Source organism: Bombina bombina, chromosome 3 (genome assembly GCF_027579735.1).
Source record: "Bombina bombina isolate aBomBom1 chromosome 3, aBomBom1.pri, whole genome shotgun sequence".
NCBI classification, from domain to species: Eukaryota; Metazoa; Chordata; class Amphibia; order Anura; family Bombinatoridae; genus Bombina; species Bombina bombina.
In genome coordinates this window covers 809,829,157-809,901,245 of record NC_069501.1, presented here as the reverse complement: position 1 = coordinate 809,901,245, position 72,089 = coordinate 809,829,157, and positions in this window count along the sequence as shown.

Sequence of the window (72,089 nt, the reverse complement as noted above, 5' to 3'; positions counted from 1 at the left end):
CCAAAAGGGTCAGTACATGACCACAGTGGATTTAAAGGATGCTTACCTTCACATACCGATTCACAAAGATCATTACCGGTATCTAAGGTTTGCCTTTCTAGACAGGCATTACCAGTTTGTAGCTCTTCCATTCGGATTGGCTACGGCTCCAAGAATCTTCACAAAGGTTCTGGGTGCTCTTCTGGCGGTACTAAGACCGCGAGGAATTGCGGTAGCTCCGTACCTAGACGACATTCTGATACAAGCTTCAAGCTTTCAAACTGCCAAGTCTCATATAGAGTTAGTACTGGCATTTCTAAGGTCGCATGGATGGAAGGTGAACGAAAAGAAGAGTTCTCTCTTTCCACTCACAAGAGTTCCCTTCTTGGGGACTCTTATAGATTCTGTAGAAATGAAGATTTACCTGACAGAAGACAGGTTAACAAAGCTTCAAAATGCATGCCGTGTCCTTCATTCCATTCAACACCCGTCAGTAGCTCAATGCATGGAGGTGATCGGCTTAATGGTAGCAGCAATGGACATAGTACCCTTTGCACGCCTACATCTCAGACCGCTGCAATTGTGCATGCTAAGTCAGTGGAATGGGGATTACTTAGACTTGTCCCCTACTCTGAATCTGGATCAAGAGACCAGAAATTCTCTTCTATGGTGGCTTTCTCGGCCACATCTGTCCAGGGGGATGCCATTCAGCAGGCCGGACTGGACAATTGTAACAACAGACGCCAGCCTACTAGGTTGGGGCGCTGTCTGGAATTCTCTGAAGGCTCAGGGACAATGGAATCAGGAGGAGAGTCTCCTACCAATAAACATTCTGGAATTGAGAGCAGTTCTCAATGCCCTTCTGGCTTGGCCCCAGTTAACAACTCGGGGGTTCATCAGGTTTCAGTCGGACAACATCACGACTGTAGCTTACATCAACCATCAGGGAGGGACAAGAAGCTCCCTAGCAATGATGGAAGTATCAAAGATAATTCGCTGGGCAGAGTCTCACTCTTGCCACCTGTCAGCAATCCACATCCCGGGAGTGGAGAACTGGGAGGCGGATTTCTTAAGTCGTCAGACTTTTCATCCGGGGGAGTGGGAACTTCATCCGGAGGTCTTTGCCCAAATACTTCGACGTTGGGGCAAACCAGAGATAGATCTCATGGCGTCTCGACAGAACGCCAAGCTTCCTTGTTACGGGTCCAGATCCAGGGATCCGGGAGCGGTTCTGATAGATGCTTTGACAGCACCTTGGACCTTCGGGATGGCTTATGTGTTTCCACCCTTCCCGATGCTTCCTCGATTGATTGCCAGAATCAAACAGGAGAGAGCATCAGTGATTCTAATAGCGCCTGCATGGCCACGCAGGACTTGGTATGCAGATCTAGTGGACATGTCATTCTGTCCACCTTGGTCGCTACCTCTGAAACAGGACCTTCTGATCCAGGGTCCCTTCAAACATCAAAATCTAATTTCTCTGAAGCTGACTGCTTGGAAATTGAACGCTTGATTTTATCAAAACGTGGTTTTTCTGAGTCAGTTATTGATACCTTAATACAGGCTAGGAAGCCTGTTACCAGAAAGATTTACCATAAGATATGGCGCAAATACTTATATTGGTGCGAATCCAAGAGTTACTCATGGAGTAAGGTTAGGATTCCGAGGATATTGTCTTTTCTACAAGAAGGTTTAGAAAAGGGTTTATCCGCTAGTTCCTTAAAGGGACAGATTTCAGCTCTGTCCATTCTTTTACACAAACGTCTGTCAGAAGTTCCGGACGTTCAAGCTTTTTGTCAGGCTTTAGCTAGGATCAAGCCTGTGTTTAAAACTGTTGCTCCACCATGGAGTTTGAACTTAGTTCTTAATGTTTTACAGGGGGTTCCGTTTGAACCCCTTCATTCCATTGATATCAAGTTGTTATCTTGGAAAGTTCTGTTTTTAATGGCGATTTCCTCGGCTCGAAGAGTCTCTGAGTTATCTGCCTTACATTGTGATTCTCCTTATCTGATTTTTCATTCAGACAAGGTAGTTCTGCGTACTAAACCTGGGTTCCTACCTAAGGTGGTCACTAACAGGAATATCAATCAAGAGATTGTGGTTCCATCTTTGTGTCCTAATCCTTCTTCGAAAAAGGAACGTCTGCTACACAATCTAGATGTAGTCCGTGCCCTGAAATTTTATCTACAGGCAACTAAGGATTTTCGACAAACGTCTTCCCTGTTTGTCGTTTATTCTGGTCAGAGGAGAGGTCAAAAAGCTTCGGCTACCTCTCTCTCCTTTTGGCTTCGTAGCATAATACGGTTAGCCTATGAGACTGCTGAACAGCAGCCTTCTGAAAGAATTACAGCACATTCTACTAGAGCTGTGGCTTCCACTTGGGCCTTTAAGAATGAGGCTTCTGTTGAACAGATTTGCAAGGCTGCAACTTGGTCTTCTCTTCATACTTTTTCCAAATTTTACAAATTTGACACTTTTGCTTCTTCGGAGGCTGTTTTTGGGAGAAAGGTTCTTCAGGCAGTGGTTCCTTCCGTATAAAGAGCCTGCCTGTCCCTCCCGTCATCCGTTGTACTTTAGCTTTGGTATTGGTATCCCATAAGTAATGGATGATCCGTGGACTGGATACACTTAACAAGAGAAAACATAATTTATGCTTACCTGATAAATTTATTTCTCTTGTAGTGTATCCAGTCCACGGCCCGCCCTGTCACTTTAAGGCAGGTAATTTTTCCATTAAACTACAGTCACCACTGCACCCTATGGTTTTCCTTTCTCTGCATGTTTTCGGTCGAATGACTGGTAATGGCAGTTAGGGGAGGAGCTATATAGCAGCTCTGCTGGGTGAATCCTCTTGCACTTCCTGTTGGGGAGGAGTTAATATCCCATAAGTAATGGATGATCCGTGGACTGGATACACTACAAGAGAAATAAATTTATCAGGTAAGCATAAATTATGTTTTTTTGTGTCTTGTGTTAATGTTTGTAATGCTCCCCTGCGGACCTGACACCCAGGTTGCTCGGGGGTTAACTGCCTGGGTTGCTGGGAACTTTGCAGCTGTCTGTCAGGGTTCAGGGCTGTGGAGTTAACAGTGGCTTAGGATGTGTACCCAGTCCAGTCTGTGAGTGCGGTCCATTCCTGTGTTTTATATATATATATATTATTATACATGTGTCACGCTGCTCTCTGCTCTGCTGTGGCTATTGCCACAGACACAGGCACTCCTCCTTCTAATATTATGATTTAAATAAAGGATTGTAATATGTACAGTATATATATATATAAACAAAACAAAAAGAAAAAGCGCCCCTAACAAAACTATAATAATAATAATAGTGCATACAATACTGTATATACACACAGTGTGTGATATAAAAGTTGATACAAATAATCAAAAGGATATGCTGCTTATAAAAATATAGCAGAATCAGATGATCAGAGTTGCTGCCTCATAGTGTCACGGCACTGGAGACCGGATAGTAGCTAAAATAGAAAAAACAGAAAAAACAAGGTACAACTCCTCTAAGTGCAGTTAATCAAAAAATACACATATTTGATTAGCAATTACTATTAAAAACTCACTAGATACAACCACAAACAATATGAGGTATGGTATAGGCCCCTGAGAACAATGTAGGTCTCTCAAACGATATCCCTCTGTTACACAGTGGCAAAGTTCCAGGACTGTATTATCCACGGGTACGCACACTATGTGTGCCAAGCACTTCCTGTGCTAGCTGGAAGGGATCAGTTCATTTAGTATATCCACTGCTATCAGGGGACTCAGATGTCCAAATACAAAGTGCAAATGGTAATATGAAAGTTTAAAAAAATCGCCAATCTACAATAAAAGCTGTACACTGTCAAAACAGCCGGCTCTGTGTAACAGCTGATCGTGGTGGCATAACCGATGGTGGCCGTGGCCTTACGCGTTTCGTAAGGCCACGCTAAATGAACTGATCCCTTCCAGCTACAGGAAGTGCTTGGCACACATAGTGTGCGTACCCATGGATACCGACTACAGTCCTGGAACTTTGCCACTGTGGAACATAGAGGGATATCGTTTGAGAGACCTACATGGTTCTCAGGGGCCTATACCATGCCTCATATTGTTTGGGGTTGTATCTAGTGAGTTTTTAATCGTAATTGCTAATAAAATACGTGTATTTTTTTATTAACTGTACTTAGAGGAGTTGTGCCTTGTTTTTTCTGTTTTTATCTATATATATATATATATATATATATATATATTTATTATAGAATGCATTGTAGCAATCGTTTCTACAATATGTTACAAAGGAAAACTAGTTTTATTAATAAAGCAGCAAGTGCATACAGCTTTTAAATTAAAAAAAAATACAATATCCTGAATAATTTCCCCTTCAAAAATAACCTGTATTTTGAGCACTTTGTTGTGGCCAGCTTTTAAATTGAACCATAATAGCTGACAATGAATGCTTTTGGTGGAACAGATATTAATGTTCTGCAATATTTCATTTTAAGGTTTTATTCAAATGAAACACATATGCATTTTGCATTCTTTGCACATTATTTTTTCTTTTGTTCCTTTCTTTGAAGCGGTTGTTTAATGTCTAGTTATTTATATGCATCTGTTTCATCTACATAAATAATTCTTGCTTTTGGCTAAAGTTCTGCTGTAAAGGTTATACTTCACCTAAATTTTATGGCAGCTAAATAATCTATTAGATATTAGGCAATTGCTTCACAGGGTTTTACACAGTTTAGCCTCTATAATAAACAGGAGGCGGCAATACTAGAAACACTTTCTCTCATTATTCAGGCACTAAGTGCTAGTCTAGCTCAAATTTGCAATACAATATGGAGTCCTCAAATTTTAAGTTAGTTTAATAAATACTGAAATATTCTTTATCAATCATATTATTTACTCACTAAAGACTACATTTTAAAACATTTTTTTTTAAATTTTCAAATAAGTTCCTTTGTCAGATATTTAAATACATGTTTTGCTATATTTGCATCATTATATAAATTGTTCAAATGTCCAATTCGTTTAGCTCATGGTGAGGTTCCAAACCCTGTTCTCAATTTAAATAAATCTGGGTTTGTAAATATGATAACTAATTAACCACCAGTTATAAGAAGAGGATTTAATAAAAAAATGTCTTATTTTAGAATTCTGAATGTAATTATCCCATTCTACTACCTGGTTGACAATTAATCAAAGCACTGTTTACACATTGTAACTATGTCTAAACATTATCAGCTAGTTCACGAGTTTTGTCGGTAACGCTCCTTTTTTTTCTAACGCTACCTAAAGCCAACGCTGGTATTACAGGTTTTTTTTTTAAACCTGGCGTTAGCCGAAAAAAGGTGAACGTAGAGCAATATTTAGCTCCACATCTCACCTCAATACCAGCGTTGCTTACGGTAGCGGTAAGCTGGCTAAACGTGCTCGTGCACGATTTCCGCATAGGAAACAATGGGGTGGAGCTCGCTTGAAAAAAACCTAACAACTGCAAAAAAGCAGCGTCCAGCTTCTAACGCAGCCCCATTGTTTCCTATGGGGAAAGAAAAAATATGTCTGCAGCTAACACCCTAACATGAACCTTGAGTCTAAACACCCCTAATCTTACACTTATTAACCCCTAATCTGCTGCCCCCGACATCGTCGCCACCTGCATTATACTATTAACCCCTAATCTGCCGCTCTGGACACCGCCGCCACCTACATTATCTGTATTAACCCCAAATCTGCTGCCCCAACATCGCCGACACCTACATTATAGTTTTTAACCCCTAATCTGCCCCCCCCCCAATGTCGCTGCAACTATATTAAATTAATTAACCCCTAATCTGCCACTGCCAACGTCGCCGCCATTATAATAAAGTTATTAACCCCTAAACCTAAGCCTAACCCTAACCCTAACACCCCCTTAATTTAAATATAATTTAAATACATCTAAATAAAATAACTACAATTAAATAAATTGTTCTATTTAAAACTAAATACTTAATTGTAAAATAAACCATAAGATAGCTACAATATAACTAATACTTACATTGTAGCTAGCTTAGGGTTTATTTTTATTTCACAGGTAAGTTTGTATTTATTTTAACTAGGTAGAATAGTTATTAAATAGTTATTAACTATTTAATAGCTACCTAGTTAAAATAAGTACAAATTTACCTGTAAAATAAATCCTAACCTAAGTTACAATTACACCTAACACTACACTATCATTAAACTAATTACCTAAACAACCTACAATTAATTACAATTAAATTAAATAAACTAAATATCGAGAAAAAAAAAACACTAAATTATGAAAAAAAATAAACACTAAATTACAGAAAATAAAAAAATTACAAGAAGTTTAAACTAATTACACCTAATCTAAGCCCCCTAATAAAATAAAAAAGCCCCTCAAAATAATAAAATACCCTACCCTATACTAAATTGCAAATAACCCTTAAAAGGGCCTTTTGCGGGGCATTGCCCCAAAGTAATCAGATCTTTTACCTGTAAAAAAAAGAATGCAATACCCCCCCAACATTACAACCCACCACCCACACACCCCTACTCTAAAACCCACCCAATACCCCCCTAAAAAAACCTAACACTACCAAATTGAAGATCACCCTACCTTGAGCCATCTTCACCCAGCCGGGCACAAGTGGTCATCCGATCGGTCCAGAAGTCTTCATCCGATGTTCCAATGTTCTTCACATAGAAGAATATGTTCTATTTATTCATAAATACATATTTCTACATATATCTGATGGTATTTTGGTACACTATATATATATATACCTATATATATACTGTATATATAGATTATTATATATAGGTTTAGATATATACAGATATATAGAGGAATATCTATTTAAAAATGCATAGAGCATATTCTGCTAAGCGCAGAACATTGGAATGTGCAATATTTACAATAAATACACAGTATATCAATTTATTAAATATGAATATTGCATAAATATGATTTTTCATGTTTTCATCTACTTGACTGCAAAGCAATCCAATGCACTTCTATATATGTCTATATATGTATACATATGTACAGTATTTATGGGTTTATATTTGAATATATGTCTGTCTGTAAATATATATATATATTAGACCTAGATGCACCTTAGACCTAGATAGTGTTGTTATTAGTATAACTGTACTTTTTAATGTATTTTTTATATTTTGTGACACTTTTTTGTTTTGCAAAATAGTTGACCAGATCTCTGAGGACGCGCTATTCTGATGTACATTAACTTCAATTGCATTCAAGCAATCACGTTTACTTTCAACTTGTAATACGAGTGATACTGATAGCAAAATCCTTTACTGTTGACTGTTAATCTGATTTATTATAACTATAATAGCTATAATGGTTAATTTCTGCATGGCATAAAGTAACAAAGTGGTGGCTCTACAGAACATATCAAATCAGTGGTGGCTCTGCATAATGAATCAAACAGTGGTATCAATATATAAACCACACAAAACTAGAGGCAGGATGACCTTATTATACCTAGACTATAATATACTAGATACTAGAATATCAAGCCATAGCCTGACAAGTTCTCAAGCAGAGAGCCTCTCCACCTGCAATTGCCACATTGCAAAATTTAAGACATGTATACTAGACATCATGCAGGGTGCACTGATATCTTGCAGTATATTAAAAGGTGGGCTGCCCATCAGCCCCAGTTATACTGATTAGGCTGTGGATGGAGGTGAGTCCCACTGCTGTCACCAGCTCTAACAACTTTTATGAAGGCTGTTAAAGTTTTCTGAAAGTCCAGGGGCTGTGCAGTTAGATATTTCAGCCAGATTCCTTTAGCTCTTCTTGTTGACCTGCCTTCCTATGTTTAGGAGTTAGTTACCATTAGCTAGAATGGCATGGGAGTCCCATACCATTCTAGCCATTATGCCACCACATATGAGACCAGTTTAAGCAGCCATGCGCAACATAGAGCAGATAAGGGTTGGGGTTTCCCGAGCTGGGAATAATGCAGGGGCTGCTAGGGAGTAGGCACGCCCTGCTAAGAGGGCGGATGAGGCAGGCATTGGCCAGCAGGAGAAAGAGAAGGAGATGCTGGCAGGGGGGTTTGTAGGGCGAGGCTCAAACAGAGGAACGGCATTGTAACATTTTCTTTTGTTTCAACAGGATGTGCATTGGATCGTTGGAAATGTGAAGATGGTGACCAGGGACAGAAGAATTCTGAAGAGGTTTCTAGATGACGGAGAGTTGGTATGGAGAACCAGGGCCCTGCAAGCCCAAAGGAAGCTTAAGAAATTGGAGAAAGGGAAGCTGGTGAAAAAAGCAGCAATGGAAGCGGCAGCAGAAGGAACGGTCGGTGTGGCAGTGAGTTCCCCACAGATATCGACCGTAAGGCCAGATCTGGATAGGTAAGTGAGGGGGAGATGGGGGCGGCTTTGTGCAGGCCTAGGGCAACAGTCATATGCCAGGACTTGGCGGAGGAAGGGCACAGCGGCCCACTAGTGGGTTCACAGGAGAGCTGTGGGGTCCCAGCAATTTTCACTTCCCTACCTGTATCCCCGGGGGGAGATATTCCACCTGCACAGGGGCATAATGAGCATTGGGAGGCCAATATTCCTAGGAGTAGGGAAAAACATGGGGAAAGGGGGCATAGGGGAGGGTGCAGCATATGAGTTCCGGGCGGGAGATACCCCCCCCATACCGCAAAGGAGCGACATATATATATAGTCAATGAGAGGGGGGAAGGCAGGCCCCCGGTGGCAGTGCAAACAGAGTGGGAAAGAGGCACATTGGCGCATGATAGGGGGCAGCGTTGGCCACCACAGTATGCAGATGGCTGGGCCCACAAGGGATGGCGTGAACACGAGGAAGACAAAAATCAGGGGTGGGGGAGAGGCCCATACGGGGTAACAGGCAGGCAGGGGGGTGAGGAGGCATGGCACTGTGGTCCTGGCGGGCCAAGAGCGTGCAATGGTTACGGGTGGAAAGACAGAGAGTATAGGAGGCAGAGGTCAGAGTATGCAGAGAGGTATGAGGATAGGGGATTTAGGCAGCACAGGGAAGGGGAGCAAGCAATGTTTGGGCAAGGGGAATGGCAGGAGCTGGGCAGGCCAGTGAAAAGAAACAGACAGGAAGCAGGGGGGAGACCTAGAATAATAAGGGATATGGAGGGTAACTCATATATGATAATGAAATCCGAGGGGCAAAAAGGGGAAAAGCCTGGGGTGGACACCAGGGGGGAGGGGTCGGTAACCATCAGGGCACAGCTTCCCAAGGTAGCACCCCACAAAGCGTGGTCGAAAATGTTTCTAATAATGTTTGTACTCCACAGAGCAAGGGTATGCAGGGCGAGAAGGAGAGGAGTCAGGGGACGGAGGACAAGAGCGCAGAGCAAGCAGAAACAGGACAGAGGCCGGTAGGGGTGGGGCCCCAGCAGAAGGAAGGAGTGGAAGCAGGAAAAAGCACGGAGGGACTGGCAAAGAAGGACAGCTCGCAGAAGGGTCTAGGTAAGCGAATATTATGTTGTACTAATAGCTTGTCAGAGAGTTCATCAGAGTATGATTCAGAGGATAATTTAAAGAAAGCTGGGGGGTGCGATAAAATATAAAAAATAGGAAGATTTATGCTAAACAGGGAAAAGGGCGGGATAGGGAGACGGAGAAAGACATTGTGGTAGAGGAAACGGGAGAGCTTAACACAGACGAGGAAGTCAAGGGGACAATGCTACTACCACTGAGCATGCATTTGAAGGCAAAAATAGTGGCAAGGGCGCAGAAAGGGAAGTTCATGGATGTTTTTGAAATCACGAGGGAGGCATTGGCAGCAAAAACAAGGGGAGATGAGGGAAAACTCAGAAAGACAAAGCAAACATTCACAGAGTGGGTTAAGGGAATACTAATTTACGCATGTTTTATCACAGCAAATCCAGAAAAGGTGAAGGGTATGTTGAGGTACATACACTTGATAGCGGAATGCTACACGTCATACAGCGGTTTTGCATGGAAAGACTATGATGCAAAATTTATAGGAGGGGCAACCTACAGCTGGGGGATAGAGGGCGCAAAGAGTTTGGAGTAAAAATATTAGATCTATACACAAGGGTTATGAAGGTAGCGGACAATCAATGGCGTAACAGGAACATGGGGAAAGTGTTTAAAAATAAATTTAGTGAGTGATGGGCATTCAACGAGAAAATGTGTGACAAGGGAAATGACTGTAAATATACACATGCATGCAGGTACTGTAGTGGGGGCCATGTGGGAGTTGATTGCAGATAGAACAATGGTAACAATGGAGGATGGAGGGGTTCCTTTCATGGCCAAGGAAGCATGGGTAGGGGGCAACCAGAGGGCCCTGGCCTCAACCCCATTGAGGGTAGATAGGATTACACAGGAGCTAAACGGATACGTGCACCAGGAAGACAGGACATTGTTGATAGAGGGTTTAAATAAGGGGTTCATGGTACCAGTGAAAAAGAAAGTAGAGGGAGCAAGCAAACCTAGGAGTTTGAAATGAGCATACAAATTACCAGAGGTGTTGAGGGAGAAGTTAGAAAAGGAAGTGCAGTTGGGGAGGATGGCAGGCCCATTTAAAGAAAAGCTATTTGCAGACAATATAGTATCCCCGCTAGGGGTGGTCCCCAAAAAAGAAAAGGGAAAATTCAGAATGATACATCATCTGTCTTATCCCAAAGGGAAGTCAGTCAATGACGCAATCGACAAGTGGGATGCGGTGGTGCAATACCAATCGTTTGATACCGCAGTAAAAATGGTCAAAGAAACAGGAGAAAGGGCAGAAATGGGGAAAAATAGATATAGAAGCGGCATTTAGGCTTTTACCGCTGAACCCAGAAAGCTTTAAACTAATGGGATGTAAATTTCAGGGTATGTACTACGTATGGCTAATGCAGTGTAGAAGGAGAGGGATAAAAAATGGGTAGCTGGGTACAATACTAGCAGGGACATCATACTTTGCGCAGCTATACGGGGAAACAGATTGGTCCAAGAGGTTCATGGTAAGAAAGATAGCGAGGGCATGGGGAATGGGGGAGACAGAAGGGAGCCGATAATGGAAGATAATCTAAAAATAATGATGCAGGCGCTACAGGAGGTATGCTGTAGCAAGGAGGAAACAATAATATTTAGGGTGGTGTTTGCATTTGCTTTTCATGGCGCCATGAGGATAGGAGAACTGCTGCAAAAAAAACAAGATGATAGAAAAAGGGGGGCTGGAGGAAGGGGACGTCCACATCATGGACGGCACAGTAATGATATTAAATGAAAAATCAAAGACAGATAAAACAGGAAAAGGGGTATGGATTAATATGCGGGAGACAAAGGGTGTAGGCTGCACGGTGGCTTGCGCAAAGAAATACATGGCGGTAAGAAAAGGGGAAGGTAGAGCATTCATTAGACAAAGGGACGGTATGGCAGTATCGACATATCAATTTAAAAGGGTACTAAGCATGGTGGTGCAAGAATTGGGATGGGAGAAGAAGTATTTTGCCCCCCATTCGTTAAGAATAGGAGCAGCAACATCAGCGGCAGGCAAAGGATGTTCAGAGGAGCAGATAAAAAAGCTGGGCGGGTGGAAATCTGCAGCGTTCAAATCATACATTAGAATGAAAGGGGGGCTAAAGCAATAAGATGTCTAACGGGAAGGTCATAAAGGGTGACGAACACTGTTACGATTTTAAGGTGATAACATTTCAAAAAAATTATATTGCAGACAGAGCCCTAAGAGTGTGGATAGTAGGGCATTCCTACGTGCATTGGGCACAAGCAAGAGCGACAGCATCGGGGCTAGGCGGTCAGCTATGCTTCTCACATCAGTAGGCCAGCATTAGGTGGTTAGGAAAGAGAGGAATGCGTTGGGACGAGCTAGTGCCATCAATACAAATAGCAAGACGGAGGTGGGGTTGCCCCAACGTGTTAATAATACACCTTGGGGGAAACGACATAAGAAGCTGCCCATTAAAAGAGTTGGAAGACAAAATAAAGGGAGTATGCAAGTGGTTGAACATAGCCTGGCCTTCGGTAAAGCTAGTTTGGTCCAACATAATTTCAAGGGTACACTGGAGAAACTCGCACACTAGTAGGGCCGGATATAGATCCAGGAGAAAGCTAAACCAAGTTGCAGCAAGAGCTGTAAGGGAAGCAAGGGGGATAGTGATGGAGCATTCATTGCTAGCGGCAAAATGGGAAGAGATCTTCCATAGGGATGGGGTACACCGAACGGATGAAGGAAATGATCAGCTGCTGGAGGACATCGCGATGGTGATATAGAAAATAGAAAGGTAAGGAAAGGTCACTAAGGGCTGAGCGGGGAAATGGCAGAAAGAGAAGGCTATTTTGTTGGCGGTGAAATTGGGATCCTGCACGTGGGCGGGGCAGGAGGGGTGGGAGGGTCCCACAGCATACACTAGCCTTGAGTGGTGATTCAGTGTTCTATCTAATGGGCAGGCTATGCCATGGGTCTCCTTCTTCCCCCCTCCTGTCCCGCCAGGAGTGGGATGTGTGGTGTCCCCCCCAATGCGTGGGACCCCAAGTTCTGGTGATATGCAAATGATGGTGCAATTTTGAGTTAAGTTAAAGTGCAATGGCGAATTTTGCTCTCCAGCAAAAATTCTGTAAATAAATAGTGACCTTTCCATTTTCGCCATAACTAAAGTGTCTGTGTGGTTATTTCAAGTCATAGAGTTAAGAATTGGGGAGTCTGTGGTGTTGTTTTTCTCTTTTTTGTGGTGTGGTTATGGTTAATGGGAGGAGAGTGGATCCTTCCAAGCCCTTAAAGAAAAGCGCAGGGCGCACATGCGCAACGTAGCGCAGATAAGGGTTGGGGTTTCCCGAGCTGGGAATAATGCAGGGGCTGCTAGGGAGTAGGCACACCCTGCTAAGAGGGCAGATGAGGCAGGCATTGGCCAGCAGGAGAAAGAGAAGGAGGAGCTGGCAGGGGGGTTTGTAGGGCGAAGCTCAAACAGAGGAACGGCATTGTAACATTTTCTTTTGTTTCCCACCCTCCCTCCCTAGAAGCATTAAAGAAAACAGTCCAAAATTCGGAAAGGTCACTGGAATGGAGAGCAACAGCGCACGGATAGGGGCACGATATTGACTAAGTGGTCGAGTCGAAGTAAGGCTGCCCGTGCTCCTCATTAAGGGGGCAAACACAGATGCAATATGTAAGGTGGCAGGTGACTCGTGTGGTCTACGCCAACCCGAAATTAAGATATCAAGCAACTGTTAGATAACAACCTGTGGTTACGATAATGCAGTGAAATTCTGCACGCGGGCTGGGCAGGAGGGGGTGGGAGTCTCCCGCGGCATACACTAGCCTAGAGTGGTGATCCGGTGGTCTATCTAATGGGCAAGCTATGCCGTGGGTCTCCTTCTTCCCCCCTCTTGTCCTGCCAGGGGTGGGACGTGTGGTTTCCCCCCAAATGCGTGGGACCCCAAGTTCTGGTGATATGCAAATGATGGTGCAATTTTGAGTTAAGTTAAAATGCAATGGCAAATTTGGCTCTCCAGCAAAAATTCTGTAAATAAATAGTGACCTCTCCATTTTCGCCATAACTAAAGTGTCTGTGTGGTTATTTCAGGTCATAAAGTTAAGAATTGGGGAGTCTCTGGTGTTGTTTTTCTCTTTTTTGTGGTGTGGTTATGGTTAATGGGAGGAGAGTGGATCCCTCCAAGCCCTTAAAAGAAATATATGCATTAAAAAAATGTATGCCATGCACCTAATATGCGCCCTCACTCTACATGGGTGCCCTAAGTCTGTCCTGGGTTTAAGCATATTGTTTTATGTTAATCTTAGGATGAGATAGACACTTAAGGGTACAATGGGATTCATCAAAAAGGGGATAAATTTAGTGTATTGTATTGTATTGGGTACTTGTAAAGCGCGGCTAATCACCCGTAAGGGTCTCAAGGCGCTGCTCATTTTATCAACCTCGGAAGGATGAAAGGCTGAGTGTACCTCGCCAGGGATCGAACCTGCAACCCTTGGGTTGCTACAGAGCTCAGCCACAGTGCCTTAGCATGTCCAGCTAGTGTCAGGTAGTGCTTGCTGATTAGTGGCTAAACGTAGGCATCAATCAGCAAGTGCTATCCAGGCTGCTGAACCAAAATTAGGCCAACTCCTATTCTTACATTCCTGCTTTTTCAAATAAAGATACCAAGAGAATGAAGAAAAATTGATAATAGGAGTAAATTAGAATGTTGCTTAAAATTGCATGCTCTATCTGAATCATGAAAGACAACATTGGGGTTCATTATCTCTTTAATTTATTTCTAATGACTTATTATACCAGCTGCAGAGTATAAAATGTATGAGAAATTGCATTTTACAGGTTTATTTGTGGATATTAAATTGCTGGTTTTGTGCTTTAAAACCACAACCTATTGAAATGGATTGACCTTGCCGGTAAAGAAAACAGACAATAAGGTGAGCACTAAATTAATAGAAAAATGGAAAAAATTAAATATGTGATAATGTATAAAAAATATATATGATACCTAATGTATAAGGTGAGCACTAAATGAGATAGCATAACATGTAATAATTTATTATAACTGTTATACTATATAAAGGACTAAAACAGACCTAAAACTCTGTTTATAAATATAAATACTTTAATATGCAGGTGAGTAAATTCATATAAACATTAAAAACACTAAACCTTGCAAGGTATTAGCTAACAACTAAAATAGCATTGAGTGAGATGCAATATGCCAGGAACAATATTTTAAGAACAATATGTGCAAACAATTAAAATAACAATATCTAAAAAAATCTATAAGATTAGAAGTGCATTTCTTGATAAGAGTACAATGCAAGTCTAAAATAATGTCTCTTAGAACGGTGGTTAAATAACCTTAATAGACCAGGAACCCAAACAATCCTTTTGCGAGGATGAGCAGTTATATCTTTTAACAAATGCTAATGAAAGAACAAGGCTAAAAAGTGTGGATTTAGATGATTTTGCAGGTTAGGATGAGCAGTTATATCTTTCAACAATCGCTAATGAAAGAACAAGGCTAAAAAAGTTTTGATTTTGATGATTTTGCAGGTTAGGTGGAGAACGTAGATCATGTAATTCACTCCAGAGTGTGTCGTAGGAGGAAAGAGTAACAGCTGAGTCAACTCACAATCCAAATCTTGGGATTGGTGGGTTACTGTATAAGCAATAGCTTCAACAGACAGCATCAGTAATTGAGTGCTGCAATTCCAACAGACAGCGTCTGTGTGTGTTTTGATATTCCAGAAAGACAGCGTTTGATTGATAGTTTCCCACAGGTGATGAAGCAATGCACTTTTATTTAAAACTCTCTACCAGTTTTGGCCCAGGTGGCCTCTATCAAGATATTCACTGAGGGTGAGACTAGCATTTAAATAGCCATAAAGGAAATCTTATTGGTCCTTTTCAGAATAATTAACCTATCAACTCTTTGATACAGCTTTGAGTGACAGCCATAGTAGCCGATCTGACTAAATAACCAAGAACCACACAATGTTGCAATTTAGGAATGATACAAAGTAAAATTGTGGTTAATTAATGTAGTTCCTTATAAGGAAGAATTATTAATATAAAACTCTGATACAATATGGTTTATAAAATACATATGAATACCACCAATATGAACTAATTATCGCTATTTATTTATATATGATAATCAAACATAGGTGAAAAGCAGCTTCTACTGATAAATAAACTCTACTATGAAATAGACCTGTGTACTTAAGTGTCGTGAAATAATGTGTAAGAAATATATAAGTAAATGTGCTATTAATATAAACATATATACATATACGCATAAACATGTAAACATACACCTATACCCACAAATATATAAAATATACAAAACATATTTGAGCAAGGGAATTAATATAGATGAATAGATAGTTGTGCTAAAAAATGAACCTTGCCGGTAAAATTAGATCTCATTATGTTATCACTTTGTGTACACACACTTGCCTCCTTATCTTGTTTCTATTTGTAAACCAAACACCAATACTTAGAGAAAACCAATGGAAAATTATAATTGTATTAGTTATCTTCCCCTCCCCGCCCCCCACAGGTAGTGTATTTTCTTCTACTGACTGTGTTTACATTGTCTGTCAATAACTTGGACTAAAGTTCAAAAACTTTCAGTATAGGTGGGGATACCACCGGCTAAATCAGCTATTTCAAAAATTGAAATAAGGGTAAAGGAGCTGCTTGTTAATAATTGAATACACTCCAGCAGGTAAAATCAATCATTTGAAACAAATTAAAGGGGAGAGCATTTTGGGGTAAACTGTCCCTTCAATGCCAGCTCCAGACCGGCAATGTACTATTGGTCCGGAACTGAAAAGTGTCACTGAGCATATGACTGGCCTTGTTCTGGAGCTAAATTTAAATACATGTTTAAACTATTTGAGGGGCTAAAACATCCTTTTCAGTTCAAGCACTGCAGCAAGAATAAAATATTCTAGCACATTAGTGCATTTTATTATAGCTTCTCTGTGCCCCATTAAATAACCCTCAAAAAAGTAATGCAAACCACTTCACAGAGCTCTTCTGATTATTTGGAATAGATCCCGGCTGTGTGTAATATTTATACCATTTTATAACTAACTTTCATAGAAAAGTAAAAATTGGGCATTTTCTGTTAGGATGTGAGATAAAGAAAATAAAGTTGTAATTTCTTTTTCTATCAGTTGAGTTGCTCACTATTTGCCAGTACCTAAGGAAGATCATATCTAATTAGAACATTGAACAAAGTGTTGAATTGAATCAACAATCATCAGCCACCTCTTTTTTTGTTGTAAAGTCTATAATTGTCAGATTGCAACCGAATCTTGGAACCTAACACAAAGGAAAGAATCATTATCTGCCCAAATCCGCAAATAAAACAGAATAAACTCTGGGAAATGAAGCGACCTCAACCACTTTAAAAACATTATTATTGTTCTTGTAATTTCAGTATTAATCTATTGTGTCACTTTTGGAATAAAACAATAAATATACTATTATACATCCTAAATTATATTTTATGTATTTTGCACCAAGCACTTTCTCTTCTATCTATACTTGAAATTCAATAATCTAAAGACATCATTTTAACTGGAAAGTATAAATCAGTTATTACTATTTAAAACTATACTGTAGAGAGAGAGAAAATGGAACACAAAGGAAAGTTGATACTATATCGTCTTTCCTTTGCATAATGAAATGTTTTCTTAGTCATCTCAAAATAAAAGTTAGCCAGAATTTGCAAATATTTCCAAGCACTCTTTTAGTTTCTGCCACTTGTTTGGGAAAATGAAAGTTGAGTTGAAATATGCACCTTTTCCAATTGCATCTCTAATTGAATTCTCTTGTGACCCCTTATTCCCTATGGCTCTATTTCAAGGTTTGATGATGAGAAATAGAATTTTGTATTTGGATAATACAATTTTCTCACTTGCCTTAAGCGACCTTCAGCTCAATTTCCTTTCCCTAGAGATGCCACGTATTATAGAATGGAATCAAATTCCTTATTCATAGAAAAAAGTTCCAATTTAATCTGAATATTCAGCATTTTACACTGGTCAAGGTGATGGATGGCATATTGAAATACTTTTGGTTCAGGTAATAAAATGGTAGAATTTAGGTTTGTATTGAAAAAAATAATGAAGTCTATTCAATATTCTCAAAAGCTTCTGCAATGTATATTCCACAGCAAACGCAGAGATATTTCTTATTACCAAACGAATAACATCTCCATCGCAAAAGGATTGTAGTTACAAATTAAGAATTCATGTAGGTTACTAGATGAAAAATGCAGTTGATGTTGAGAGTAAAAAAAAAATACAGCACATATATTTCCATTTTTACACATTATGTTAAACTATACCAGCTTTAGTTATTTGTGTTAAACACATTTAAGAAATAACTTAATCCATTATAAGCATCAATATTCTTTCTTATCTTCTTCTTCATAATATAGTTGTGACATGATTCCTTTTAATTATTGCTCTTTTTATCGTTTTGAAATCAGTGAGTTTAAGATCTATAATATAAACACATACATATCAATATGTGGCCCCATTCAAATGTATTATTATTTGAAGTGCAAAAACTGATTTTAACTCATGCTATGTTGCCATTCTTTTCAATGGCATTCCAATACATTAGATGCACGGCTGTTTGAATCAAGACAAACAAGTAATGCCTGTAATAAATCCAGACCTTTTTTTTATATTTAGATTCTGTAAACACATAAAAAACTATAAAAACAAACTTTTTGCAGGTATTTTCGCACAGTTACACAGTTCATTCACGTACCATTAACTTTCAATACAAGATTGTGTGCTATTCTGAGTGCGCGCTCATACTCCACTTGTAAACTGGGCCATAATATACTATTTTACAGTATTATATATATATATATATATATATATATATATATATATATATATATATATATATATATATATATATATATATAAAACACAGTATATAAACACATGTACAATATACCCACAATCCCAAGCTTATATAAGTTTATTATTAAAGTTTTATTTTTGTTCTTTATTAACAATGGTGATCGCATACATAACAAATATATAGGCGTTTCATGGGAGTAACCTGTATTTTTCACGTGGTGTATTAACACATGGCCGTGTGTTGTGATGGTTTAGCCAACCGACTTCACTGAAATCGCTGAGGGCGGAGTTTGCGTGCCTTCGTCACTGACGTCTGGTGATGGTGCTCTCATAGCTGATGTGTTACCTTGCGTTACGTGTGGGTGTGTGCCGCTTGGGCTGGCTGATTGGTTTACACTGTGCAGGAGGTGGGTATTTATATGTGGGTGCTGGTTCTGTTTGCTATGTCCATTTTGGCTTTGGCTACCATTGAAAAAAGCCCATGTGAGGGCTGAAACATTTGGTTCATTTTGTATCAAACATGCTATGCAAAGGACAACGGAATGTGAAATATTCATATTTTTATTATTTTTATATGGGGTTAGTACCCTTTAGAATATGTAATTGGGTTTTGCGTGCAAGTAGGGTGTTTGTTTTCCACTTTTTTTCCTCCATCGACTTTTATGGAGGAATAGGTCATAGCTTGCACGCAATATTCTACGTTTGGCTTTTTACGCATGTTGGGTAAGCGCAGGTGAAAACTATTTACTTTCAACTTGTAATACGACGTCTACCCGACGTGCGCAAAAATATACTACTAGTGGAATTAGCACTCAAGGAAGCACTCAAGAAATAAATATCCACTTGTAATCTGGCCCTTAATGTTTTAAACAATACCTGGTAGCTTAGGTAAACCTTTTCACACATACCTGTCTTACCACCCTTTCAATGGTGAGATGAGTGATTGTGAGAAATATAGTGCATGCTGACTGTGAAACTTAGTTTCAGTGTAGATTATTTGATCTGTTACTAAACAGAAACCATTTTTCTATTTATTGAATGCACATTATGCCTTGTGTAAAGATGTTTTGAAAACATGGCCCCTCCACTTTTTGTCCATCATTTTTCAGTGGACCTGACTTTCATTAGAACATCAGACCTAAGGGGCCGAATTATCATTGTGCAATCGGACATGATGCGATATTGCGGATCATGTCCACTGCACATCGTCGATAAATGCAGACAGCATACGCTCTCTGCATTTATCATTGCACCAGCAGTTCTTGTGAACTGCTGGTGCAATGCCGCCCCCTGCAGATTCGTGGCCAATCGGCCGCTAGCAGGGGGTGTCAATCAACCTGATCACTTTCGATCGGGTTGATTTCTGGCAAAAGTCTGTACGCCGCCTCAGAGCATATGCCCCTTAGTCTCAAAAAGAAAAACATTCAACAAAATAAATGTTTTCAATTTTTTTTAAAAAGATCTCAGATGTAAAACTCCTGCTAAGTGACATGTACCAGACATTGAGAAACTGGAACCACTTTATCAAGCCTATACATCACATTCACAATTTTTTGGATAGTGAAGTAATTACTAAGGCCCTGATTACATGTGGAGCACTATTGATAGCCCAGGGTGCGCTATCAGTATCTTGGGCCTGCGATAAGAATAGCGAATTAGCAAAGAATGTTTAGCGTGCCTTAAACTTTCAATTGATATCACGGCCGTGATAAGCAACGCTGATTTAACAAGTTGTGAGTTATATATGTTGTGCGCAAGTGCAACACATACAGAACTAACAAAAATTAGCTGAGTTGTTGCTTGTTCCTGGCAGACTGCTTCTCTTTTTGTGTGTATATATATATATATATATATATATATTTATTTATTTATATATTACTATTAATAATAATAAGTTGATATTTCATTTCAGATCAGAGCAAAAAAATATAATAAAAATTTATTTTTCTATGTTGTCCTGAATATTTCTAATGCTCTGCTTACTGTGCCTAGCTATGCTAAAAAATACTCCCAAACTTGAATTCTCAAGTGCTGTATACTATATATTAGTATATATTAGGGTCATAATCACCAGTTGTTACATTTATTGCACAGTAATGGCTGTCTGAACTTACACATTTAATAGGATGTGAAATAATAGCAATATCCTGATGATAAGATCTCATACAAGTGATTGCTTGATCTTTTATTTGATTGATTTTACATTTCATTTTTAGCATAAATATTTAGATGCAAAACAATTGCATTTACAATTCAAATCAAATCAAATACATTGTGCTGAGTTGTTTTGTGTTGTCCTGTCAACCTATCTCCTCCCTATGGGGACTTATCTGTTCTTTCATATCTCATTGTGGGTGCCAAGGCTTTCAAAGTCAGCTTAACACCTCTGATCTGCAGCTAACATGTGTCAGCCTCCAACATTTTGTTTTCTCTGAAGAAAAAAATGCAGATTCAATTACAAATAAATTAGGCCCCATACAGAGATGTTTAATGCTCACTGTGCAAAATGCTAGGGATTATCACAATGCAATAACTACTGACAGCTGAGGAACAAAACAGAATATATGACCGTTACTTTATGTAAATCAATTCATTTTAAATCCAGTGCTCAGTTCAGTGATGTCTGTCAGCAATTTGTATTTATGTGTAAGAGACCTGTATGATACAGAAGTAAACGGAGAGATGTACTGCGCCCCCGTACCAGAGGATGTTCAAATCTCCAATCCAGAAAAAAATACAATTTAATAACTAGTAAAGTTGCACAGTGCGACAATAATGCATTTGTGATGGACTATTTGTCATTAAAGGGAAGATGTATTAAGTTCCATTCATGAGAATTAACAACTAATTAACAGTATAGAAGAATATATATTATGCTGAAATAAAATGATGGTGCATTGGCAACCACTCCTAGGTAATTACAACTAATAAACTGTTATGTAAAGCACATTACTAAAAGCCCCAAGCCCCCAATCACTTAATTTCAATATAAGTGGCGATGAACTAAACATAAGCCAAATACTTACTAATATGTAAAGTTAAAATATATTATCATCTTACTAAAATATATTGTTTTAAGAGGTTAACTTTACCCCGATCAACATTAATCTTTGTCCTAGTCACTGAATAACTTATAGGGGCCGATTTATGATGGCCCAAATGGAGCCAACTCGTCCGGTTTCCACGCGAGCCTTCAGGCTCGCCGGAAACAGCAGTTAAGAAGCAGCAGTCTTAAGATCGCTGCTCCTTAACTGGATCCGCCGCCTCTGAGAGGCGTACAGCAATCAACACGATCGAATATGATCGGGTTGATTGACAGCCCCTGCTAGCGACCGCAAATCTGCAGGGGGTGGCATTGCACAAGCAGTTTACTAGAACTGCTTGTGCAATGCTGAATGCCGACAGTGTATGCTGTCCGCATTCAACTATGTCTGGCGTACATGATACGCTACAGCGTATCATGTCCGCCACACTTTGATAATTTGACCCCATGGCATGAATACAAAAATTATGCTAATATTATTGGACAAGACTAGACTGTAGAAGCATGTGATAATATTCTGATGACAATCTTCTGATATAAGAGAAACCTGTTTTAAACTTCAGAGTTGCTGTACCTCAATAGCTTATTGCAATAGGGAAAACTCTTATCTTTCACCTAAATGAAGGCCAGGTCAAATTACATTCCCTGCTTCTAATTTAGTGGCAACAAACAAATGTTAGCTTTATTTATAGTGGTGGTTACAATACAAATATGACATGTCTGTATTCCTATCTGCCACAAAAGGTTAAATTGTATTACTTTGCCATATGTGTTGAGTAGATAGAGTAGGGGTTAGTGTTAGGTATTTTTTTTATTATTTGGGGTGTTTTTTTTTTCAGATTAGGGATTTGGGCTTTTGAAAAAGAGCTAAATGCCATTTTAATGGCAAGAAAAAGAGCTGAATGCCCTTTTAAGGGCAAGAAAATAAGCTGAATGCCCTTTTAAGGGCAATGCCCATACAAATGCCCCTTTAGGGGCAATGGGTATTTTAGGATTTTTTTAGAGTTAGGTTTTTTATTTTGGGGGGTTGGTTGGGTGTTGGGTTTTACTGTTGGGGGGACTTTGTATTTTTTACAGGTAAAAAAGCTGTTAAAATTAGGGCAATGCCCTACAAAAGGCCCTTTTAAGGGCTATTGGTATCTTATTGTAGATTAGGGTGGTTTTTTTTTCATTTGGGGGGGGGGCTTTTTGTTTTTATAGGGCTATTAGATTAGGTGTAATTGTTTTTATTTTTGATAATTTTGTTTATTATTTTTTGCAATCTTACGGCTAGATTTAGAGATTTGTCGGTAACGACCCGCGTATCTAACGCTGGCTTTTTTCTGGCCGCACCTTTAAAATAACTCTGGTATTGAGAGTCCACAGAATGGCTGCGTTAGGCTCCAAAAAAGAAGCGTATAGCATATTTAACGCAACTTCAACTCTCGATACCAGAGTTGCTTACGGACACGGCCAGCCTCAAAAACGTGCTCGTGCACGATTCCCCCATAGGAAACAATGGGGCTGTTTGAGCTGAAAAAAAACCTAACACCAGCAAAAAAGCCGCGTTCAGCTCCTAACGCAGCCCCATTGTTTCCTATAGGGAAACACTTCCTACGTCTGCACCTAACACTCTAACATGTACCCCGAGTCTTAACACCCCTAACCTTACACTTATTAGCCCCTATTCTGCCGCCCCCGCTATTGCTGACCCCTGTATATTATTTTTAACCCCTAATCTGCCGCTCCGTAAACTGCCGCTACTTACATTATCCCTATGTACCCCTAATCTGCTGCCCCTAACACCGCCGACCCCTATATTATATTTATTAACCCCTAATCTGCCCCCCACAACGTCCCCTCCACCTGCCTACACTTATTAACCCCTAATCTGCCGAGCAGACCGCTCCGCTATTATTATAAAGTTATTAACCCCTAATCCGCCTCACTAACCCTATAATAAATAGTATTAACCCCTAATCTGCCCTCCCTAACATCGCCGACACCTAACTTCAATTATTAACCCCTAATCTGCCGACTGGAGCTCACCGCTATTCTAATAAATGTATTAACCCCTAAAGCTAAGTCTAACCCTAACACTAACACCCCCCTAAATTAAATATAATTTTAATCTAACGAACTTAAATAACTCTTCTTAAATAAATTATTCCTATTTAAAGCTAAATACTTACATGTAAAATAAATCCTAATATAGCTACAATATAAATTATAATGATATTATAGCTATTTTAGGATTAATATTTATTTTACAGGTAACTTTGTATTTATTTTAACCAGGTATGATAGCTATTAAATAGTTAAGAACTATTTAATAGCTAAAATAGTTAAAATAATTACAAATTTACCTGTAAAATAAATCCTAACCTAAGTTAAAATTAAACCTAACACTACACTATCAATAAATAAATTAAATAAAATACCTATAATTATCTACAATTAAACCTAACACTACACTATCAATGAATAAATTAAATACAATTCCTACAAATAAATACAATGAAATAAACTAACTAAAGTACAAAAAATAAAAAAGAACTAAGTTACAAAAAATAAAAAAAATATTTACAATCATTAGAAACAATTTTAAACTAATTACACCTACTCTAAGCCCCCTAATAAAATAACAAAGCCCCCCAAAATAAAAAAAATGCCCTACCCTATTCTAAATTACTAAAGTTCAAAGCTCTTTTACCTTACCAGCCCTGAACAGGGCCCTTTGCGGGACATGCCCCAAGAAGTTCAGCTCTTTTGCCTGTAAAAAAAACACATACAATACCCCCCCCCCAACATTACAACCCACCACCCACATACCCCTAATCTAACCCAAACCCCCCTTAAATAAACCTAACACTAAGCCCCTGAAGATCTCCCTACCTTGAGTCGTCTTCACCCAGCCGAGCCAAATTCTTCATCCAAGCGGAGCAAGAAGAGGTCCTCCATCCGGTAGAAGTCTTCATCCAAGCGGGGCAAAAGAGGTCTTCCATCCGATTGAAGTCTTCATCCAAGCGGAATCTTCTATCGTCATCCATCCGGAGCGGAGCGGAGCGGCAGCATCCTGAAGACCTCCGACGCGGAACATCCATCCTGGCCGACGACTGAACAACGAATGACGGTTCCTTTAAATGACGTCATCCAAGATGGCGTCCCTCGAATTCCGATTGGCTGATAGGATTCTATCAGCCAATTGGAATTAAGGTAGGAATATTCTGATTGGCTGATGGAATCAGCCAATCAGAATCAAGTTCAATCCGATTGGCTGATCCAATCAGCCAATCAGATTGAGCTCGCATTCTATTGGCTGATCGGAACTTAGGTTAGGATTTATTTTACAGGTAAATTTGTAATTATTTTAACTATTTTAGCTATTAAATAGTTCTTAACTATTTAATAGCTATTGTACCTGGTTAAAATAAATACAAAGTTACCTGTAAAATAAATATTAATCCTAAAAATAGCTATAATATAAATATAATTTATATTGTAGCTATATTAGGATTTATTTTACAGGTAAGTATTTAGCTTTAAATAGGAATAATTTATTTAATAAGAGTTAATTAATTTCGTTAGATTAAAATTATATTTAACTTAGGGGGGGTGTTAGTGTTAGGGTTAGACTTAGCTTTAGGGGTTAATACATTTATTAGAATAGCGGTGAGCTCCAGTCGGCAGATTAGGGGTTAATAATTGAAGTTAGGTGTCGGCGATGTTAGGGAGGGCAGATTAGGGGTTAATACTATTTATTATAGGGTTAGTGAGGCGGATTAGGGGTTAATAACTTTATTATAGTAGCGGTGCGGTCCGCTCGGCAGATTAGGGTTAATAAGTGTAGGCAGGTGGAGGCGACGTTGAGGGGGGCAGGGGTTAATAAATATAATATAGGGGTCGGCGGTGTTAGGGGCAGCAGATTAGGGGTACATAGCTATAATGTAGGTGGCGGCTCTTTGCGGTCGGCAGATTAGGGGTTAATTATTGTAGGTAGCTGGCTGCGACGTTGTGGGGGGCAGGTTAGGGGTTAATAAATATAATATAGGGGTCGGCGGTGTTAGGGGCAGCAGATTAGGGGTACATAAGTATAACGTAGGTTGCGGTCGGCAGATTAGGGGTTAAAAAAATGTAATCGAGTGTCGGCGATGCGGTTTAGGGGATAATAACTTTATTATAGTGGCAGCGATGTCGGGGAGTGGCGGTTTAGGGGATAATAACTTTATTATAGTGGCGGCGATGTCGGGGAGTGGCAGTTTAGGGGTTAATAAATGTATTATAGTGGGGGCCAGAGGTTTAGGGGTTAATAGCTTTATTATAGTGGTAGCGATGTGGGGGGCCAGAGGTTTAGGGGTTAATAGGTTTATTTAGTGGCAACGATGTCGGAGAGAGACAGTTTAGGGGTTAATAACTTTATTATAGTGACATTATATATTGGTGACATTCACCTAGATTACAAGTTTTGCGTTCGTGTTTTAACGCTGAAAAAATTGCAACGATCCGTTGCGCAATCTGAGACCAGTAGTTATGAGTTTTACACAACAAAACTGTTACACAAAACTCATAACTAAAATGTTACAAAGTATACTAATACCCATAAACTATATATTAACCCCTAAACCAAGGCCCTCCCGCATTAAAGTTATTGACCCCTAATCTGCCGCTCCCGACATCGCCGCCAATAATAAAATGTATTAACCCCTATTTCGCCGCTGCCCGCCATCACCGCCACTATAATAAAGTTATTAACCCCTATTCCCCCGCACCCCAACATTGCCCACACTATAATAAAGATATTAACCCCTATTCCACCGCTCCCTGACGTCGTCGCCACTAAATAAAGTTATTAACCCCTAAACCTCTGGCCTCCCACATCACTGCCACTAAATAAACCTATTAACCCCTAAACTGCCAACCCCCAACATCGCAAAAAACTAAATTAAACTATTAACCCATAAACCTAACAAGCCCCTAACTTTAGATAACACACGAAAGTATCCAAAATAAAACATTTACACCTAATCTAATAGCCCTATAAAATAAAAAGCCCCCCCCCCAAATAAAAAAACCCTAGCCTATAATAAATTACCAATAGCCCTTAAGAAAAGCCCAAACCCTAATCTAAAAAAAAAAAAACCTAACACTAACCCCTAAGTCTTCATCCAGGCAGCGAGGTCTTCATCCATCCAGGCTGTGTCCTCTATCTTCATCCAGGCAGCATCTTCTATCTTCATCCCGGCGGCGCGGGACGGGTCCATCCTGAAGACATGTTCAAATCAGCCAATAGAATATCAGTTGCTCTCATCCTATTGGCTGATTTGAACAGCTAATAGGAATTCAGTAGCTCTCATCCTATTGGCTGATTTGAATTTAAAAAATCAAAACAGCCAATAGGAATGCAAGGGACACCATTTTGAAAAGGCTCCCTTGCATTGAAGATTCAGTATACGGCGGCGACCACATGAAGAGGATGCTCCGCGCCGGATGTCTTCAGGATGTTAAAGTTAGGGGGTTGTTAGGTTTAGGGGTTAATAGTTTTTGTTTAGTTTTTTGTGATATGGGGGGGGCTGTTGGTTTAGGGGTTAATAGGTTTATTTAGTGGCAGTGATGTGGGAGGCCAGAGGTTTGGGGGTTAATAACTTTATTATAGTGGCAGCAATATCGGGAGCGGCAGATTAGGGGTTAACAAATTTATGTAGGTGTCAGCGATGTCGGGGCAGCAGATAAGGGGTGTTTAGACGTGCGGTTTATGTTAGGGTTTAGGTTTAAGCGTAACTTTTTTTCCCCCATAGACATCAATGGGGTTGCGTTCCGCGATCGCAGGTGTTATTTTTTTTTCTAACACTCTCTACCCATTGATGTCTATGGGGAAAGCGTGCACGAGCACGTAAAAGCAGCGCTTGGATTTTGTGCGGTATGATGCTCATCACAACCATATCGCACGCACAAGGCTTTTATGAAACTTGTAATGGCAACGCTATGGAGGGTGAAATAACGCAACTTTTTTTGCGTTCGTTCTGCATCCTCTATAGCGCAAAACTTGTAATCTAGGTGATTGATTTTAGCTTTCCTCCAGATAGAATATGCTGGATCCTGGTAGTCTTTTTGAATCACTAGACCTAATATATATATACTTTCCAAATTCACTAATGAAACTATGTCGCACAATTCATCAAATTTCCATTTCTCTCCTACATCTATTTTATCAGGTTTATTCTCAACCCCCTAACATTCTACATTGTGACACAATCATCTAGAACACCAGTGTATTTTTTCTTCAGCTGGACTTTCCATACAAACTAATCCCTTTGATAAAGGTTTCAGTTCATGGTTTGTAAAGTTAAAGGGACAGTCAACACCAGAATTGTTGTTGTTTTAAAAGATAGATAATCCCTTTATTACCTATTCCCCAGTTTTTCATAACCAACACAGTTATAATAACACACGTTTTACCTCTGTAATTACCTTGTATCTATGCCTCTGCAAACTGCCCCCTTATTTCAGTTCTTTTAACAGACTTGCATTTTAGCCAATCAGTGCTCACTCCTAGGTAACTTCACGTGCGTGAGCTCAATGTTATCTATCTGAAACACATGAACTAATGTCTTCTAGTGGTGGAAAACTGTCAAAATGCATTTAGAGTAGAGGCGGCCTTCAAGGTCTAAGAAATTAGCATATGAACCTCCTAGATTTAGCTTTCAACTAAGAATACCAAGGAAACAAAGCAAAATTGGTGATAAAAGTAAATTGGAAAGCTTATTTGAATCATGAAAGTTTTTTTGGACTTGAAAAGAATTTTTGTTGTTTAAAGAGAAAGATAATCCCTTTATTACCCATTCCCCAGTTTTGCATAACCAACACAGTATAATAATACACATTTTACCTCTGTAACTACCTTGTATCTATGCCTTTGCAACATGCCCCCTTGTTTCAGTTCTTTTGACAGACTTGCATTTTAGCCAATCAGTGCTCACTCTTAGGCAACTTCACGTGCGCAAGCTCAATGTTATCTATATGAAACACATGAACTAATTCCCTAGTGGTGAAAAACTGTCAAAATGCATTCAGATTAAAGGCGGCCTTCAAAGTCTAAGAAATTAGCATATGAACATCCTAGATTTAGCTTTCAATTAAGAATACAAAGCAAAATTGGTGATAAAAGTAAATTGTAAAGTAGTTTAAAATTACATGCCCTATTTGAATCATGAACTTTTTTTTTTTTTTTTGCTTAAATGTCCCTTTAAAGGAAAAAGGATTAAAAATTCCTAGATTTTGGTCATTCTTTTTTTCTTTTTCCCCCAGCTGGGATACCTTGAGACTTGAGTCTTCTCTATTTTTTAACTTTCTCCAGGTTATACTCTCTTTCACCTAGATTGCGAGTTTTGCATTAGCCATAAAAAGCAGCGTTGAGACGTCCCAACGCTGCTTTTTTCCTAACGCTGGTATTACGAGTCTTGCAGGTACAGGTGTACCGCTCACTTTTTTTCCCGCGACTCGAACATACCGCAAATCCATTTACGTCAATTGCGTATCCCATATTTTCAATGGGATTTGCCTAACGGCGGTATTACGAGTCTTGGAAAAAGTGAGCGGTACACCCTCTCCTGTCAAGACTCCTACTGCATTTAAAAGTCAGTAATTAAGAGTTTTATAGGCTAATGCCGTAACATAAAACTCTTAACTAAAGTGCTAAAAAGTACACTAACACCCATAAACTACCTATTAACTCCTAAACCGAGGCCCTCCCACATCACAAACACTAAATAAAAATGTTTAACCCCTAATCTGTCAAACCGGAGATCGCCGCCACTATAATAAATATATTAACCCCTAAACCGCCGCACTCCTGCATCGCAAACATTAGTTAAATATTATTAACCCCTAATCTGCTGTCCCTAACATCGCCTACCTACATTTATTAACCCCTAATCTGCCGCACCCAATGTCGCCGCCACTATATTAAATGTATTAACCCCTAAACCTAAGTCTAACCCTAACCCCCACTAACTTAAATATAATTTAAATACATCTAAATAAAATAACTACAATTAACTAAATTATTCCTATTTAAAACTAAATACTTACCTATAAAATAAACCATAAGCTACCTACAATATAACTAATAGTTACATTGTAGCTAGCTTAGGGTTTATTTTAATTTTACAGGCAACTTTGTATTTATTTTAACTAGGTACAATAGTTATTAAATAGTTATTAACTATTTAATAACTTCCTAGTTAAAATAAAGACAAATATACCTGTAAAATAAAACCTAACCTAAGTTACAATTACATCTAACACTACACTATAATTAAATTAATTCCCTACATTAAATTAAATTAATTACAATTAAATAAAATAAACTAAAGTACAAAAAAAAAACACTAAATTACAGAAAATAATAAAATAATTACAAGTTTTTTAAACCAATTACACCTAATCTAATCCCCCTAATTAAATAAAGATAATAAAAATCCCTACCCTATACAAAATTACAAATAGCCCTTAAAAGGGCTTTTTGCGCAGCATTGCCCCAAAGCTCTTTTACCTGTAAAAAAAAATACAATACCCCCCCAACATTAAAACCCACCACCCACACACCCAACCCTACTCTAAAACCCACCCAATCCCCCCTTAATAAAACCTAACACTAACCCCTTGAAGATCACCATACCTTGAGATGTCTTCACCCAACCGGGCAGAAGTGGCCCTCCAGACGGGCAGAAGTCTTCATCCAAGCCGGGAAGAAGAGGTCCTCCAGACGGGCAGAAGTCTTCATCCAGACGGCATCTTCTATCTTCATCCATCCGGAGCGGAGCGGGTCCATCTTCAAGACATCCGACACGGAGCATCCTCTTCTGTCTTCATCTGACGACTAAATGACGGTACCTTTAAGTGATGTCATCCAAGATGGCGTCCCTTCAATTCCGGTTGGCTGATAGAATTCTATCAGCCAATCGGAAGTAAGGTATAAAAAATCCTATTGGCTGATGCAATCAGCCAATAGGATTGAAGTTCAATCCTATTGGCTGATCCAATCAGCCAATAGGATTGAGCTTGCATTCTATTGGATGTTCCAATCAGCCAAAAGAATGTGAGCTCAATCCTATTGGCTGATTGCATCAGCCAATAGGATTTTTTCTACCTTAATTCCGATTGGCTGATAGAATTCTATCGGCCAATCGGAATTGAAGGGATGCCATCTTGGATGACATCACTTAAAGGTACCGTCATTTAGTCGTCGGATGAAGACAGAAGAGGATGCTCCGCGTCGGATGTCTTGAAGATGGACCTGCTCCGCTCTGGATGGATGAAGATAGAAGATGCCATCTGGATGAAGACTTCTGCCCATCTGGAGGACCTCTTCTTCCCGGCTTGGATGAAGACTTCTGCCCGTCTGGAGGACCACTTCTGCCCGGTTGGGTGAAGACGTCTCAAGGATGGATGATCTTCAAGGGGTTAGTGTTAGGTTTTATTAAGGGGGGATTGGGTGGGTTTTAGAGTAGGGTTGGGTGTGTGGGTGGTGGGTTTTAATGTTGGGAGGGATATTGTAATTTTTTTTACAGGTAAAAGAGCTGATTACTTTGGGGCAATGCCCCGCAAAAAGCCCTTTTAAGGGCTATTTGTAATTTAGTATAGGGTAGGGATTTTTATTATTTTGGGGGGCTTTTTTATTTTATTAGGGGGATTAGATTAGGTGTAATTAGTTTGAAAAGCTTGTAATTATTTTATTATTTTCTGTAATTTAGTGTTTGTTTGTTTTTTGTACTTTAGTTTATTTTATTTTATTGTAATTAATTTTATTTAATTTAATGTAGGGACTTAATTTAATATAGTGTAGTGTTAGGTGTAATTGTAACTTAGGTTTTGATTTATTTTAAAGGTATATTTGTCTTTATTTTAACTAGGAAGTTATTAAATAGTTAATAACTATTTAATAACTATTGTACCTAGTTAAAATAAATACAAAGTTGCCTGTAAAGTAAAAATAAACCCTACGCTTGATACAATGTAACAATTCGTTATATTGTAGCTAGCTTAGGGTTTATTTTATAGGTAAGTATTTAGTTTTAAATAGGAATAATGTAGTTAATGATAGTAATTTTATGTGTATTTATTTAAATTATATTTAAGTTAGGGGGGTGTTAGGGTTAGGGTTAGGGTTAGAGTTAGATTTAGGGGTTAATACATTTAATATAGAGGCGGCGACGTTGGGGGCGGCAGATTAGGGGTTAATAAATATAGGTAGGTGGCGGCGATGTTAGGGACGGCAGATTAGGGGTTAATAAAATTTAACTAGTGTTTGCTATGCGGGAGTACAGCGGTTTAGGGGTTAATAAATTTATTATAGTGGCAGCGACGTTGTGGGTGGCAGATTAGGGGTTAATAAATATAATGTAGGGTTCGGCGATGTTAGGGCAGCAGATTAGGGGTTCATAAGTATAATGTAGGTGGCGGCGGTGTCCGGAGCGGCAGATTAGGGGTTAGTAATATAATGTAGGTGTCAGCGATGTCGGGGCGTCAGATTAGGGGTGTTTAGACTCGGGGTTCATGTTAGGGTGTTAGGTGTAGACATAACTTTTATTTCCCCATAGGAATCAATGGGGCTGCGTTAGGAGCTGAACGCTGCTTTTTTGCAGGTGTTATATTTTTTTTCAGCTGGCTCTGCCCCATTGATTCCTATGGGGAAATCGTGCACGAGCATGTTTAGCCAGCTCACCGCTACCGTAAGCAGCGCTGGTATTGAGGTGAGATGTGGAGCAAAATTTTGCTCTCCACTCATTTTTCTGCAGCTATGCCGGGTTTAAAAAAACCCGTAATACCAGCGTTACTGTAGGTGAGCGATAAGCAGAAACTGCTCGTTAGCCACGCACAGCTTTACGACAAAACTCGTAATCTAGGTGTTTGTTTCCAGTATTGCAAGAATTGTTCATTAGTTTTAGGTCTTGCTTACAAATTATCATAAATATGCTTTTTATTTGATTTAACTGGTGTAGGTGACCTTGAGCTGCTATTTGTTCCTCTCAATAAAGATCAAAGAACTGAATATTCCACCAAAGTTTAAATTATTTGGTCTACAATTCCTCTTGCTGTGTGATGCTGTGTTTTAATTAGGTTATTTAGCTTAGCCCTTCTCTTATCTGCTACATTTGCCCTTTTAACATATCAATCCTAAGTTTAGTATTAGCTAACATTTAGGACAGTCAACATGGTTATATTAATATACTTTTTACCTCTGTGGTTACCTTGTTTCTAAGCATCTTCTGATAGCCCCCTGATCACATGACACATAGATTTATTAACTATTGACTTGTATTTAAAGTGAATGTCAAGTTTGACGAATGTGTCCCCGGTTTTTAAAAATCCTATTAAAAACAGGGGCACTTTCATTCATCAAACATAACATTTTACTTGTTTTGGCGGCGGATGCCATAGGAATCAATAGGAGTCTGAAAGCAGCGAAAGCTTATGTTCGCTGCTGCCCGATACCCCATTGATTTCTATGGTAGAATAAAAGTTATGTTTACACCTAATACCCTAACATGTACCCCGAGTCTAAACACCCCTAATCTGTCGCCTGACACCGCCGCCACCTACATTATACTTATCAACCCCTAATCTGCCACCCCAACACCGCCGCCACTTACATTATACTTATTAAACCCTAATCTGCCACCACCGACATCGCCGCCATCTACATAAAGTTTATTAACCCCTATCCCCGTCGCTCCTGGAGCCCACCGCAACTAAATAGATGTATTAACCCTTAAACCCCTGGCCTCCCCACATCACTAGCACTTACTAAACCTATTAATCCCTAAACCGCCAGCCCCCCCACATCGCCATAAACTAAATTAACCTATTAACCCCTAAACCTAACAGCCTGCTAACTTTACATTAAAATCACAACATCCCTATCGTACAGGGAGTGCAGAATTATTAGGGCAAGTTGTATTTTTGAGGATTAATTTTTTTATTGAACAACACCATGTTCTCATGAACCCAAAAAAACTCATTAATATCAAGCTGAATCGTTTTGGAAGTAGTTTTTAGTTTGTTTTTAGTTATAGCTATTTTAGGGGGATATCTGTGTGTGCAGGTGACTATTACTGTGCATAATTATTAGGCAACTTAACAAAAAACAAATATATACCCATTTCAATTATTTATTTTTACCAGTGAAACCAATATAACATCTCAACATTCCACAAATATACATTTCTGACATTCAAAAACAAAACAAAAAACAAATCAGTGGACCAATGTAGCGACCGTTCTTTGCAAGGACACTCAAAAGCCTGCCATCCATGGATTCTGTCAGTGTTTTGATCTGTTTCACCATCAACATTGCGTGCAGCAGCAACCACAGCCTCCTTGACACTGTTTCAGAGAGGTGTACTGTTTTCCCCTCCTTGTAAATCTCACATTTGATGATGGACCACAGGTTCTCAATGGGGTTCAGATCAGGTGAACAAGGAGGCCATGTCATTAGATTTTCTTCTTTTATACCCTTTCTTGCCAGCCACGCTGTGGAGTACTTGGACGCGTGTGATGGAGCATTGTCCTGCATGAAAATCATGTTTTTCTTGAAGGATGCAGACTTCTTCCTGTACCACTGCTTGAAGAAGGTGTCTTCCAGAAACTGGCAGTAGGACTGGGAGTTGAGCTTGACTCCATCCTCAACCCGAAAAGGCCCCCACAAGCTCATCTTTGATGATACCAGCCCAAACCAATACTCCACCTCCACCTTGCTGGCGTCTGAGTCGGACTGGAGCTCTCTGCCCTTTACCAATCCAGCCCACGGGCCCATCCATCTGGCCCATCAAGACTCACTCTCATTTCATCAGTCCATAAAACCTTAGAAAAATCAGTCTTGAGATATTTCTTGGCCCAGTCTTGACGTTTCAGCTTGTGTGTCTTGTTCAGTGGTGGTCGTCTTTCAGCCTTTCTTACCTTGGCCATGTCTCTGAGTATTGCACACCTTGTGCTTTTGGGCACTCCAGTGATGTTGCAGCTCTGAAATATGGCCAAACTGGTGGCAAGTGGCATCTTGGCAGCTGCACACTTGACTTTTCTCAGTTCATGGGCAGTTATTTTGCGCCTTGGTTTTTCCACACGCTTCTTGCGACCCTGTTGACATATTTTGAATGAAACGCTTGATTGTTCGATGATCACGCTTCAGAAGCTTTGCAATTTTAAGAGTGCTGCATCCCTCTGCAAGATATCTCACTATTTTTTACTTTTCTGAGCCTGTCAAGTCCTTCTTTTGACCCATTTTGCCAAAGGAAAGGAAGTTGCCTAATAATTATGCACACCTGATATAGGGTGTTGATGTCATTAGACCACACCCCTTCTCATTACAGAGATGCACATCACCATTATATGCTTAATTGGTAGTAGGCTTTCGAGCCTATACAGCTTGGAGTAAGACAACATGCATAAAGAGGATGATGTTGTCAAAATACTCATTTGCCTAATAATTCTGCACTCCCTGTATAATAAATTTTAACTTACCTTTTGATTTAAATTAAAACTTTATTAAACTACTTATGAAGCTACCTATTAGACTAAAATTACATTTAAACTATATTAAACTAATAATTAATCTACACTAACTATTATACTAAAATTACATTAAACTACAAATTAAATTAAATATATTATATAGTTAAAAACCTAAACCCTACTCAAATAATTTAAATCTACTATTAAAAATTACAAAGTTACAAAAAACTAACATCTAAGTTACAAAAAATAACAAACACTTTTACAAAAAAAATAAACACTAAGTTTACACAAAATAAAAAATAAATTATCAAATATTTAAACTAATTACACCTAATCTAAGAGCCCTATGAAAATAAAAAAGCCCCCGCCCCCCAAAAATAAAAAAAACCTAGGCTACAATAAACTACCAATGGCCCTTAAAGGGCCTTTTGTGGGGCATTGCCCTAAAGAAATCAGCTCTTTTACCTGTAAATAAAAATACAAATACCCCCCCAACAGTAAAACCCACCACCCACACAACCAAACCCCCCAAATAAAAACCTAATCTAAAAAACCTAAGCTTCCCATTGCCCTTAAAAGGGTATTTAGCACTTTTTCAAAAGCCCAAACCCTAATCTAAAATTAAAACCCACTAAATAAACCCTTAAAAAAGCCTAACACTAACCCCCGAAGATCCACTTACAGTTTCTGAAGAGCCGACATCCATCCTCAACAAACCGTTCAGAAGTCCTCATCGAAGCCGGCAGAAGTCTTCATCGAAGCGGGCCGAAGTCCTCCTTGATTTTAGGCGAGCGTATTGGTGCCGTCGAATGCAAGTAAGTTGACGGCTTGATAAGTAGGCCTCATAGTGTTGCATAAAAAAATGGAAAATTATGATATAGACAATAAAAAATAAATAATAAAAAAAGTGATGATGCCAGTGGGTGCTGCTCCAATAACACAGAGAGGACTGTGATCCACCTCCCAGAAGGAACTTGAAATAAAAAAGAAGAGAAGAGTGAAACCCACTCTAAGAGTAAAAAGTATTTATTACACAGAATAAAAGCACAGACAAAAACAGACGTACCAGATAATGGAATAAAATGTGCACAAAAAAAGTATCGCCAAAAGTCCTCCAATTCAAGCAATGTGAGGGGTCAGCTGTTAAAACTGCTTAATCATTCCTGTGATCACAGCGTGACCCGAGCTCTTTCCTAGGATAGTGGAACAACTCACAATAGTTTCTGTATGTGTCGGTAGGACCTAGGGACTCTAAAATCCTCAACGCATTTTCTTCGGGTTCCGACCCGACTTTCTCAAGAGGGGATGTTTTGTTAAGTGTTTCGTTTAAAAAGAGCACACTGTCAAAATGGGATACGTGGCAGCATATGATTGGACAAATACGAGTCATCTTGTGATTGGTTGCATAATCGCCAGTAGAAAGTCAACACAGTTGTATTGCCATAACAAAATGTGGTACAATACCTTATGATTAAAACATTATAGAAAACACATACCTGTAAGTGTGAATATGTTAGACAGCTTTAGAAGCCCTATGTACAATATATGGATATATTCCAGGATAATAAAAGTATATATACAAACGTATACCACTGTTAAATATATTGGTAAAACATAAATATAAGTTAAAGTAATACATTGGTATGGAAAATATGATATAAGATAACAACCAATATTAATGCATTTTATGTAAAATTGGTGAAATGGATATGAACAAAGTCTAAAATTCAGTGTAAAAGCATACACATACATTTACACAGATATAAAATAAAATATAATATAGGACCAACTATATGAGCTGATACTATTGAGGAATGGATAAACCTATGAAATGAACACTTACGATAAGCTCTATAAGGAGATAGATATATGAGGATTAGTATGGTGATCTCCACATCTATAACTATATAGCAATTGATCTACGAACAAACCCTCATATATTATGTATTAAAAGGAGAAGATACTAATAAGTATGCAATTAGGTTTAGTAAGTAGTAGTGATGTGGGAGGCCAGAGGTTTAGGGGTTAATACATTTAGTTATTTGCGGCGGGGGTCCAGGAGCAGTGGGATAGGGGTTAATACATTTATTTCGTTGTGGTGGGCTCCAGGAGCGGAGGGATATGGGAGAATACATTTAGTTAGTTGCGGCGGGGTCTGGAAGCGGCGGAATAGGGGTTATTAAGTTTATTAGAGTTGCGGTGGGCTCTGGGAGCCGCGTGATAGGAGTTAAAAACTTTATTTAGTTGCGGCGGGGTCGGTGAGTGGCAGGATAGGGGTTAAACAGCTTAGTATAGTGGCGGTGTTTAGTGACAGTATACAAATAAAGCTGGGAAAAAGCAGAATAGCAGCGAGATCGATGACTGTTAGTTAACAACAGTCCGCTGCTCATCGCCCCGTACTTGGTGCACGGCTTTTTGAAAGCTTTTTGTTAAATATGGAGAGCGTATTCAGGTCCGCGGCCGCAATGTTAGGCGATTTTAGGCGAGCGTATTGGTGCCGTTAAATGCAAGTAAGTTGACGGCTTCATAAGTAGGCCTCATAGTGTTGCATAAAAAAATGGAAAATTATGATATAGACAATAAAAAATAAATAAAAATAAAAAATAAAAAAAAGGGAATGAACAGTCAAATACAAAGTCACCCCAATCGGTGTATAAGGAACCAGATTGTCACCTGCTGGTTTAGGTGAGAACCTGGGTGGTTAAAATCTTGGTGGAGTCTTTCCAATAGGATGATTGTATACTCAGGTGATAGTGTCTGTAATCCCAGATAACGACCTCAAGTGATGATGCCAGTAGGTGCTGCTCCAATAACACAGAGAGGACTGTGATCCGCCTCCCAGAAGGAACTTGAAATACAAAAGAAGAGAAGAGTGGATCCCACTCTAAGACTAAAAGTATTTATTACACAGAATAAAGCGCAGACAAAAACAGACGTACCAGATAATGGAATAAAAATGTGCACCAAAAAAAGTATCGCCAAAAGTCCTCCAATTCAAGCAATGTGAGGGTCAGCTGTTAAACTGCTTAATCATTCCTGTGATCACAGCGTGACCCGAGCTCTTTCCTAGGATAGTGGAACAACTCACAATAGTTTCTGTATGGGTCGGTAGGACCTAGGGACTCTAAAATCCTCAACGCGTTTCTTCGGTTCCGACCCGACTTTCTCAAGAGGTGATGTTTTAGTAAGTGTCTTGTTTCGTTTAAAAAGAGCACACTGTCAAAATGGGATACGTGGCAGCATATGATTGGACAAAAACGTGTCATCCTGTGATTGGCTGGCATGATCGACAGTAGAAAGTCAACACAGTTATATTGCCATAACGAAATGTGATACAATACCTTATGATTAAAAACATTATAGAAAAGTAAACACATACCTGTAAGTGTGAATATGTTAGACAGCTTTAGAAGCCCTATGTACAATATATGAATATATTCCAGGATCATAAAAGTATATATACAAACGTATACCACTGTTAAATAAATGGGTAAAACATAAATGTAAGTTAAAGTAATACATGGTATGAAAATATGATATAAGATAACAACAATATTAATGCATTTTATGTAAAATTGTTGAAATGGATCTGAAACAAAGTCTAAAATTCGGTTTGTAAAAGCACACATATACATATACACAGATATAAAAATAAAATATAATATAGGACCAACTATATGAGCTGATACAATTGAGGAATGGATAAACCTATGAAATGAACACTTACGATTAGCTCTATAAGGAGATAGATATATGAGGATTAGTATGGTGATCTCCACATCTATAACTATATAGCAATTGATCTACGAACAAACCCTCATATATTATGTATTAAAAGGAGAAGATACTGATGAGTATGCAATTCACAAATTGATGTATATGCACACTATAAGCGTATATAATCAATAATTGAATCAGTGTGTAAAAAACCTTAAAAGTCTATCTACATAAAATGTATATAGACGTACACTAATGCAAATATATGATATTTCAATTGAAACATTTTGTGTGAAAAAATGCAGATAGCAGTATCTGAATTTACCAAGTTAACTAAGGCAAACGACCTATGTCAAAAAATCAGAATATACTGCAAGTTGTAATACCTTTTATTAGGGTTCTATTAAAGAAGCTTGTATTGCTGATTATAAGGCTAAAAGAGTGGGGCTTAACAACATAAAGGCTTGAAGGTCTAGATCTATATTGAGTCCCTTTATGATTAACTGTATTCAGAGTGTTGAGTTTGTGCATCCAGTAAGTTTCACACTGACGTAATGTTTTCAGTCTATTGTTAGAACTATTGGGCGGAATCCAATCTATAACTTTGATTCCTAAACCTTTGGAGTTAGCATTATGACAGACTCTAAAATGATCTGATACACTATGGGTCTCAATTTTATTTTTGATGTTGTAACAGTGTTTGCTGAATCTGGTTTTTATCATTCTTTTGGTTCTCCAAATATAAAAACATTTGCATGTGCAGACTAGTAAGTATACAACAAAAGTAGATTTACACGAATATTTGCATTTTGCTTTATACTCTTTGGTGTTATTAATGTTGTGAAAAGTAGAGCCCTTTATGATACTACTACACATATTACAATTGCTATTTCCACATAGCTATGTCCCATTGGCTCTACTCAGCCAATGGGGGTTATCTGCTTTTTAAGGCATTACTGTGGGTCTTAATTTAGAAGGGGGCTAGCATATTTTTTAGATCATAATTATTTTTGAAAGTAATAAGGGGCTTCTCGGAGAGAATTGTCCCTAAAATCGGATCACTGGTAAGGATATTCCAATGTTTTTTGAGAATATTTTCAATGTCCTTGCTTCCCTGGCTGTAGTAATTAAACTAACCTTATCTTTTTTCTCTGTCAATTCTGTACTTCTGTCTACAGGGTTAAGCATATCTATTCTATTCATTTTGGATATCTTTTCCTTAACTGTATGTATCAATGTGGTATCATAATCCTTTTTCTTTAAACCTATTGTCAAGAATGGCTAATTCTTTTATATAATCTGAATTATACGTACAATTTCTGCGTATCCTTTGATACTGACCAAGAGGGATGTTACTTTTCCATCTCGAAATATTGTCCTATTTTGGCATTGAGGAATCAATTTTATCTGTTGGCTTTCTGTAGTTTTTAACAGCCACTTTGCAATCTTGATCTATAAATAGGAGGGAAGGTTCTAGAAATTCTATTTCGTCTTTCTAATATTGCTAGTGAAATTGTGAACCAGATAACCCCCATTGGCTGAGTAGAGCCAATGGGACATGGCCATGTGGAAATAGCAATTGTAATTTGTGTAGTAGTAGTATCATAAAGGGCTCCACTTTTCTATAACATTAATTAACACCAAAGAGTATAAGGCAAAATGCAAATATTTGTGTAAATCTACTTTTGCTGTATACGTGACGTGCAGTGATAGGAGGCAGGGGAGGCAGAAGAAAGCAAAAGTTTTTATTAATTAAAAAAAAAAGTTTAATGGTTTGTGCATGAACTTTTTGTGACTACGCCCCCCCCCAGTTCCCCCACAAACACCCTCCCTCCGCGGGCGAGCAATGCGAAGCGATCCCCATCCATGTTGCGTAATTAAAGGAGGGGCAGTGAGCCGTACACCTGCCCTCCATTGATTGCGCAACATGGATACTTGATAGTGTTAATAGCTCCCTATCAGCTAGCGCCACCCAGTGGTATCTCTTGCAGGCCCATACATGCTCCAATAGAGGCGGTTCTCCCAAACCAACCTCTATGATGGAGCTAATTCAATCAGCCAATCCGCTATCAGCACTGCCGGGCATGGACGACGTGAGTGACGTCGGACTGATACTGGAGCTGACGGGATCTAACTGAAGAAGCATGAGGAAACTGCTGCCGAGCCGACTCATGTGTGACTAGACACTGACTGCATATCATTGTCGTGAGTGACAAAGTCAGACTGTGACTGTCAGTCCCTGAGTCCCATGGCGACTAGTGTGTGTTTACAGTACTTTGCACTCAGGACGGCAGCTTGTATACCATTGATGACTAGGATTGTAGCACATTACCCTTGGTTCCTTGTTTTTGTGAGTATTCTAATTGATCTAGCACGAATACTCAAGTCTGGGACGGAGAGTAAAAGACCACCGTGGACATGAAGTCTACTTCAAATGGTAAGGGGTGAACAGCTGCTCAGGGACTGTATGCTAAAGTATTGGCCTTAGGAGTCAGTTTCCTATTATGGGGAAAAGTGAATCATAGCAATGTTTTAAGAAAACAAAGTCAGTGAGATCTCTTTTATGTCATTGGATTATAAAGTTTTATTGCCCTCAAAATATTGATGTTTGTATCCTGTGCATTGATTAATGTTTAGCACTATAGCAGTCTGGTAGCTTAGAGTGTAAGGCAGACAGCTTAACATGACGTTTTGTAGTCTTGTCTTGGAGTCAAAACGTTAAATATTTGAGAGGAAAGGGGCATGGGGGAACTAAAAGTAGAACTTGAACTTGAACTTGAGCTCTCTGTTGAATTGTTTTAATGTTACTTTGTTATCATGCCCTGAACTGACTCCACCACTGGGCTAATATCTGCTGTCTATATGGAGGGAGCAGCTGAAGGTCACAAAATGCACAGTGCATGTGCTGATAACCATAATAAATAACCATTGTGCTACTTACAAATTGGCATAACTGTAGAAATTTGCTTAATCCTGGAGTATTTACATATTTTGAAGTATTGATAATGTGTATGTATATTGGAAAATACATATCAGGTGTTTTTTTTGGGGGGGGGGGGGGGCTTTATTTTTTATGTGTCCCATAATTACTCATTTTTTTGTTTGTTTTAAAATGCATTTACTTTTTCTTTAGAGAAACTTTTTGGATAACTCCTAATACATATTTTATACCAAGGCTGTGATTGCCCCCACACAAGCACAAATATATTTAAAAAACTAAATAAATAAAATAATTACTGATCCTGAACAGAAAATAGCAAGTGAGCCAAACTGGAGCAGCAGTCATATGTAGTCACCAATCACAATTGGTGTTCTGGCTCAGGAGCTGCAAATGTTTTCAGCTCTCAAGTGGGATTTAACCTATGTATTTAATTAATTTGTCTGGTTAAATTCATTGTATGCTAGGCTCAGTAATGCAAAACATGTATGCTCAATTTTATTTAGAGCATGTCATTTTTTGTAGAGATGAACCTTTAAAAACAAACTTACTTAGGAACTGGCAATGCATAACATCTGCTGAGAATGACACAGCTCACAAGCTAATCAGGAGAGACATACATAGCAATAGCTGTGCCCTGCTTGGGAAAGGTACAGTAGTGCACATGCAAAGGGACTACACACATGGTTAAACATATAGTTACATACAAGCACTTGTTCAATAATTAATAATAATGCTTTTATGAATTAGATGGAGGATGCTAACTACTGTCAATGTCAGTGTCATGTGTGGCAAGAGGTGTGTCCTATTGACACTGTCTCTGCAGTTCATTGTTGAGTACACAAGGCTTTGAGCAGCATATTTTCCCCTAGGCCTAAGTATGACAGCACAACTAAAATTATCTAGTTACCAATTCCTTATTCCATCTAGAGCACCCGCCCACTGACAACAAGTCTGACATATATATACTTGGAGAATTTTTTTTAATTTACCCCCCTCCCGTAATAAGATGTTTGCAGATGTCCCAGGTTGGTGTGTCAGCATACTAAGCCTCCTTTAAGTAGTTAACCAGGCTGACTTAGGTATTTATGTATATATTGTATTCAAGTGCTTTAGTGCAATGTATCTTAACCGTGGTTCCCAAGTACCCACCCCCACAGACCAAGGTTTTCATTATAGCTGAAAAAGTGCACAGGTGAAATAATCAGCTGATCAGTAACACCATGGTTACTAACCTGATCTCACCATCAGCTGATTATTTCATCTAGCACTGGTTCAGCTATAATTAAAAACCTCGCCCTGTTGGGCGGGTACTTGCGGCCCGCGGTATTCGTGTTTCTCTGGCGTATCATATCTAGTGCCTCACCAGCCTCTGACTTCAACCGCATATCACTTATTAGTCTGCACATGCAGTTGTTTTTATATTGGGAGAACCAAAAGAATGATAAAAAACCAGATTTAGCGAACACTGTTACAAAAATAAAATTGAGACCCACAGTTTCTCAGACCATTTTAGAGTCTGTCATAATGCTAACTCCAAAGGTTTAGGAATCAAAGTTATAGATTGGATTCTGCCCAATGGTGCTAACAATAGACTGAAAACATTTACGTCAGCGTGAAACTTACTGGTTTCACAAACTCAAGACTCTGAATACAGTTAATCATACGGGACCTCAATATAGATCTAGAACTTCAAGCCTTTATGTAGTTAAGACCCCACTCTTTTTTTGCCTTATAAACCAGCAATACAAGCTTCTTTAATAGAACCCTAATAAAAGGTATTACAACTTGCAGTATTTTCTGATTTTTTGACATAGGACATTCGCCTTAGTTAACTTGGTAAATTCAGATACTGCTCCCTGCATTTTTTCACACAACATTTTTCAATTGAAAATATCATATATTTGCATAGTGTACGTGTATATAAATTTTATGTAGATAGACTTTAACCCCTTAAGGACAAGGCCATTTTTCAATTTCTTTCCCTAAGGACCAGGGCTATTTTTTCATTTCTGCGGCGTTTGTGTTTAGCTGTAATTTTCCTCTTACTCAATCTTACTATACCCACACATATTATATACCCTTTTTCTCGCCATTAAAATGGAATTTCTAGAGATACTACTATTTTCATCATATCTTATAATTTACTATAAAAAATATTATAAAATATGAGGACAAAATATGGAAAAAAAAACACACTTTTTCTAACTTTGACCCCCAAAATCTGTTACACCATATACAACCACCAAAAAACAACCAAAATAAATTGTTTCTAAATTTTGTCTGAGTTTAGAAATACCCAATGTTTACATATTCTTTGCCTTTTTTGCAGGTTATAGGGCAATAAATACAAGTAGCACTTTGCTATTTCCAAACCAATTTTTTTTTCAAAATTAGCGAATAGTTATATTGGATCACTGATATCTGTCATTTAATCCCTGGAATATCCCTTGACATGTTTACAATTCTTTTTAGTAGACAACCCAAAGTATTGATCTAGGCCTATTTTGGTATACTTTCATGCCACCATTTCCCCGCCAAATGCGATCAAATAAAAAAAAATCTTTCACTTTTTCACAAACTTTAGGGTTTCTCACTGAAATTTTTTACAAACAGCTTGTGCAATTATGGCACAAATGGTTGTAAATGCTCCTCTGCAATCCCCTTTGTTCCGAAATAGCAGACATTTATGGCTTTGGCATTACTTTTGGTAATAAGAAGGCCGCTAAAATGCTGCTGCGCACCACACTTGTAGTATGCCCAGCAGCAAACGGATTAATTAGGTAGCTTGTAGGGAGCTTGAAGAGTGAATTTTAGATTTAGTGTAGAGATCAGCCTCTCACCTGACACATCCCACCCCCTGATCCCTACCAAACAGCTATTTTCCCTCCCCGCCCCACAAATGTCCCCGCCCATCTTAAGTACTGGCAGAAAGTCTGCCAGTATAAAAAAAAAAAAAAATTGTTTTTAATCAATCCAGAAGTGATCCAGCGATGGGCCGCCCACCCCCCGCCTCCCTGCAGCTGCTCCCACCCACCAACGATCGGCACCATCGCTGGCCGATGCTGAGAGGGCCACAGAGTGGCCCTCTCTGCATTGGTGTGCCAGAAAAGGTATTGCAGTGATGCCTCAATATCGAGGCATCACGGCAATACCTTGAAAGTGTCTGGAAGTGTTCAGGATTGCTTTCATTCCGCTTTAAACCCCTAAGGTCGTACAGGGTTACGTCGCTTGTCTTTAAAGACCAGTTTGTGTAAGACGTACCCCTGTATGTGTGTTTGTTAAGGGGTTAAGGTTTTTTACTCACTCAATTATTGATTATATACGCTTATAGTGTGCATATATATCAATTTGTAAATTGCATACTCATCAATATTCTTCTCCATCTTAATACATAATATATGAGGGTTTGTTAGAGATCAATTGCTATATAGTTATAGATCAATTGCTATATAGTTATATCTGTGTTATGTATATTGATGTTTTTTTTTACTCCAAATTTTTGACTTTGTTCAGATCCATTTCAACAATGTTATATATAATGCATTAATATTGTTGTTACCTCATATAGTATTTTTCATACCATGTATTACTTTAACTTATATTTATGTTTTACCCCATTTATTTAACAGTGGTATACGTTTGTATATATACTATATGATCCTGGAATATATCCATATATTGTACATAGGGCTTCAAAAACTGTCTAGCATATTCACACTTACAGGTATGTGGTTTACTTTTCTATAATGTTTTTAATCGTAAGGTATTGTATCACATTTCGTTATGGCAATATAACTGTATTGACTTTCTACTGGCGATCATGCCAAAATGAGCCACTTACCATATCATCACCTCTAGAGAAAGTCGGGACAGAACCCGATGAAATGTGTTGAAGATTTTGGAGTCCCTAGGTCCTACCGACACAGGCAGAAACTATTGTGAGTTGTTTCCACTATCCTGGGAAAGTAAAGAGCTCGGGTCATGCTGTGATCACAGGAATGATAAGCGGTTTAACAGCTGACACTCACTTGGCTTGAATTGGAGGACTTTTGGCGATACTCTTTTTGTGCACAATTTTATTCCATTATCTGGTAGCGTCTGTTTTTATCTGCGCTTTATTCTGTGTAATAAATACTTTTACTCTTAGAGTGGGTTGCGCTCTTCTTCTCTCCAAATGTCAAAAATGACGAATATGGCTTCCTCCAATCACAGCGTTGCCTCAGGCAATGATTCCTCTGGGGGGGAAGCTGTGATTGGAGGATCTCGGATTCGTCATTGCTGATGTATGTAGTGACGAGCGGCAGGAGGGGGAATCGCTTCTCCGGGCTTCAAGAATAAATGGTAAGTATCTTTAACAAAACCGAGTGAAATGTTAAGTTTGTTGAATGAAAGTGCCCCTGTCTTTAAAGGGGTTTTAAAAACTTGGCACACATTCATCAAACTTGACATTTACACATTAAGCCAATTAGTGTTTTGTTGTTAGAATCCACAGGTGTCAGCACAATGCTAACTATATGGCTCACATAAACTAGCACTACCCTGTTGTTAAAAGCAAATACAAAAGCATGTGATCATGGGGCTGTCTTTAGGGACTTAGAAACAGACAGAAATTTAAAGTATGTTACTATAACCTTGTTGGTTGAGCAAAGATTGGTAATGGCTAGTAAAGGCATTATCTATCATTTTAAACAATAATACTTTTTGTGTTGACTGTCTTGCTGTCATAGTAGGAAACTCTCATGTAAACATAAATTAAAAAATTAAAAAACAACTTTTGAATGAACATTCTAAAGTTTTAAGTTTAACCCCTTATAACAACAGCAACATACCCTGTGCATCACCTGTTGCAAGGGTTTTCCAGGGATGTTAGGGCACAGGTCTTATGGGTGAGGCAAGACAGCACTATTCAGCATGCCTCACTGCCCGAAGCATGCAGAAATAGGACTGTCTCGCTGCTATAAGTTAGACTGTGCTATTACAGCCCAGTAATACCTGGCTGTCTCTTCTGGGTTACAGTAGTCACGATATACAGGGGTGGTACTCGCCTCCACTATTGAGCTATGCCTATGGGTGTGTTCAATACCCCATTTTCATTTTGACTCAGTTCTCCCACCAACCCGTTCAAATGTAGCCACCAATCAGAAAGCTCTATCCAGGGCGCTTAACCAATAATGGCCAGCTTCTAAGCGTAGATTCCTGCTTTTTAAATAAAGATACCAAGAGAAAAATTGATAATAGGAGTAAATTAGAAAGTTTGCTTAAAATTGCATGCTCTATCTGAATCATGAAAGAAAAAAATTGGGTTTAGTATCCCTTTAATCCTAATTCATATCAAGCCATCTGTGTATTCACTATAGAAAACCAATATATACAACAATATCGGAAACAGAGGTGCACTCAAAGAAAGATTAATAACAAAAAAGATAACGGAACGTTCAAATGGCTATGTGAGTATAGATGTAAAGTTCACAATATATGTCGAAGGGTCTCTGAATAGCAATTAGTACGTGTAGATGTTTAGTCCCAATCCGAAATAACAGGCTGCTCTCTTAGTAGAGGTAGAATCAACGATTCAACGATCAATGTTTCAATAGATCATAGTATATTCACATTGTACTAGTCACATTACTTTGCCCATATCTGCATAATCCTATAATTTACACATCATCACTACACTTATCTTTTTCACACCACTTGTTCACTATTTAGCGTTCTGATCTTTATCCCATATAGTTTTAGTACCTCCTCTATTACACTATTGCAAACCAAATAGCGTCCCTCACTGGGATCCTGCTTTCCTCACATAGTCACAGAAACCTTAAAGGGACAGTATACACTCATTTTCAAATAACTGCATGTATTATACACTACTATAAAGAATACGATGCACAGATACTGATCTAAAAAATCCAGTATAAAACTGTTTAAAAACTTACTTAGAAGCTGTCAGTTTGGCTCTGTTTGAAAAGGTAGCCTGGAAAGCCCACTGCAAGTGGCAAATAAGACACTCCCCCCCCCCCCCCGCCCCCTCCCCCCCCCCCCCACCCCCCTTCTTTGCATATGAAAAGACCCTTTACACAAACAGGAGCAAGCTGGGAGAAGGTAGCTGACAGTATTCACATAAAACTTTGGGGCTTGGTTAGGAGTCTGAAAATCAAGAGCATAGTTCTTTAAAAATAAGCAAAACTATACATTTATTTTAAACATAAAACTTTATGGGCTATATAAATAGATCATCTACAAAACATTTATGCAATAAAAAATGAGTGTATAATGTCCCTTTAATAAGAGATGCTCTCTCTTTAACAGTCATTTTCCTGAGTTCACGATACACCTTCTAACAATATTGTTGGCGTCAATCTATATACTGTATTTATTATTGTGACCTCTCATATTTTGTAATGAACTCAGGAGAGAGATACAGTGTCTATTTTGGATTATGACGCATGAGTATGTAATGATATCATGCATGGATACCTGATAGTGGTTATATGAGTTTTATGTTTCTAACTTTGTGCATATAATATTCTGTATCCAACTTCCATGAGCTTCCAAATCTTTTTCCTTCTTGGACCTTTTGGTATTTTCTCCTCGTTAGGAGCACTACAGAAGAAGGAATCCTGAACGTCGGGTATCCTGACTTCTAGGTTGAAGCGGGTGACGTCACCATCTACTAGTTGCAGCGCCCCGTGCCACTCCTGCTGTGAGAGTGAGTCAGCCGAGTGGCTCTAGAGCCCTCAGCACGCTTGATTTGCACAGTCAGTGAAATCTACTCTGTGAGTACCCTCGCATCTCCTTACACATGTGTGTCCATACTTCAGGTGATACAGCACTGTAAGGCGTCTCTCCATTTTTGTCTTTTAGGACATTGATCATCTGTGTTATCACATACTTATTTTAAATGAATGCAATAGAAAAAGGTGTCCAATAAATAATGCATATTGAAGTGTATTGCATCTCCAATACAATACCAAACTCAGTGCTAAATAAAAAAATAAGCAGAAACTTGTATATTTCTGTGACAATCGTGCTTGTTTCTATTGTAAACATATTGGCAGTTTTACATTTTTGTCATTTAACCAGATTGTTGTAAACAATATATATTTAAAAACATGCAGAAATTGCTTATTTTTATTGCTTCAGTTACATATAATTGTTGTTGCAGCGCGGTACTCAGATGAAGAACCAGTGCTATAAAACACATGTAAATAGTTATTCTGTGTGTGCCACTATCTTGCTTGTTTTTTCCCGATTGCTTACAACAGAGTTCACAGCAATCAGAGAGGGGAACTTTCATAGCATGTTTGGCACAAATTAGCCAATAACAAAGCAGCATCTTTTTATGATAACAAGTTTATACATTGTACAGAATTTTGCGAGTGCTATACAAATAAATGATACATAATATTATTCCTGGCAAGTGCCTACTATTTCTTGCAGCAATATACACTCCAGGCTAAAGAGTGGTGTGTGTGGCAGCACATTATTGTTGTTGAACTGCTGTGATTTTGAATAGCAGGGGTACATATTTCAAGTGGATTTGAAAATACATTTAAAGGACCACTAAACACAGTAGAATAGCATAACCAATAAATTCATAATAAATAGACAATGCATAAGCACAGTTTGAACACATAAGTAGATTTTTTTTCTGACAAATTTTATTTTCATTCCCACTGCATCATCTGACTGCCATCAGAAAATCATAAAATGCATATGAGTATATTTTCTGTGACCCTTGCACATGCTCAGTAGGAGCTGCTGCCTCAGAAAGTGTGCATATTAAAAGATTGTGCAAATAGATCATTAATGTGAATTGGAATGTTGTTTATAAATTGTGGTGCTCTACTCTGAATCATGAAAGTTTAATTTTGACTTTAGTGTTGTTGTTATTGTAGTAGTTTCTTGTGGTCCATCCAATATAAAAAAAGTTTGCCTGTATCGCATGGAGGGAGAAAAAAATTGTGGAAGGGTGCTGCACCCCGACTCTAATGTTTAGGCACCATTATTTTAGTTTAAGAGACCGAATTTTATTGGACAAACTGGATCTGGTAATGTTTTGTGGGCATTTGTTACCTCATTATTTTATTCTGTGGACTGTGACATTTAATTTGTTTTTATACTCTATACTGTATATACATACACAGATTTAGAGTAGTCATTTTTTTTATGTTTTTTTACAATTTTCTGTGTTTTGAATCTTATATATTTATTTAGGTTCTAGCACCTATATATTTTAGCTAGTATAGGAAAAGGTTATACAGTTCCTCCCAAAAGATGATCTTGCTATTCCAGGGTGAGCTTGATTGCTAATATATTTTTTCATCAGCAGTGTTAAGGTTAGCTAAATCAAGTTCCTAGCACATAAATAGAATGTTTTGCCACTTTATGTTAATAGTATCCCACTGAGTACTTTTAGATGAGAAAATAGAGCGCAAAGAGGATTCAAGGGCAGATTTATAGGCAAGAAATACACGCAAATAAATGTACTTACAAGAAGTGCATAATTAAACACCATTAAGTGATAAAACTGGATCCATATGGAACTGCTAAGAAGCCACGGAGGATAGCTGGATATCGTGCCTCAAAACCCGGCTTAGACTCAGGGGTATCCGAATCCCACAAGAGTTGCAGTTGCTTGTTTAGCAGGATTCGCTATGGCGAGTCATAAGAATATCCCTCCGTCGGGGTAGTGAAGCTGTTAACCCCAACGCGGTTTCTCCCGGTTAATCGCCAGGCTTTCTCAAGAAGATTTAATCATATGACAATTAATGAGGGTTTCTCCCGTATAAAGCCATGTACGTCAGACTCCACCCCAGAGGAGTGTCCCGTAATGTGGCCACTATTGTATCCCACTGAGTTAAAACTGCTCATGTTGCATTACAAAAAGCATTAACTTAAAATATAAAGTGATTAGCCATATCTCATCAAGCAGGATGAGGGCTTCGGTGAAGCTTTGGATCTTTGGAAGACATCCACCCCCAATACTCAGACCACATTTTTTAGATTGATAATTTTTGGTCACATCTACAGTAGGAGCTGCTATTTTTGCTTAATTGTAGTTAAGTACTTGTAATATTTGCTCAAAAACTGTTGTACCTCCTTTAAATTTATATGTACCATCAATTCCAGGATGTTCACCATAATCTGTAACCTATCTCCTAATAAGAGAGTGGAACTCAACATTCTCTGCTTTATGAGATTATAATCATTATTCTAATAATTATTGTTTTTCTTAACTTTAAGCAATGGTCTTTTTTCTTAGAACAAACTAGTATTACATTTAATATACCATGACAACAATTATGAAGCATGTAAGGAAAGGTATAATGAATCAGGCCTTAAGAGATGGTTGTATCACTGCAAATGCTTAAAGGGACACTGAACCCAATTTTTTTCTTTCGTGATTCAGATAGAGTATGCAAATTAAAACAACCTTCTAATTTACTCCTGTTATCAATTTTTCTTTGTTCAGACCCATGGCAGCACTTGTTTATTGGTACTGTCCAATCAGCAAGGACAACCCAGGTTGTTCACACAAAAAGGGGCCGGCATCTAAACTTACATGCTTGCTTTTCAATAAAGAAACCAGAGAATGAAGACAATTTGATTATAAGGAGTAAAATAGAAAGTTGCTTTAAAATTGCATGCTCTATCTGAATCACAAAAGAAACAATTTGGGTTCAGTGTCCCTATAAACAGCTTAAAATACTTCTAGTGGCCTCTCCCAAGTATTTAAAGCAGTCGTCCTCTTCATTTCTTTACACTCACCAATTTATAGGCAGTGAGAAGGTCTAGTTTGGTGAAACCCAACGTGGGGAGCGTTCCAGTAACACTGTCATAAGGTTGGTATTGAGGCACCTAATATAAAAATTCTTGGTTTTGGGGTGTTTAATCTCTAAATAGTCCAGCCAAATATGGGTGGAACTGCAAATTGGTCTCTTGATGTAGCACCCCAAAAAATAGGCAAAACAGCCCTGAGTCTATTGAATAACAATTCTTGTACCTTAGGATCTCTATTCATTGCAGTTACGGATGTTCCTTCAATATCCTCTATTTCTTGATGTTTCCCACTTGCTCTAAACCATCCTTTGTTAAGATGCACCTAATTATAAGTGCCAGACAAACAACGATACAGATACAGTTTTTGAGTTAGCTTTTGAGCCCCAGTGAAAGATGAGTTAGGTCAAACTCCATAGGCTCTTCTTGAACCCCCTCAAGGATTTCTTTTATTAGGTAATGAAGGTGGCTAACGCTTTGTGGTAGTGGAAAAAGAGATGTCACTCTTTAATTTTGTCCTTCAAAAATAATCATATTCAGCAAAGGGAGTCAGAACAAAATACCCAATACCAGAACAATAAAATACTTATTTCCAATAAGGCATCTTCAGTTGGCTATCAATCATTTAATATGCGGCCAATATTAAAAAATGCAACAATCCCAGCAAGAATAATAATTGTAGTAATTATCAACACTTTCACAATCATATGTGTGACATCTGCTCATAATATACCTGGCACGTTACTCCAAAACACTGTGGTAAAATATAATTCTTTAACATAATTCTCTATCATGGGCACAGCAAATGGCTTCAGTGTCTCAACACTTCTGTATCCCACACGGGGGTAAACCGATTATGGGGAGCCATACCCTCATGGTCACGATGCAGGTCCCACAACAATATATATATCATGTTAAAAGACCCAGACGGGCTCTGCCCACTTGGCTGTAAAAACAGCTATTTTAAAAATGTACTCTTGCCCTGAATTTAATATATGGTTATTTTCTGTGATTCATATATGACAGTACTATGTGTGATGATTGCAAAGAATCACTACATGTGTGCCGCAATGTCAATATCAACATTCAAACCCCTTGGATATAAAACTATTCCGTTTATAAGGTATATCCAAAAGGTTTCTATTTGTCTCAATTTTAGCAAATGATTATGCTGTAATCCAGTTACCTGATCTATTACACTGTACAGTGAGCATTTTAGGGTTGCTATTATGATGATCTAAAAGTGTTTAGGCACACTATGTTTAGTCAGTTTTTCTTTAATATTGTACAAATGTTCATTAACCGGAGATCAGATTTTTCTTTTATCTCAAGAAATTCACACAGGGCCACAGATTTAACAGGGATAAACTCTGATCCTTTAACCCCTCCGGATCGATGATCCCAATAGTTTTTGTAAAACACTAGAAAAACTCATCCAACAAGATACTAAAGATTGGGCAGGATCTATTACTTCTTGATAACTACATCGCTAATGATGTTGTGCCTAGAGATTTAAGACTATTTAAGATCCCGGCTTTTGACTTGGAAGAGGTTGAATATACTACAGAATGTGAAAACAGCACTGCATAAGTGCTTGATTAAACCAAAGCTCATCTATCTACAATTTAGATTCATAACAATTATAAGGAGTCATTTACAGAGGTGGCCTAACCAAATATATTCAAATAAATATAATAAAAACTATAACAAAAACAAACTAACCACTAATATAAGAAAAACAGTGCTAAATATAAGAACAAAATAATAGTCCATGGTCAAACAACAATAAACATGAGGGTAAATTCACCAACAGAAGAAACAATAATAGACATCAGAACTGTGGGTTTCATGTCTGGGAGATGTTCCTCAAATAACTATACACCTAAACCGCCACAGAAAAAACACGGCCAAAATAGAGACAGAAAGTTTGGACACAAAAAATACAGTAGATATGAAAGATTAGATATAGAGTCTCCCCAAGGAGCAGAACATGGGTGGCACACAAAGGGAGCTAGATCAAAACTTCATGAAAATAACAAACATTTTTTAAGCATAGAGCAGGAGTACCCATAGCCGAAACAAACAGTTCTAAACCAGGGAGACAACATCAAGTCAAACTTTAGAAAGAGCATTAGACTCAGAGCAACACAAGCTGGATGTAGAATATAGGCAGCGAGACAGAAAGCCAGACATTAGAACATTCCATTAAAGAAATAAATTATCTAGCAGGATAACCTTTGGATCATAATGAAATAAAAATACACCCAAAATCACTACTTCATAAATTTGAGCTGTACCTGGATGTACAAATATATGTGATACAAATATATGTGAGAAATTCTTTAAACCAGAATTTTTAGAGTTTTCTGATTTAGATACTCTAAGATCCTTAAAGAATTAGAAGCATATGATCTGGAAAATGAACACTGAGATTATGGAAACTCTGTGAAAAAATTGTCTGGATATTGCCTAATATATCAATATACAAACAAGAACCAGAAATTTGTCATTCACAATTTAAGAGAAAATCATTTTTACTCAGTAGGGACACAAGGGGATTTTTTATCCCTACTTAAACCAAATTTAATTTAAATAAAATACGCCTAGATTAGAGTTCTGCGTTAAGCCCGTCCAAACTTTAGCGTTAGCCGTCCAAATTTTTCCATACCGCAGATCCCCCTACGCCAATTGCGTATCCTATTTTTTTTCAATGGGATCTTTCTAATGCTGGTATTTAGAGTCTTGGCTGAAGTGAGCGTTAGAAATCTAACGACAAGACTCCAGCCGCAGAGAAAAGCCAGGAGTTAAGAGCTATCTGGGATAATGCCGGTTCATAAAGCTCTTAACTACTGTGCTCTAAAGTACACTAACACCCATAAACTACCTATGGGCCCCCCCACATCGCCGCCACTCTATAAATTTTTTTTAACCCCTAATCTGCCAACCGCACACCGCCGCCACCCTACATTATCCCTATGTACCCCCTAATCTGCTGCCCCTAACACCGCCGACACCTACATAATATTTATTAACCCCTAATCTGCCCCCCCCCCCAACGTTCGCCACTAGCTACCTACAATTATTAACCCCTAATCTGCCGACCGGACCTCGCCGCTACTCTAATAAATGTATTAACCTCTAAAGCTAAGTCTAACCCTAACCCTAACACCCCCCTAAGTATAAATATAAATTAAATCTAACGAAATAAATAAATCTTATTAATAAATTAATCCTATTTAAAGCTAACTACTTACCTGTAAAATAAACCATAATATAGCTACAATATAAATAATAATTATATTGTAGCTATTTTAGGATTAATATTTATTTTCCAGGCAACTTTGTATTTATTTTAACCAGGTACAATAGCTATTAAATAGTTAATAACTATTTAATAGTTACCTAGTTAAAATAATTACAAAATTACCTGTAAAATAAATCCTAACCTAAGTTACAATTAAACCTAACACTACACTATCAATAAATAAATTAAATAAACTACCTACAATTACCTACAATTATATCAACTAAACTAAATACAAAAAAAACAAAACTCTAAATTACAAAAAAAACAAACACTAAATTACAAAAAATAAAAAAAGATTACAAGAATTTTAAACTAATTACACCTACTCTAAGCCCCCTAAAAAAATAACAAAGCCCCCCAAAATAAAAAAAATGCCCTACCCTATTCCTAAAATAAAAATTGTAAAGCTCTTTTACCTTACCAGCCCTTAAAAGGGCCTTTTACGGGGCATGCCCCAAAGAATTCTGCTCTTTTGCCTGTAAAAAAAAACATACAATACCCCCCCCCAACATTACAACCCACCACCCACAGACCCCTAATCTAACCCAAACCCCCCTTAAATAAACCTAACACTAAGCCCCAGAAGATCTCCCTACCTTGTCTTTCCCACACCGGGTATCCACCGATCCGTCCAGAAGAGGGTCCGAAGTCTTCATCCTATCGGCAAAAAGAGCTCCTCCAGAGGGTCCAAAGTCTTCCTCCTATCCGGGCCGAAAGAGGACATCCTGGACCGGCAGACATCTTCATCCAAGCAGGCATCCTTGGAATGAAGGTTCCTTTAAGGGACCAGCCAATAGAATGCAAGCTCAATCTGATTGGCTGATTTGGATCAGCCAATCGGATTGAACTTGAATCTGATTGGCTGATTCAATCAGCCAATCAGATTTTTTCCTACCTTAATTCCGATTGGCTGATAGAATCTTATCAGCCAATCAGAATTCAAGGGAAGCCCATCATGGATGAACGTCCCCTTAAAGGAACCTTCATTCATCGTTAGTCCATCGGTTGAAGAAGGATGGCTCCGCATCGGCTGCTTGAAGATGGACCCGCTCCGCGCCGGTTGGAAGAAGATAGAAGATGCCGCTTGGATGAAGATGTCTGCCGGTCCGGATGTCCTCTTCTGCCCGGATAGGAGGAAGACTTTTGACCCCTCTGGAGGAGCTCTTCTTGCCGGATACGATGAAGACTTCGGACCCTCTTCTGGACGGATCGGTGATACCCGGAGTGGTGAAGACAAGGTAGGGAGATCTTCAGGGGCTTAGTGTTAGGTTTATTTAAGGGGGTTTGGGTTAGATTAGGGGTATGTGGGTGGTGGGTTGTAATGTTGGGGGGGTATTGCATGTTTTTTTTTTACAGGCAAAAGAGCAGAATTCTTTGGGGCATGCCCCGCAAAAGGCCCTTTTTTAAGGGCTGGTAAGGTAAAAGAGCTTTACAATTTATTTTATTTTAGAATAGGGTAGGGCATTTTTTTATTTTGGGTGGCTTTGTTATTTTTTTAGGGGGCTTAGAGTAGGTGTAATTAGTTTAAAAATTCTTGAAATCTTTTTTTATTTTTTGTAATTTAGTGTTTGTTTGTTTTTTTTAATTTAGAGTTGTTTTTTTTTTTTGTAAATTAGTTTAGTTGATATAATTGTAGGTAATTGTAGGTAGTTTATTTAATTTATTTATTGATAGTGTAGTGTTAGGTTTAATTGTAACTTAGGTTAGGATTTATTTTACAGGTAATTTTGTAATTATTTTAACTAGGGTTAGGGTTAGCTTTAGGGGTTAATACATTTATTAGAGTAGCGGTGAGGTCCCGGTCGGCAGATAAGGGGTTAATAATTGTAGGTAGGTGGCGGGCGACGTTGGGGGTGGCAGATTATGGGTTAATAAATATAATATAGGGGTCGGCGCTGTTCGGGGCAGCAGATTAGGGGTACATAAGGATAACGTAGGTTGCGGCGGTGTACGGAGCGGCAGATTAGGTGTTAAAAAAAATATGCAGGGGTCAGCGATAGCGGGGGGGCGGCAGATTAGGGGTTAATAAGTGTAAGGTTAGGGGTGTTTAGACTCGGAGGTACATGTTAGGGTGTTAGGTGCAGACTTAGGAAGTGTTTCCCCATAGGAAACAATGGGGCTGCATTAGGAGCTGAACGCTGCTTTTTTGCAGGGTGTTAGGTTTTTTTTTCAGCTCAAACTGCACCATTGTTTCCTATGGGGGAATCGTGCACAAGCACGTTTTTGAAGCTGGCCGCGTCCGTAAGCACCGCTGGTATTTAGAGTTGCAGTGGCGGTAAATTATGCTCTACGCTCCCTTTTTGGAGCCTAACGCAAGCCCTTCTGTGTACTCTAAATACCAGCTGTATTTAAAAGGTGCGGGGGAATAAATACACGCGTAGCTAACGCACCCCTTTGGCCGCAGAACTCTAAATCTAGCCGATAGATTCTTATTTTGGAAATTAAAAGAAACCCCTGGGGATCAATAAATATAAAGATAACAACTATATTGGAAAGGAAATCCTTAAAAAAAAATGGCTAATAACAAAGAGATAGTAATACATGCTGCATTGTGATACAAAAAAGAGTAGATTATATAGCAGAAGCCTTTAAGCTTTTAAGTGGCCCTGAAAACATACTCTACAACTGAAAACTGACCCCACTGTTTCTGTCTCTAAAGAATTATATAATCTACTAAGTAGGGCTAAAAACAGTGGTTTTCTCAATAGTGATGCATTTTCATTTCTTTATGAGCAAAAGTCAAATATTTAAATTGTTTATCATCTCCGAAAGATACATAAAGACACTATAAATCCACCAGGAAGACCCACTGTCTCAAGTATAGGGTCCCTTTGTGATAACCTCTCCAAATACGTAGACTCATATTTACAACCTATTGTAATGAAAAATAAGGCTTTCCTAAAAGACACTGCAGAAGCCATCAATACACTGGAAGCTATTTTTTTGGGAACATACCTCCACACCTTTTAGAATTTCTTTTGGATAGCATTAGATTCATTCTTGAAAATAATTATTTTTTATTTGAACAACAATATTATATTCAAACCAAAGGCACAGCGATGGAGACTACATTTGCCTATGCTAATATGTATATGAATTACTTTGAGAAAAAATACATCTGGTCTAATAATCCCTTTCATGAGAATATAATAAAATACAAACGTTACATAGATGACGTAATTATTCTCTAGAAGGGTAATGATATTTTTACCATCCAAAAGTTTCTACAATATCTTAATTTATATATGCACAATTTAAAATTTGTAGGGAAATATTCTAACAACATATAATTTTGGAAATTAAACTTGTTCATGCTACTGTTTTAAAATTTTAAACATTAGTACTAAGAAATATTCCATATCTTCACGCCCCCACTGTTAATTTCTATACAGGGTTTGTGCACTGTTGTTTGTCAATAAATATTGCACTTAGAGTCTGATACGCTGTTTGTTTACATGATGGTTACAAATATTACCTGTTATGAGATGGCAGAGGTGGTTATGCTCAGTACCGGTGAGTACCCGCACAAAAAAGCCCTGTTATAGGAATATCTATTTAAAAATATTTAGAACATATTCTGCTATGTGCAGAACATTGGAATGTCAAATATGTACTGTTATATATATATATATATACATACATACATCTTAAAGGGACAGTCTAGGCCAAAATAAACTTTCATAATTCAGATAGAGCATGTAATTTTAAACAATTTTCCAATTTACTTTATCACCAATTTTGCTTTGTTCTCTTGGTATTCTTAGTTGAAAGCTTAACCTAGGAGGTTCATATGCTAATTTCTTAGACCTTGAAGCCCACCTCTTTCAGATTGCATTTTAACAGTTTTTCACCACTAGAGGGTGTTAGTTCACATATTTCTTATAGATAACACTGTACTCGTGCACGTGAAGTAATCTGGGAGCAGGCACTGATTGGCTAGACTGCAAGTCTGTCATAAGAACTGAAAAAACTGAAAAAAGGGGCAGTTTGCAGAGGCTTAGATACAAGATAATCACAGAGGTTAAAGTATATTATTATAACTGTGTTGGTTATGCAAAACTGGGAAATGGGTAATAAAGGGATTATCTATCTTTTAAAACAATAAACATTCTGGTGTAGACTGTCCCTTTAAGACATGTATATGTATGTATCTCTATGTTAAAACCCTTTGCAAGACTTTATTTTTCTAACACCTGAGACCTCGTATCTTTGAGCCCTTATAACTTTTTTGTGCAATATTTTTTTTAAAATATGTTTTATTAGATAGTGTTAATATGAGTGTGGGTACTTTTCAATGTATTTTTGATGTGTTTTGTGACACTTTTTTGTTTTGCAAAAAAATTTAACAGAGCTCTGTGGTTTTAAATAATTGTATTTACTAAACTTTTTGATAACTACAAAAAAAAACACATGCTGAACCCGACATAAGGAAAATGTAATAAGATATTAATTCATAAAAGTACACCAACCAGATAAAGTCTAGTGTTATATTTCCTGCACTGGACCATAGATTTTAAGACAAAAATTATATCCATTAATACATAAGTTTATTCAATAATGCCTCATAGAAATATCTACTTCTCTCATTCTAATGGCTTTGTATTTGACTTGAAGGTCATGAATGTGACATATGTGTTGACAGATCATTTCTAAGACTCCCATAATCTTACATGCAACTTAAAAAAAGAAATCGATCACTTCAAATATTAAAGTCAATAATACAAATTAAAACATTAAATGCACTGTGCTAGTTTACATGATAGCTTGGGAATAAAGTAGCAATCACATTAAAGGAACTTTATCAGAAAAAAATGTGATTTCCTTCTCCAAACATAATGGGATTGAAGTATTGTTTCCAAGATCTATATTCCATCATGTGTAATGCTTTTGATGTTTTATTGCATATGATTTACATTTTTTTAGTGGTCTGTGAAGGGCAAACAAATGCACTTAGATGTGTTAAATAAACAACCATAGCATTTGCTTTGGCCAGCTTTAAAAATACATAAATAAATAAATAAATATATATATATATATATATATAATTATATAATATATATATATATATATATATATATATATATATATATATAACACACAGAGAAAACCCAGCACTCACTTACAAGCTCTCAGCTAAGATTTAAAAGCAAAACTGGAAAGGTTAGTCACCGCATCTGGCCAAATGGGACCAAGCTCAGGTACCACGTCAAGGTCCTCTCCAATACCTGAGACCCTAAAACAGCCACACAATGCAAGCTTTCAAATCCAAACAAACTGAAAACAAAAAAAGGGTGCACAGGAATATGTAATCACCCTAGACATATACAAAACACGGAAGGGAACTGCACTCTCATACCGGACCGGGTACACATCCTATGACCCTGCAACATGCTCAGCCCTGGGTGCCACTGGCACTCACAGGAAGCTGTGCTGTCCCCAGAGCCCACAAGCAGTTAACCCCAGGCTCTGGGGACAGCACAGCTTCCTGTGAGTGCCAAGTGGCACCCAGGGCTGAGCATGTTGCAGGGTCATGTGATGTGTACCCGGTCCGGTATGAGAGTGCAGTTGCCTTCCGGTGTTTTGTATATGTCTAGGGTGATTACATATTCCTGTGCACCCTTTTTTTGTTTTCAGTTTGTTTGGATTTGAAAGCTTGCATTGTGTGGCTGTTTTAGGGCCTCAGGTATTGGAGAGGACCTTGACGTTGTAGCCTGAGCTTATCCCATTTGGCCAGATGCGGTGACTAACCTTTCCAGTTTTGCTTTTAAATCTTAGCTGAGAGCTTGTAAGTGAGTGCTGGGTTTTCTCTGTGTGTTGTATTAATTTGTTTTGTAATTTTCCCTATGGTTCTTGCACCCAGACCTGTCTGGGGTTAAATGCTTGTGGCTCTGGGGACAGCACAGCTTCCTGTGAGTGCCAGTGGCACCCAGGGCTGAGCATGTTGCAGGGTCATAGGATGTGTACCCAGTCCGGTATGAGAGTGCAGTTCCCTTCCGTGTTTTGTATATATATATATATTATATATATATATATATATATATATATATATATATATATATATATATATACTGTATATATTTATATATACAGTGGGGCAAAAAAGTTTTTAGTTAGCCACCAATTGTGCAAGTTCTCCCACTTAAGAAGATGAGAGAGGCTGTAATTTTCATCATAGGTATACCTCAACTATGAGAGACAAAATGTGGAAACAAATCCATACAATCACATTGTCTGATTTGGAAAGAATGTATTTGCATATTATGGTGGAAAATAAGTATTTGGTCACCTACAAACAAGCAAGATTTCTGGCTCTCACAGACCTGTATCTTCTTCTTTAAGAGGCTCCTCTGTCCTCCCACTCATTACCTGTATTAATGGTACCTGTTTGAACTTGTTATCAGTATAAAAGACACCTGTCCACAACCTCAAACAGTCACACTCCAAACTCCACTATGGTGAAGACCAAAGAGCTATCGAAGGACACCAGAAACAAAATTGTAGACCTGCACCAGGCTGGGAAGACTGAATCTGCAATAGGCAAGCAGCTTGGTGTGAAGAAATCAACTGTGGGAGCAATAATTAGAAAATGGAAGACATACAAGACCACTGATAATCTCCCTCGATCTGGGGCTCCACGCAAGATCTCACCCCGTGGGGTCAAAATGATCACAAGAATGGTGAGCAAACATCCCAGAACCACACGGGGGGACCTAGTGAATGACCTGCAGAGAGCTGGGACCAACGTAACAAAGGCTACCATCAGTAACACACTACGCCGCCAGGGACTCAGATCCTGCAGTGCCAGATGTGTCCCCCTGCTTAAGCCATTACATGTCCGGGCCCGTTTGAAGTATGCTAGAGAGCATTTGGATGATCCAGAAGTGGATTGGGAGAATGTCATATGGTCAGATGAACCAAAGTAGAACTGTTTGGTAGGAAACACAACTCATTGTGTTTGGAGGAGAGAGAATGCTGAGTTGCAATCAAAGAACACCATACCTACTGTGAAGCATGGGGTTGGCAACATCATGCATTGGGGATGTTTCTCTGCAAAGGGAACAGGACGACTGATCCATGTACATGAAAGAATGAATAGGGCCATGTATCGTGAAATTTTGAGTGCAAACCTCCTTCCATCAGCAAGGGCATTGAAGATGAAACGTGGCTGGGTCTTTCAGCATGACAATGATCCCAAAACACACTGCCCGGGCAACGAAGGAGTGGCTTCGTAAGAAGCATATCAAGGTCCTGGAGTGGCCTAGCCAGTCTCCAGATCTCAACCCCATAGAAAACCTTTGGAGAGAGTTGAAAGCCTGTGTTGCCCAGCGACAGCCCCAAAACATCACTGCTCTAGAGGAGATCTGCATGCAGGAATGAGCCAACATACCAGCAACAGTGTGTGACAACCTTGTGAAGACTTACAGAAAATGTTTGACCTCTGTCATTGCCAACAAAGGATATCTAACAAAGTATTGAGATGAACTTTTGATATTGACCCAAATACTTATTTTCCACCATAATTTGCAAATAAATTCTTTCCAAATCAGACAATGTGATTGTCTGGATTTGTTTCCACATTTTGTCTCTCATAGTTCAGGTATACCTATGATGAAAATTACAGGCCTCTCTCATCTTCTTAAGTGGGAGAACTTGCACAATTGGTGGCTGACTAAATACTTTTTTGCCCCCACTATATATATATATATATATATATATATATATATATATATATATATTATATATATATATACTATATATTATATAAAATTAATATATTTTAGATATTTATAATTTATATACAGTATATAGTGTATATATTATAATGTGAATGTTTGGCAACCACTCTGTACCCCCAGCCCTGTCACCTCTCCCTATACCCTCTGCCCTATTGCCTCTCCATATACCCTCTGCCCTATCACCTCTCCCTGTACATTCTGCCCTGTCACCTCTTCCTGGTCCCTCTGACCTGTTGCCTCATCCGGTGTGTACCCTATGCCCTGTCAACTCTCCCTGTACCCTCTGTTCTGTTACCTCTCCCTGTACCCTCTAAACCTGTCAACTCTCTCTGAAGTGTGTGCCAGCCAGCAGCGGTGTTGTCCAGCAGGAAACATATGAATCTCCTTTGGCCCCTAAAGATTGTATGCCAGCAGTCACTGTGTCTACCAGACTTCACCAGAATCCATGGTGTGCCGACCAGAAGAACATCTAGCAGCTTAGGAAAAGTAGGTAAGTTGCCACTGACACCAGTGATTTACTTACTGTATACCTTAAAAATAGGCTTATGCATAATAAGACATAAATCTTAAATGGTGGACCAAAAATGACAAAATCAGATATTTTAGCATGAATTTGTGAAGCTACACCCACAAACCACATCCCTTGCCCTACCCCCTCACAAAGTCCCGGAATAAGCCAGGCAAAAGGTGGCAACCCTAATTGTAACAGCCATCTTGGAAACACTGCCATTATATTTGTAAAGACAGATCCATAAACTTTGAGTCCTGATTTGCAGAAAAAGGAGGCACACAGGGGACCCCTGTAACAACGCCACCACTAATTTTAGGGCCAGATTGGTCCCATAGATGTGAGGGCTGTCTTAATTGATACCTCTGAGACCCCAGTATATTTACACCCCTACCTGCATGAAAAGCATAAGGGGTATGGGCACTGAGTGTGTATGTGTATATGTGTATATGTGTGTGGAACACCTACACCTCAAGATCAAGGTCAACCTTAACACCACCCTCCACAGCACCCTCATCTACAGACCTCCCGGACCTCGTCCCGACTTCTGCAACACCATCACCGACCACATTGCACCTCATGCCCTCTTCTCAACGGACTACATCCTCCTCGGTGACCTCAACTTCCATCTTAACTACCCCAATGATCACAACACCTCCACCCTCCTGGAAATCTCGGAACCATCGAACTGAACAACTCGTAAACTACCCAACCCACACAGCCGGCCACACCCTTGACCCGATCTTCTCCCCAGGCAACCACATCTCAGTCAATCACATCACCGAACTCCTCTGGATTGACCACCACTACATACACTTCTCCTTCAACAAACCCACCACCCACCTCAGGCAGTACCACCCACCCCGCAGAAACTGGAACAACATCACCCAAGACCAACTGCAACGCACCCTAAATAAATCCTCCCCACCTACCTCCACAGATGCCAACTCCTCCACCTGCAACCTCCACCGCTGGATCACAGACTGCTCCAACATCCTCGCCCCCCTCAAGAAACTGTTCAGCCGTCAAACAATCAACAAGGCCAGCTGGTTCACCCCGGCCCTTCAGGACTCTAAACACCACTGCAGACAATTGGAAAGAACCTGGAGATCCAGTAAGACCCTTCTGGAAAACGTTGCCTTTAAGGAAGCAATCACCACCCACCCACCACCTCATAAAAAACCGCCAACAAAAACAGCCATCCAAGACAGAATCAACTCTAATGCACACAACAGCAAGGAGTTGTTCTCAGTTATCAAAAAATTCTCTAAACCCAACATCCACACCACCAACATCCCACCCTCCCAGGACACCTCATAACTCAACCCCCACCACCCATCCCCCTATACCCACCGACACCTCACCCAAATTCACTCCCCCACACAGACTATCTGGAGCCCCCTCACCACAGAGGACATCATCAGAATCATGAAATCCATCAACTCCGATGCACCCTTGGACCCAAAGCCCTGGAAAGGATCACCTCCTTCCTCACAGGCAGGACCCAGAATGTCAGACTCCCGCCCTTCACCTCCAAACCCGCACCAGTCAACTGTGGTGTGCCACAAGGCTCTTCGCTGAGCCCCACCCTCTTCAACATCTACATGGCCCCTCTCGCCGCCATCGTCCGATGCCATGACCTCAACTTCGTCCCCCTACACCGATGACACCCAGTTAATCATCTCACTCACCTGAGATCCCACCACCACAAAAAGAACATCCACGAAGGCCTGAAAGCAGTCACTGCCTGGATGAATGACAACAGGCTCAAACTGAACACAAACAAAACCAAAGTCCTCCTCCTCTGACCCAATAAATCTGCATGGGACAACTCCTGGTGGCCCACAGCCCTTGGTCACCCTCCAACCCCAATCGACCATGTACGAAATCTAGGCTTCATCCTGGACTCTTCACTCTCCATGAACCGACAAATTAATGCCATTACCTCAACATCCTTCCACATTCTCCACCTGCTACGGAAAATTTTCAAGTGAATCCCTTCTGAAACCAAGAAAACAGTCACCCACACTCTCGTCAGCAGCCGGTTGGACTACGGCTACGCAATCTACACCGGCTCCACAATCAAACTCCAAAAGAGACCCCAATGTATTCCAGAACGCCTCAGCCAGACTCATCCTCGACATCCCTCGCCAATGCCACATAACCGAACACCTAAGGAACCTTCACTGGCATCAACCATCAATACATCAACCACCGCGTAAATTTCTACACCCCCGCCAGACAATTCCGATTGGCCGACCAAGAACTTGCAGTCATCCCTCACATCAGCAAATCCACAGCGGGTGGAAGATCCTTCTCCCACATGGCAGCAAAGACATGGAACACCATCCTGCTGCACCTCAGACAATCCACCTCCCTTACAAAGTTCAGAAAGGACCTCAAAACCTGGCTCTTTAACTGAGCGCCCATCCCCTCCCCCCCCCTCCTCCTATCCGCTACCCTTAGCGCCTTGAGACCCTCACGGGTGATTAGTTCGCGCTCTATAAGTACCCAATAGATAGATAGATGTGTGTATATAGTTTCCACATATGATGTTCATGCAGGGGTTAAAAGAAAATAATGCAACACACGCAAAAACTGAAAATAACTGGCTCCTAAATGTTGTGCCTGGCTCCTAGACTTTAAATAAAAATGTCAAGCACTGCTGTAAAAAATATGTAATATTAACACAACAAATTGATAGCATTAATTTGTACAGCTACAAGAATGTGCCTTGCTAGATAATAGAAACCAGAACCCCCAGGATTTTAGTTAATAGAACAAAGAATAGAATATTTCTATAGAATGTCCAGCTCAGCAGCAGATTTATTATCTTCTAAAGATAGATTTTCCTGGAAGTGTGGAAACCTTGGATAATGCACACTGAAGCAAGAATGAACCTATCAACACTATGAGGAGCCAGACCCTACAAACCCCCGCCTACCTTAAATAACTGAAAACACACAAAAGTACTTGGAAAGATAGCGTAACTATTACTCTTGTGAGTAATATATATAACAAGTGAGGATTCTAACTTGTTTATTTCCTGTTTTCGTTTAACTTTTGTTATTATTATATGTTTTGTAAAACAATAGACCATTGACTTAAGAGTTCAACTACTTTATTGTTTTCACTCAAATTAAAACATGTGCAAATGTATTATACTTCAAATGCTAATAAAAGCAATTTCAACAAATAAAAAAATGTAATATCTCACCTCTACCACACTCATCAAACTTTAAAAAATTGTAATTGTGTTATGTTCAATTAAAAAAACCATTCAAGGTCTAGCTGACTTCCTTATTAAAATATGGTGGGTGGGTTTTCATTTGGGGAATAGGGTAAGCAGCACTTCCTCTTGGGAGTTAAAGAAAGTACTCTGCTTTAGAAAACTGAAGCATTAAAGCGACATTCAAATATTTTTATATTTACGCACCTGAAATCTATCAATACATTGCAAAATATCTGCATCCAAAATAATTGTTTTGGAATTATTTTTTTAGTAAGATAGTAGATGAGGCTGAAAAAGATAATTAAGTTCAATCTATACAGATCCTGATTAACAATAAAGAAGCTACCAATGAATACAATTAGAAAACTTACCCATTTAACACAAGCAAAGATATCCTTGAATTCTGTTTTAGCCAGAAATGTATCTAAGCCATTTTTTTATTTCATATTCTTTATTCAATTTTTAACAATACAGAAACAAAGAAAAATACCATTACATTGCTCCATCACATAGTGCATAAATATAAGGGTGAAAAAGAAAAGAAAAGGAACAATGTACGTAAGATTTCTTCTTTCTGCAAGCAGTTTTTGTGGAGTCTAAATAGACATGTTTATTATTGAGCTCATGAACGATCCAAGTTGAAGAGGCTGATATTGCTCAGCAAACAGAACTGTCTCCACCCAATTGCATGTATGGAACCTTGATCTCATACTATAACAATTAATAACCTAAAACAAACAAACAAACTAACTAAATATAGAAAGTACAAATAGCAACTATAAACATAATATTGGTTCCTGATCTGTGTCAGATACAATATCTTAAGAGAAAGAAAGATCTTAGGGCCAAGAGAGGAGTGACAGTAAAGGGAAAGGTCGACCAGGTGCAGAGTATCCACTAAAGTATTCCAATAAAACTTGATGTCTTGGTAGACAGTTAGTTAATTTTCCCTTTCTAAATTATATGTACTCCTCCATGGAGAGAAGGTCCGTAGTATTTATTCAAGAGATTGTATCTGGGATGATTTCCATTTTAGCGTAATCAACAATCTTGCGCTGTTTAAAATACTCTTGTATTGCAGAATTTTGTAGGTTTGCAGTTAATACGGCAATTAACTGAGTCATAATAAAGGTTTCTCCTAAAATCCTTTTAAAGACGGATTCTAAACAACTCCCACTGCCCCCATATAACATTGTGCCCTTCGAGCCACACTCTCTCCAACAAGTGAGGTTAGCTTTAGGGTGTATTGGGTTAATACGAGCTGGTGTAAGATACCAAAATAAATTTTAGAATTTTTGGGGATGAATAGGATTTACGGATATTGTAAAATATTTTTCTTCATTGTTGAAGAGATAGATATTTCTAATTCTGATTGCCAGTATGAGACGTAAGGTGGTAAATTAGCAATAAGTGGCTCATCCAATAGTCTCCTTACTGCTGACAGTGTGCCAGAGGGCAAGGTGTCCAGGAGACATAGGTGTTCAAAATTAGTAGGGTTCCTGAGAAGAACTTCCTACCAAATGGAGTAGCTGGGGTGCATTTTAACCATGAAGTAAACAAACTCCCAGCAATTTCCTTTCATTCGGATCTTTGTCTTAATTTCCCTCCATCTGCTAATTTTGCAAAATGAATTGTAAATCTAATTCCTTTTTCACATATCTTATCTGGTAAGAGTCCTCAAATTAATTCAGCATTATATGAGATAGGGGACATTGGAGAAACTGGCGTGGATATGCCTTTTTGGGTATCCCGGGTGTATACTTACTATGTAGTATTTAAGAATTATTCGGCACCCCTAGTCCACCTTCTCCCAAAGGCCTATAAAAAAATATTTTATCAATATGTGCTGCTAAATAAATACCCAATACTTAATCTTATTATGTTGAAGTTGGTGCATGCAAATTCCACTCAGTGATCTGAAGCCATCTGTTTTCATAGCAACATTAAGTATTTCGGAATTACTGGGCATTTATCAAAAAGCTAGAAAAGGTGTCTCTGGGCAGCACCTTGAGTGGTCGCAAAATTGATTGCTACGTGTGGACTGTCGATAACTTGCCGATTATCTCCAGCATATGAGGCCATCTACTTTATCTGTCAAGATATTTGAAATCTATAGATTATTATCCAATCAGCCAATAGGATTGAACTTGCATTCTATTGGCTGATTGGAACAGCCAAAAGAATGCCAGCTCAATCCTATTGGCTGATTGCATCAGCCAATAGGATTTTTTCTACCTTAATTCCGATTGGCTGATAGAATTCTATCAGCCAATCGGAATCTAAAGGACGCCATCTTGGATGACGTCAATTAAAGTGATATTCATTACGAAGCAGTCAGAAGAAGAGGATGCTCCACGTCGGATGTCTTGAAGGTGGACCCGCTCCACGCCAGAAGGATGAAGATAGAAGATGCCATCTGGATGAAGACTTCTGCTCGTCTGGAGCACCACTTCTGCCCATCTGGAGAAACACTTCTGTCGGCTTCGTTGAGGACATCTTGCCGCTTGGATGAAGACTTCTCCCGGTAAGTGAATCTTCGGGGGTTAGTGTTAGGATTTTTTTAAGGGTGTATTGGGTGGGTTTATTTCTTAGATTAGGGACTTTGGGCCGCAATAGAGCTAAATGCCCTTTTAAGGGCAATGCCCATACAAATGCCCTTTTCAGGGCAATGGGGAGCTTAGTTTTTTTTAGTTACGCCTAGATTTAGAGTTTTATCGGTAAAGACCCGCATAGCTAACGCAGCTTTTTTTCCCAACGCACCCTTAAGACAACGCTGGTATTTAGAGTTGTCTGAAGGGCTGCATTAGGCTCCAAAAAGGGTGCGTTGAGCCGAATGTACCGCCACTTCAACGCTCAATACCAGCGTTGCTTATGGTAGCGGTAAGCTGGCAAAACGTGCTCGTGCAAGATTCCCCCATAGGAAACAATGGGGCAGTTTGGGATGAAAAAAAACTTAACACCTGCAAAAAAGCAGCGTTAAGCTCCCAACGCAGCCCCATTGTTTCCTATGTGGAAACACTTTCTAAGTCTGCACCTAACACCCTAACATGAACCCCGAGTCTAAACACCTCTAACCTTACACTTATTAACCTCTAATCTGCCGTCCCCGCTATCGCTGACACCTGCATTATACAATTAACCCCTAATCTGCCGCTCCGTACACTGCCGCAACCTACATTATCCCTATGTACCCCTAATCTGCTGCCCCTAACATCGCCAACACCTACATAATATTTATTAAGCCCTAATCTGCCCCCCCCAATGTCGCCACCACCTACCTACACTTATTAACCCCTAATCTGCCGACCGGACCTCGCCGCTACTCTAATAAATGTATTAACCACTAAAGCTAAGTCTAACCCTAACCCTAAATTAAATATAATTTTAATCTAACAAAATAAATTAAATCTTATTAACTAAAGTATTCCTATTTAAAACTAAATACTTACCTGTAAAATAAACCCTAATATAGCTATAATATAATGAATAATTATAAAAAAAGATTACAAGAATATTAGGCTAATTACACCTACTCTAAGCCCCCTAATAAAATATAAAATCCCCCCAAAATAATAAAGGTCCCTACCCTATTCTAAATTAAAAAGTAACCAGCTCTTTTACCAGCCCTTTTTGCGGGGCATGCCCCTAAGTAATCAGCTCTTTTGCCTGTAAAAAAAAATACAACCCCCCCAACATTAAAACCCACCACCGACAAACTCCTACTCTAACCCAAACCCCCCTTAAATAAACCTAACACTACCCCCCCCTGAAGATCTCCCTACCTTGAGTCGTGTTCACCAAAAGAGGACATCCGGAGCGGCAGAAGTCTTCATCCTATCCGGGCAGAAGAGGACATCCGGACCGGCAGACATCTTCATCCAAGCGGCATCTTCTATCTTCATCCATCCGACGAGGAGCAGCTCCATCTTCAAGACCTCCGGCGCAGAACATCCTTCTTCACCGACGACTAGACGACGAATGACGGTTCCTTTAAATGATGTCATCCAAGATGGCGTCCCTCGAATTCCGATTGGCTGATAGGATTCTATCAGCCAATCGGAATTAAGGTAGGAAAAATCTGATTGGCTGATCCAATCAGATTGAGCTCGCATTCTATTGGCTGATCGGAACAGCCAATAGAATGCAAGCTCAATCTGATTGGCTGATTGGATCAGCCAATCGGATTGAACTTGAATCTGATTGGCTGATTTAATCAGCCAATCAGATTTTTCCTACCTTAATTCCGATTGGCTGATAGAATCCTATCAGCCAATCGGAATTCGAGGGACGCCATCTTGGATGATGTCATTTAAAGGAACCGTCATTCGTCGTCTAGTCGTCGGTGAAGAAGGATGTTCCGTGCCGGAGGTCTTGAAGATGGAGCTGCTCCTCGTCGGATGGATGAAGATAGAAGATGCCGCTTGGAAGAAGATGTCTGCCGGTCCGGATGTCCTCTTCTGCCCGGATAGGATGAAGACTTCTGCCGCTCCGTATGTCCTCTTTTGGTCCATCGGTGCCCGGCTGGGTGAACACGACTCAAGGTAGGGAGATCTTCAGGGGGTAGTGTTAGGTTTATTTAAGGGGGGTTTGGGTTAGAGTAGGGGTATGTGGGTGGTGGGTTTTAATGTTGGGGGGGTTGTATTTTTTTTACAGGCAAAAGAGCTGATTACTTAGGGGCATGCCCCGCAAAAAGCCCTTTTAAGGGCTGGTAAAAGAACGGGTTACTTTTTAAATTAGAATAGGGTAGGGACCTTTATTATTTTGGGGGGCTTTTTTATTTTATTATGGGGCTTAGAGTAGGTGTAATTAGCCTATATTCTTGTAATCTTTTTTTATTTTTTGTAATTTAGTGTTTATTTTTTTTTTGTAATTTAGTTTAGTTTATTTAATTGTATGTAATTGTAGGTAATTTATTTAATTAATTTATTGATAGTGTAGTGTTAGGTTTAATTGTAACTTAGGTTAGGATTTATTATACAGGTCATTTTGTAATTATTTTAACTAGGTAGCTATTAAATAGTTAATAACTATTTAATAGCTATTGTACCTGGTTAAAATAAATACAAAGTTGCCTATAAAATAAATATAAATCCTAAAATAGCTAAAATATAATTATTCGTTATATTGTAGCTATATTAGGGTTTATTTTACAGGTAAGTATTTAGTTTTAAATAGGAATACTTTAGTTAATAAGATTTAATTTATTTCGTTAGATTAAAATTATATTTAATTTAGGGGGGTGTTAGGGTTAGGGTTAGACTTAGCTTTAGGGGTTAATACATTTATTAGAGTAGCGGCGAGGTCCGGTCGGCAGATTAGGGGTTAATAAGTGTAGTTAGGTAGCGGCGACGTTGGGGGGGCCAGATTAGGGGTTAATAAATATTATGTAGGTGTCGGCGATGATAGGGGCAGCAGATTATGGGTTCATAGGGATAATGTAGGTGGCGGCGGTGTGCGGTCGGCAGATTAGGGGTTAAAAAAATGTATTATAGTGGCGGCGATGTGGGGGACCTCGGTTTAGGGGTACATAGGTAGTTTATGGGTGTTAGTGTACTCTATAGCACAGTAGTTAAGAGCTTTATAAATCAGCGTTAGCCCAGAAAGCTCTTAATTACTGACTTTTTTTTGCGGCTGGAGTCTTGTCGGTAGAGGCTCTACCACACTCATTTAGCCAAGACTCTAAATACTGGCGTTAGGAAGATCCCATTGAAAAGATAGGATACGCAATTGGCGTAAGGGGATCTGCGGTATGGAAAAGTCTTGAAAGTGAGCGGTACATCTTTACCTACCTGACTCTAAATACCTGCGGGTGGCCAAAAGCAGCGTTAGGACCCCTTAACGCTGCTTTTGACGGCTAACGCAGAACTCTAAATCTAGGCATTAGTATTTTATTTGGGGGGTTGATTGTGTTGGTGGTGGGTTTTACTGTTGGGGGGGTGTTTGTATTTTTTTTTACAGGAAA